The sequence below is a fragment of the Macaca thibetana genome, chromosome 11, assembly GCF_024542745.1.
Source record: "Macaca thibetana thibetana isolate TM-01 chromosome 11, ASM2454274v1, whole genome shotgun sequence".
Taxonomy (NCBI): Eukaryota; Metazoa; Chordata; class Mammalia; order Primates; family Cercopithecidae; genus Macaca; species Macaca thibetana.
In genome coordinates this window covers 20924249-20985196 of record NC_065588.1, presented here as the reverse complement: position 1 = coordinate 20985196, position 60948 = coordinate 20924249, and the positions used below count along the sequence as shown (strand labels likewise).

Sequence of the window (60948 nt, the reverse complement as noted above, 5' to 3'; positions counted from 1 at the left end):
GTGGCTCACGCCTGTAATCTCAGCACTTTGGGAGGCCGACGTGGGCGGATCACGAGGTCAGAAAGTCGAGACCATCATGGCTAATACGGTGAAACCCCATCTCTACTAAAAATACAAAAAAATTAACCGGGCTTGGTGGCGGGCGCCTGTAGTCCCAGCTACTCTGGGGGCCGAGGCAGGAGAATGGCGGGAACCCGGGAGGCGGAGCTTGCAGTGAGCCGAGATCGCGCCACTGCACTCCAGCTTGAGCGACAGAGCGAGACTCTGTCTGAAAAAAAAAAAAAAGAAAAAGAAAAAAAAACTCTTGGCTTGACTTTTTCAGTTGCAGAGAAACAGGGCTATCTGGCAAGCTGTCCCCGTGGCAACTCCCTGCGCAGGAGTCCCTCGGCCCTGTGATGCGGGCAGGTGGAGCACCAAAAGGTACCACACTCAGACTTCCTATCACTCATCCATCACTCTCTATTCCTGTTGTAACACCTACATTTATTGTAGACGTTCAGAAATTCACCTTTCAAACATGTTTTAGGAACACGTCATGTATATAAGTAGGAAGTTGCTTACATATATTAAATTAGGGGCACCATTATATTTTACAATAGTTTTAAATTCACTGAATTCATAAAAGAACAATAAGGCATGTTAACATCAATTTTATTACTTTACAACCGTAGTCACTTATAGCGCCACACAAAAAGCACATGTAAATGAATAGTAGGAGAGCTATTAATTCCAAATTCTAATCCCCAATATAATTTGCTGCTATACATTTCTATATAAATTACTGTATTTCAAAGAAAAGGAGATGCTTAAAATGAAATCTTCCTCTCCATGTTCTGCTCCATCCTAAGTTCATTATTAAAATACACAGATGAAGACAGCTATGGGAGAAAATACTATAGAAGTAATACTTGAAGGATCCCAAAGTATGAGTTAATTTTTAGCAGCATTTTCTTACTCTAGACACATGACACAGTTCAGAAATTACTTTGAATATAACCATGTGTGACAATAGAGACAATTGTTCTTCTAGAAGTACAGCTAATATATATCAATAAGCACAAGGCAAAATAAAGTGAAATAAGTAAATGATATAAAAAATTCATATAAATTAAAAAGTTCAAAATTAGTTTTATCATCTGCATCTTCCATTATATGTTTCAGTATATTTGTTATCAGTTATATTATCTAATGCCTAGGGCCAAAAACAAAGTAGACATTTTTTGAAAGGAGAAAGAAATTACAAATTTAGAGCTCTTTTGATTACAATTTATTTGTTTGCAAAATGTCCACCAATTAGAACACATGACTTCCAGTTATCATGTTTCTAAAGTTGAGTTTCCTTGCCTGGCCAGTATTTGGGTTGTAGCAGATGATCACTTGTAGTGCAATTTTCCTTTTGGAATCTTGTAGACACCATTGTTCTTTCTCTCTTCGTTATAAAACTTCTGTGTTTTGAAACATAATTTTTCTTTAAAATGAAAAGTACTGCAATGCTTAGGAAAATTGACACTGTGCCCAGTATCACAGTTAGTCCCAGATATATATGTCTAGAAGAAGAGAGAATCTCTGTTAGAATTATTGCAACTCCCCAACTTCAGAGAAAATTTAAAAGGTAGGTAATAATATCATTCTGATGCTTTTCTTTAAGAATGCAGATTTGGTGGTTTATATAAAAGACGATTTTATGAATACTGACAGACCGTTGAAGGCAGTTTACAAAATAAAGCAATGTCTTAGTATCACCATCATTTTCAGTTACTACTAATTACATAATCAGTTTTATCCTTTCTGTAAATTATTTCCTTAGACCAGGTAACCATATCCCTGTTTGCCTAGAACAGCCCTGGTTTATGCTGGTGTTGGCCCAGTGTAATTTTTATAGTGCTCCTTTTCACATTCAAAAGTACCCAGTTTTGAATGATAAATTATGTGGCTACCCTATCCTCAGACCTTTCCCAACTTCATTTCTTTGGAAAACTTGCATGAAGCAATGCTAAGGGGAACTGGAGCTCTGAGTAAAGCAGAGTGATTTCAGAATAAACCAGTTATTTAAATCAGTTTATTTCATGAGAAACCTATAGTTCTATGCTTTGTCAGAAGATGCTAAGATATGGAAGGGCAGGTTGCATGTCTCATTCTGGTTACCTTGAAAACATACTCTCAATCTCTGATTGAGTTGCATTGTCTCTACATTACAGTTAATACAGCCTTAGCAAAAATGTGAGGAAATCCTAAATTATACTCACAGATTGGGTCCCTTTCAAAAACCAAAATAAATTTCACGCATAGCATCAAAACCTATTAACTCAAACAGATTTATTTGAAATGGTGTACCCAATTCACATCCAACTAAGATGGTTCAGTACCAGGTTTATTTCTCTAGAAAATGCTCAGCTTGTAAGTCTTTTAAACAATCTTCCTTGCTTTTAAGCCATTGAAGCATTGCTTTAAGCAATAAGGGACTAAATGTTTGATGAGCTGAACTGAATGACACCATAGTGAAAAAGCCATGCCACCCAACCCCCATATACACTCACCCACACAGAGAAAACCTTTTACTTTTGTGCATTTCAAGTACAAGAATAATTGAACATCAGTTTGGCAATAAAAGCCGGACAGATTTAGAGCCAAATCCAACTCTTGCCCAGGGGGATTATATCTGACGTAAGTGGTACAGTTTGGCTCAGTTTGAAAAAGAATAAAATCAAACCCAAAATGTGACCTAAATTTAAATGCCTCTGAATTTCAGGGAAATACTTGCCCATTTGTGTGCATAAACTTTTAAAATTCTACTCTATTCTGGACATTTTTGTCATATTTTAAAAATGATTACTCATTTAAAATGGGAGTCAAGGTAATGAATAGGGACAAAAATCAAAGATCTAATCAAATAATAATATAATTATTCTATGATTACAGATCACACTTTTTGATTAGACTATTCTTTACCTTACAAGCAGTGAAATGACATGAAAACTTGTTAGTGTCAGTGGCATTGTGTAAATCTGGGATGCTGTAGCAGTGATACGCGGGAATGCTTTTGATTTGGTACCTGAAGACATTTGAATCATATAATCTGCATGATCCTCTACTTCCACATCTTTTAAATCCCCATTTGAGGCATGAAGTATCAATCAAAACTCCAAAATATACTGGAGCTGGGATTCCTGCTGTGAGAAAAACAACTGCTGTTAAAAAACATATGCACATCTTTTTGTCTATGAATGATTATCTGAAACCACTTACTTTAATTTAATTACTGTTTTGGAGATGAAAGGCCATCAGTTACATGCTGAAATCTCCAAAACCTCTCTCTAATCCAGTCTTTTCTCATAAGCTCCAGAATCATGCAGTAACTGCCATTTATTTTTCTCCAGAAGCATGTCACTCAGGTACTTCAAACTCAACATGAGCTCAACTTCTTCCCCTACAGACCTGTCCCTTTATCAGTGGAAGCCCAGTCATTAAAGCAGACTTGGGAGTCATCATTAAGCCTTCTTTCTCTCCTCTGTCTGGCTATCACTATATTTAATTTATCCCTCAAACATACCAATTCTACCTACTAGGTATATCTTAAACAGTTTCTCTTCTTTCCATTCCCACTGCCACTCCTTCTACCCTAACATAAAGCAACAGCCAGTTCATGATTTCTTGGCTTCCTTCATTAACCTTCTCGAATCTATCCATCATACAGAGATTGCATCACTGAATTAAGTAGGTGACTTCCCAAGACATCACTTCCAAAAGAAGAGTAGTTAACTGAACATTGGGTTATTCTACTTTTGTGGCCTCGCTTTGGGCAAGATTGTTGTCTTATATTTCAGAATGCAATTTTCTTGGATTTCTTTCAGTGACTAAAATGTTCTCTCCTCTTGTCTCAATGCCTTGTGTAGTTTCCTTTATCCCAAGCAATACTTTTCTCTTCTTTACCTTCTTAATACACACTCACTTTTAAAATCTCAGTTTGAACGTTTTCCTTCATGGAGGCTATTTTGATGAACTAAACTTGTTTTACATCTCATAAAACTTTTAATACTCCTGTAATAGCTTGTCGAATTGCCTTCTCTGCTAGACTATAAGCTCACCATGGTAGGAAATCTGTCCTTCTTTTTCAAGCTGTAAACCCTCAGAAAATGTTCAGAATTTAATCCCTCCTTAAGAGAAAAGGTATCTCTAGTGTACAAATATTAATGAAAGTATCTTAAGTAGTTGTTCATAGCTCAGGGTATATTTTACGTGTTCTAAATTGGTGGTTCATTAACATCTGTTATTTAGTTCTCTTAAGAACTATATTGTCTGGCAGTTCATGGTCATAGTTGGCTGGAGTTGAGCAGGAGCTGCCTCCATGCCTCACTCCTCACCCGCTGCCTACACTTGGAGTCTACCGCGAGTCCATACAGCTTTCTCTCTGCCTACATCACTCATTTCCATCAACAGCCTGCTTGTTTCTGGCATTTGAGTTTTAACCTTTTTATATGTTTTCTTCGGTTATAAAATTTCTTTGTAGGCTTATATTGAATAAAATAATCTCACTAAATTTTTAAAATCATCTAATAATATTTATGATACTTCTAAATTTCAGAGATTATCCATTTGTTATTTGAAAACAAATGAAAATATTTCAAAATATTTTCTGGCCGGGCGCGGTAGCTCACGCCTATAATCCCAGCACTTTGGGAGGCCAAGGAGGGTGGATCACGAGGTCAGGATAGAGACCATCCTGGCTAACATGGTGAAACCCCATCTCTACTAAAAATACAAAAAAAAAAAAATTAGCCAGGTGTGGTGGTGGGTGGGTGTACTCCCAGCTACTCAGGAGGCTGAGGCGGGAGAATGGCGTGAACCTGGGAGGCAGAGCTTGCAGTGAGCAGAGAGCGCACCACTGCGCTCCAGCCTGGGCAACTGAGCAAGACCCCGTCTCAAAAAAAAAAAAAAAACACCGAATATATATATATATATATATACACACACACACACACATATATTTATGTAAAGGTTTACCTAAACTTTGCAAATACTCATGTAAAAAATTGATTCAATCCAGACTCATGGGTGGCTGCCAAAGTTTTGAGTGAAAGATTTTTGGGAAACAGAATGGTGACATAATCTCGAAGTGTCAAATTATAGATAACTTATTAACTGCAGAAGGATTGTTACAATGGAGAAAACTGGTGGACACCACCTTCACCAAGGGACCAAAATTAAAATTCCAATGATGGCATAAACTGAATTGATGTGCTTCCTGATGTGATTTATTAAGCATCATGCAAATCATCTGTGTAGTATTGCCACCAACAATATTTTACCTGGACATACTCAAAAGCAAACACATCCAATAGGTGGGATATTTTACAAAACAACTGGCTTTGCCTCTTGAAAAAAAAAATGTAAATGTTGCAAAAGAACAAAAAAAGAAGAATGAGGAATTTTTGGAGATAAAAAGGGTAACTAAACACAATATGTGGTCTTTGACTTTGGATCAAAAGAGAAAATAAAATACTATAGAAGACACTATTGTTATAATTAAAGAAATTTGAATGAGGAATTGTATTAGACAGAGTAGCATATCAATGTTGAATTTCTGAAGTGTGAGAATGGTATTGTGGTTATACAGGACGACAGACGTGCTCTTGTAGAAGAATACAAGTCGAGGACTTTAGGACTGAAGTGTCAGCATGTTCACTACTTATTTTCAAATGATTCAGCAAAATATTTGTATGCTCAGAGAAACAGAGGAGAGAGATTTCTGGTTTTTGGACACAGTTGATAAATCCCAGTAAAAGTTTTACAATTATTCATTGTCATTTAAATTTTTGTTTTGTAGATTTCAAATTTCACAACAAATGGGAGAGAAAGAAAGAGGGAAGTGAAACCTATGGATTAAAAAAGATTTTAGCAATATATCACCTAAATGCAATTGTGGACCTTGTTTGGTTCTTGATTGAAACGTACATGTATAAAGAAACATCAGATAATTTAAAGAATTTGAGCAGTAATTGGGTATTTGCTAATATTAAGAAGTTATTTTTTAAGATGCAAGAATCACCAGATTAAAACAAGTCATTATGGTTTTGATTAGAAGAGCACACCAAACATGTTATAGAAGAAATGCAGTAGTCTAAGACTTACTTCAAAATAAGCTAGTTGGGGTAAGTAGTTAGGCACACAGATGTCCTAAGATGAGCTGTGCATTGATAACTGTTGAAATTGGGTAATGGATAAATGGGAGTTCATTGCTATCTTTGCTGTATACAAAGAAAGTTCTTGCTATCTTTGTACATGTTTACATTTTAAATAACAAATGATTATAGGAATATCTAATTTAATCTATTTTGCATGAAACCCCATGAACAAGAAGAGTAGAAAATTTATCTAGCATTCAGTTTGGATTATTTGGTGCCTCAAAAACCAACCAAATAGATGATTTACCACTTAAAAACTTCTGGTGATAACCAATTTTACATTACCTTTAATGATGTGAAGACAAGCCAAAAGATTCAAATGTTCGCCGTTTTCTATACATGGTTTAAGATTATTGTAATAGAACATTTTCAAAGATTCACAAAAGCAGAGAGAATGATATAATTAATCCTCATGTACCATCATAGCTTTGACAATTATTAATGTTTTGCCATTGCTGTTTCCTCTCTCTCTCCACTCTGAACTCTTTTTTTTTTTTTTTTTTTTTTTTGAGACAGAGTCTGCCTCTGTCACCCAAGCTGGAGTACAGTGGCACAATCTCAGCTCACTGCAACCTCTGCCTCCTGGGTTCAAGCAATTCTTGTGACTCAGACTCCCTGAGTATCTCGGAACACAAGTGTGCGCCACCATGCCAGGCTAATTTTTGTATTTTTAGTAGAGATTGGGGTTTAGCTATGTTGAAACTAGGCTGGTCTCGAACTCCTGGCTTCAAGAGATCCACCCGCTTCAGCCTCCCAAAGTGCTGGGATTGTAGGCATGAACAACTGTGCCCAGCCTGAACTCTTGTTTTAATATTTTAAAGGCAATCTGAGACACCATGTCATTTCAATTATGTATATTTCAGCATGCATCTCTACTGATGACATTTTTTAAAAACATGACTGCTATGTCATTCTCACACCTAACACGTTTTGTAATACTTTCATAGTTTTATATAAAATGTAGCACATATTCAAGTTTTTGGATTGTCTCCAAGGATTTTTTTAATTCATTTGTTTTTATAAGGATCCAAAACAAATAAATACATTATATTTAGTTGATGACTCTTTATAGCAATATACACTCTTCACTTTTTTTTCTTACTAATGGTTTTTGAAAAAAAGACACCACCAAGTCCTATAGGATATGCCACAGTCTGGATTTCATTGCTTCTTTATAACATTATTTAATTTATTCCCCTATCACCCATCTTTCCTAGAATCTGGTAGTTAAGTCTTGTTAGATTCAGGTTCAATTTACTTCAGGCAAACGTACTGTGTATTTTTTTATTCTGTCCCAGTTAGAAGGCACATGCAACTTAGTTGCCACTCTTAGTAATGCTAAGATGGGCATGAAGTTCAGACTAGGCCAGTCAGATCCCTCCATTATGAAGCTGTTCATCAACTTTCAGCTAAAGCTTTTAACTATTTTTAAGGCCACAAGACAGGATTTTTTTTTTTAAATCTATACTTCTTCAGAAAGTATTTTTGGGTTTTTCTCTAAAAAGGTATTTTCCTTAATTGACTAATTTGGATACTTTGACATACAGTTAATAGAAGAAAGGCAGGATAAATCATTTTTTTCTCCTTTATTTCTCAATTTTCAGAATAATGACTTGATGTCCTGATATTCTCCAAATTTTAAAAATATCATTATAAACTCATGTGTTTTAATATATTCTATGTATTTCAATAAACTACAGCCATTATTGTTACTACTGCTACAACTATTTTGAGTTTCAATTTATCTCACCTTGAGGCCAATCTCCTCAAATTGGTTCTGTTCCCTTGTGATATATCCTTCTTAGGCTGTGATAGCGCATTCATTTTCTAGTATAAAAAGATGTCCCATAATCATCTTATGCATTTTCTACCCTAGGCCTTGAACCAGTCATTTCTCCAAGGTGCCATATCTTTTACTGCAAGATTATATTTAGATATCACAGATTAAGTGTTGTGGTGTTCATTTCTTCTGGGTTTCAAAGTTTCTAGAGTTTTCAGGAGATGGAGCTATAAAATACACATTATTTTAAAATAAAAATATGTGAGTTCAAATTTAAGAATGAGATTTATTTAATTTTCTTTTTTTTTTTTTAGATGGAGTCTTGCTCTGTCACCCAGGCTGGAGTGCAGTGGCACGATCTTGGCTCACTGCAACTTCTGCCTCCTGGGTTCAAGCAATTCTCCTGCCTCAGCCTCCCTAGTAGCTGGGATTGCAGGCACGTGCCACCACGCCCAGCTAATTTTTGTATTTTTAGTAGAGATGGGGTTTCACCATGTTGGCCAGGCTGATCCGAACTCTCGACCTCAGTTGATCTGCCTGCCTCAGCCTCCCAAAGTGCTGGGATTACAGGCGTTAGCCACCACACCCGGCCTTTAAATTTTTTAATTTTATTCTTGTATCACTTTTCTGTTTTACTAAAAATATTGATTCCAAGTAATCTTAACATATTTCAATTGCTTTATCTTAAAAATATAATAGTTTCAACATAAAAATATTGATATTAGTACTAATAATAACTACAAATCCAGTTAATCTATGAGGATTTGGTAAAAACTTTTATTTTTTAAGGCATTTAAAGTTTTTCATGTATGCTTATTTAACCAACATATGCTTACGTTAAACAGTTTCAGTTTAATATTTGGTTATTTTAAATTTTATTTTCAGTTATATTAAAACTTTGTATAATTTTGATTAAACAATCACATAAAAAGTTACATTTACAAAGTCTTACTTCCATCCTGAACTTTATCCCTCTTCCCTTTCTTCTCCTACAGGTATAACCATTTTTAAAAATTTGTTTTTAGTTTATGCTTCCATTTTTCTTTTATAAATAAGAGCAAAATGCCTTTGCACATGCATATAATGTTTACACAGTTCCACACGTAACACCAAAAACATCATACAATAAAAATTGTTCTCCATTTTGCTTCTTTTTACTTAATACTATATAGTAGAGATCGGTTGGTAACATTAGATAGATTTTCCCCATTCATCCTTACAGCTCTGTTATGTGTGTGTACTACAGTTTATTCAACCAATCTCCTACCAATGGACATTTAGGTCACTTCCAGTTTTTTGTTATTATAAAAAGTCACAATTATTGCACCTATTCATAATGATTAAATTTATTTTATAATTTTTGCTAGCAAATTTTTGGTATAATTCTTAGAAGTAAAGATATTAGGTTAAAAGGTAAATATATATATATATGTATGTAATTTTACCTGTTATTGCCCAATAAAGAACATCATTTTCCAACAGCAATGTGTAAGCATAATCTATTTTTCCATACATTGCAAACAAAATTTGGCAATTTGTCAACCTGATAAGAAAGGTGGTTCTAACTTGGCTCTTTTTATGAGTGGATTTGAGCATCTTTCTACATATTAAATGGCAATTACATTTATTTTTCCATGAAAAATTCACATCTTTGGCTCGTTTTTCTACTTTGTTGCTTGTTTTTTTCTTCTCAAAACTTAGGATTTTCTTTATAATAGGAATATTAGGCAATTGTCTGTTACATAAATTACAAGTTCGTCATTTGCCGTTTGACTTTGCTTATGATACTTTTGCCAATTTCAAATATTATTTTTGTCAAATCAATTTTGTAAACCATTTGTTTATGTTGGAACAATTTTTGCTCTGTAGGCTCCATCTGTATTCCCAAAGACAGGTAGATATGGGGGCCAATTCTTCCCAGGCATATACTACAGGCTCAATATATGACACTTTTCTAGCTAATACCTATTTTCATATTGTGGAATTAGGGCCAGTCATGATGCCACATAACCCTATTTTTGTTTCTTTTTCAGTGTTGTCAGGATTCTATTATCTTGCTATGCAACCATTTTACAACAATATCTATGTAAACCAAATTTAATTTCAGATTTTTAAAGCTTTGAGTTTGTTCTTGTTTCTGGGTTGTTCCTTTCTGACAAATGGCAGTGAAATATTCAAAATTATTTTATTTTATTCTTTAATATATAAACTCTTCAAGGGTAAAACTTTAAGGATAAAAACCTTATTTGTCTCATTCACTGTTTAAGGATAAAACTCTTTAACAATAAAACTGTTTAAGGATAAAACTCTTTAAGGATACAAACTTTGTCTCATTCACTGTTTCCTATGGGTTTTAACCAATATATATTTAAAAATTTGGTAGTCACAAAAAACATTTCAATTGCAATTTAAAGTATGACCTACTCAAATTTATTTGCTTGGTTTAAATAATACCTTATCTTTCTCCCTAATGACATAAGGGATAAGCATTGAGAGTAACTCAAAATAATTATTTCCATTTTAAGAATTGAAAAAATTATATTTAGGCTTCAGCCTTTCTTACTCATTAATTTCTGAGAGCTGTCTTGTAAAAGCCATGGGTTTTCTGAGAACACACAAGTGCTAGAAAAGGTAAGATTGTTAAACAAAAATTGTGATTAATTATTATTAATCTCACAAAATCTCTGTTATATCTGGAGCACAAAATAGGCAATACATTTCTGTAACAAAAGAAGAAAGGAGTCAAGAAAAGGAGGAAGGGAATAAATAAATGAAGAAAGGAATAAAAAAGACTATGAACTTTGCTACCTACAACATATATTTATGCATGGCAATTCTGTAAAAATATTTAGAAAAGTCTTCAAAATACACTTATGGTGGCTACCATAAATTAAAGCATAGGTTAACTTACCAAGAACTCTTATTGATAATGTGTAGATACCCAAGGCAAAAGACTTAAGCTGTGGCTTAATACACCTAAAATCAACAAAAGCACCATTACAAGAAATATATAATCCATTAAAGCAAATAGAAACTTGAATGATAATCTGCCTAACATGCATGAAATCATGTTAGAATTCAAGTGCCATTTATGTTGAACCCATTGTTGTGCTAACATAGGGAAGGCAAAATATGTAAAAGCCATATTCCATTTCATGCAATGCTATAAGAAGTTTATAATTAATATTTCTAGAAACTAAATCACCCATACATGCCATATTCATATGGTGCCGATAAAGTCAAATTTAAGTGTAATCACCAAAATGCAAAGATTCAGAATAAAACTCAAATTTCTAAGAAATTGTTAGAATTTGAAGCAACAATAAATAATTAATAGCCTACAATTTTTATGGCTTTTTGTCTAAAAGCACAGGGCCAAATTGATCAGCGTTGATATAATCACTGTGGCATGCTAAAAAGTTGTTGCTAAATAGAGGGAATTTTAAAAAATCAGAAAAGTGCAAAAACACCTAAATAATAAGAGTGTCATTAATATGACTGTAAAGCTTAAACTGATTGGCCTATGAAATTTAATAGTAATAATCATGGTGATATATAAAATAACTGCTGAGTGTTAACCATGGTATTAACTACTTCTTACATATTATATCTTTTAGTTTCTGTTTAAAAGAGGCAAAAAAAAAAAAGACACGCCTTTTCTTCTGACATCAAAATTCACAATAGTTAATATAACGGACTAGTGGTTAGAAAGATGCTTTCTGTGGTAAGTAACCTGATTCTACACTTGGCACAATATAAGAAGATGTTGAAGAAGTAGCCACAATGTTCTGGAAAGTCTAGGACAATGTTTTGCCATTTTGTCAAACTCAGGCTGCCATTTGTAAATGTAACTATCTCACGTTCTCCATACTGTATTTCCCATGATTTGATGAAAGCTGTTTTGAGAATAGCAGGTTTGTGGTTAATAAGTTCTATTTTCTGTTTGTCATTTCTAAACAATTTCCAGATAAAAATTGTGGGAAATAAAAAAAATGTACACAATACTTTGCTTAGTCTTACTTTAGGAAAAAAATTAGTATTCATCCTTAAATATATGAATTAATTTGAAAATCACCCAGTCCATCTCATAAATATATAGAAACATTTGCAAAGCTAAAGCTAGCTCAATTAGGTTGAAAATATTATAACTGAGGCTCCTGTTTTCAAAACTATTTACAATTTGGAGTCATATAATTTTTACAGGTGTATGATAGCATAATCAGTAAAAAAAATTCGAGCACAAATTCTGCTTTAATATAAGAAAAACGTTATAGGGAATTTGAATGGAGATATAAATACAGGAACAAGGAAATATGTAATGCTTGTCACTGTTAAAGTAGTTATACAATTCTCACTCAGGTGATGTTGGTTAACAAATCACTATGTTTTAGATCCCATTAATTACATTAGAAAGTGACTTACATTTAAAACCGTTATTTTAAAAATAGAAATATTTATAATATGCCAGAAATCAATTTAGTTACTATTTAAACTTATGATAAAGATTTTATGTGTCAAATTATAAATATGCAAGAAGCTACATACTTTTACAAATTTTTTTAGGGTTTTATAAGCAAAAATGGTTGAAGTCATTGATATGGTCTGGCTCTGTGTTCCCACCCAAATCTCATCTTGAATTGCAATCCAAATTTTAATCCCCGCATGTTGGGAGAGGGACCTCTTTGGAGGTGATTGGCTCATGGGTGTGGCTCCCCCATGATGTTCTTGTGATAGTGAGTTCTCACAAGATCTGATGGTGTTGTAAGAGGTTCTTCCCTCTTCACTCTGTACTTCTCTCTCCTGTGCCTTGTGAGGAAGGACTTGTTTCCCCTCCCCTGACTATTGTAAGTTTCCTAAGGCCTCTCCAGCCATGCGGAACTGTGAGACAATTAAACCTCTTTCCTTTACAAATTACCCCATCTCAGGTATTTCTTTCCTTTATAAATTACCCCATCTCAGGTATTTCTTTCTATCAGTGTGAAAATGTAATAATACAGTCATTAACATCATGGATTAGAAGCCTCAATTTACCCAAAAGCCATGAAATCCCCCACAGATAATTCCAGTCATGGCAAAAATATACAGATAAAGCAATATATATAATAAATTCTAATATTATTGTATTAGATGAGCCTTAAAATATTTTATAAATTGTATTTCCCATGATTTGGTGAAACTATATTTAATCTAAAATGCATGTTACCTATGCTAATTAATATTATCACCAGCGTTAGAAGTTGGATACTACATTTATTAAGCAATTCTAGTGATGTAGGCACTAACATTGCCTCCTAGACCAATAGTTTGCAAACATTTTTAACTAAGAAAACTTCTATTCAGCCACATTTTTGTATAAATACCCAAAGTGCAATAACATATAAAAGTGAAACAAGGATATGGGACAAGTTTCTTGAAAAAAACTAAGAGGAATCATAACGATTCCACAGAAAAAAATTTAAATCATTGCTCGAGATGATTGTGTCTTATATTAAAGTTAGAATAGGGAGAATCAGTACTCACCTCAGAAGTAATATGTATCCAGGTATGCCACCTAGGGATAAAGTATAGGATGTGATGACTGAAATTACAAGGAAATACAGAAACATTTGGGGACATCCATTCTCTTTCTGACATCTTCCCACTATGCCGGAGGAATTTCCGGATTTAGAAGCTGCAATTCCCACACATGTGCAGTTGTAAAATATCTGTAACACAATAGGGAAAAGTCCAATTATTTCAGTAACATTTAAATAAAATTAAAGATAGTCACTATAAAAATTTTTACAGCACCATAGCCATGCATTACATAAACAATGAGGAAATATTCTTTTATTTTTCTGTTTTAGAGTATATTGAGCAAAGCAAAATCTATACAGACACAACATTTCATTATCTAAATAGCAGATGGTTGATCTACAAACTACTAATCCTATACAACAATCTCAAAGCAAATCCTGCCTAATCTAACCATACCTTACCTCCTTCACTACCACTTCCAATTCTAAGTAATCATTATTTCTTGCCTAGATTGTTACAATGCTCCCTTTATGCTCAACTCGTTTCCACTCTTACCTAGCTAGAATCTGTTTTCCACCCAGTAAGCAAAGTGAACCTTTAAACATGACAGTCAGACTGCATCAATACCCTCAACCTGCCAGTGGTTTCTCATTATACTTGCATGAAACCCCACATCCTTATAACAGTTTACACTTTCTCCATCATGTAGCACCTGCATGCCACTCTAATCTCTTCATTCAGTGATCTTCCCTCTCTTCTTTTGTGTCAGCCACACACGTGACCCTTGCAAAGGCCCCATTTTGCCTTTCCAAACTTCCCCTCAAACCTGGCAAGTTTATCCATGCCTCATGGCCCTGCTATTTTCTCTGCCCAGGTAGCTCTTCTCCTTGGTGATTACACAGCTGGCATCCATACCTTAGTTCTCTTTACAGAGGTTTTAATAGAGAACTTCCATGACTACCCATTAAAAAAAAAAACAAACTCCCATCTCTCCTTTTTCTTATTCTAATTTACGTCTTTTTTTTTTACAGGGCTTCTTGCTGCCTATCAGGATATCCTATATTTACTTATTTTTAAAATATACTTTCCCAACACAATGTAACCTCTATGAAAGCAGAAACTGCTGCTTTGTTATTACGCAACCAGGGAATGGAATAGGCTCTCATCTTAGGCATTTGACAAAACTTGGTTAAGTAAATGGGCACAATTTGAGGATATGACATAATTTACAGTGGCTGTGAGAAAAAAATGATTCTGGTGAATAAAACTAAACTAAATTTGGACTGAAGAGAGATAATTTGTATAACCCAATAGTTTATTATTGAGTAAACTCAATAGTTTATTTCTGTAAATTTTATTTATGAATGTGTAATATAATGTTATCATTTTAATCACAAAAGAGTTTGTGAGTTTTTAGACAATAAATAAAGCTGGAATTTCCTTTTCTAAAATAGTAGTAATATAGATTTTTTGTAATGTCAAGTTGAAACCTTTGAATCTTAATTCTGGTTGCCCACTAGGTAGATGAGTTAAGCAAGTCCTTTGTATCTCAGTGCCTCAGTTCTCATATGAAGAAAATACTGAAAATAATGCAAATTATTTTAGGACCATGAGATTTGAATGTAATTTTGTTCTTAGAACACCAATCTTTAGCCCTTCCTTATAATGTCTTTTATAAATGGTAGCTCTCATTATGAAAAGCCTTCATGCAGCTGTGAGCAAAAATAACAGTAGCTGAAAGAAAAATAACAAAGAAAGAAAGCAAAGACAGGAAGAAAAGAGAAGCATGAAAACGTATTTCAGATAGGTAGTCTTATTCATCGTTGCTAGAAACCAATCCTTTCTGCTCTAAATAAGTCAAAATAATAATACAATGAACAGAGTCAATCAACAAACATAGCTATATATCTGTGGATATACAGCCTAAGCATTCATATCTAATATGTAAATAAATGAAATATATGTGTGGTCTAATTTTCTGCCCTCTAGGATTGTCAAATAAAGGCATATGTAAATAAATGAAATAGGATTTGTAAATACATGAAATATATGTATGGTCTAATTTTCTGCCCTCTAGGATTGTCAAATAAAGGCAAATTTAATCAGTCACAAATAGGAAGCAGTCTCAAAGAGCAAGGATAAGGAAAAGTCTGGGACAAGAATGGAAAGGTGTGCTTAGAAGAATGAATCTGTTAACGATTTAAGTACTTTATATCCCTCACAATTGCTGTCTGCTAAGGATTGAATATTTGTCCAAAGTTCGTATGTTGAAATCCTAACCTTCAATGTGATGGTATTTGGAGTACAGCATTTAGGAGGTAATTAGTTCATGAAGGTGGAGTCCTCATGAATGTGATTTTAGTGCCCTTATAGAAAGAGACAGGAGACCTGTCTCTCCCTGCCTGCTCTCTGCCATGTCAGGATAGAAGATGAAGATGGCCATCTACAAACCAGAAAGCGGGTCCTCGCCAGGCACCATATCTGCTGGCACCTTGATCTTGGGCTTCCCATCATCCAGAACTATGAGAAATAAATGTTTGAAGCCACCCATTCTATGGTATATTTGTCATAGCAGCCTGGACTGACTAAAACAGATTCCTACCTATATTTCCTACCTCTTCTCCCTCTTCTGCCCTATGGAAACCGTCCATTCCAGCCCACCTGCCCTTTCATTATTATACAAATTGGCTTGATTTTCCAAACAAAGTTGTCCTAGAACCATCAATCTCCTCATAATCAGATCCCTGACCCCAAGGTCTAGAATCTCTGGACCTAAGCCTCCTAATACTGGCATCTATTTGTCCATCCCCTAAAACCTCCAAGGACCACTGGTCTTGGGGTCAGAAGACAGGGATCTGAAAGCGTATCTTATTATATGATCATATGACAGACATTCTCATTCAGGGCTAACACTTCTTAAAAGCAAAATGAGAGAAATAGACTACATAATTACAAAAGTTCTTCCACCCTATTTCGTGACTCTAATCCTCACTCACTCCAACTTTTTCAGCAACTCCAGTACTACTAGGAATAGTTATAACATTTTCTTTTTCTACATAAAAGGACCAGGCAGCAGAGGGGTAAGCCTCCCACTAGTAGTGGTCTGCTGTGAGCCCCCATAGAGTTTTGTTGTTTATATTGTACCAGGACCATCGCCATAAACTTGAGAGGTGATTTCTTACAATATTTTTTCCACTCCTGTTGGAGGTTTGACAACCAGCAAGACAAGCTGATACATATGTGATTCCATTTTCACCACACATGGGTTCCCATTTTGTCTCTGAACATTTGCATCTTGAGTTGCAATCTGAAAAGAGAGCTCGTTCATGATAAGAGACAGGTTTGGTTCTGAAAAGAAATATAACAATATAAAATATTACCTCTTGGCAGGTAGCACCCGAATATTTTCAAAAAAATCAATGTTCTTGAGTGATATAAATGATACTACCAACAAAATTTGCCTTTTAGAAACACAGTTGTCATCAGAAATGCCAGCTTCTGGTCATGAAATATAAGTTTACTAATAAAAAACTTTCTTTTGAAAGTTATCTTTAGAGGTTTACAAATTCACATGATGTCCAATTCTTAGCTTATAGGTTTCAGTCTACTGCCCTTAGGATCGTCTAATATATTTCTGTGCAAAGGTGTACAAAAATAGCTAACAAGGTAGAAGAGTAAACTTTTAGAGCAATTTATGACATTACTTAAATGCATCACAGGTGTGTGTGTGTGTGTGTGTGCGCAAATTTCATTCAGAATTGTCTAAGTGTGAGTGAAATGGCTGTTGCTAATGGTCCAGTAGAAGCAAAAATAGCCAATCAGTTATCAGTTAATTCTCTTTCGGTGTTTGCAGGAGTTACATGCCCTCTTGCATATGTGTTACCAATAAGTGCATTCCCAGTTCATTCAACCTTTCTCCCGTGTATCCTACCAGTGTGTAGTGCTCTTTCTTAGCTGATAGCATCCTTTCTTGCTCAAATTCACAAGTAAGTTCAATGACTTACACATTTATTTGTTCATAAAATTTTACTGGAAGCCTAATAAGTGCTAGCTCTGGGAGAATAGGAGATAGTTACAAATATTAATGAGACAAAATTTGTCCCCCTTCAATGGACTTTTTTGAGTTATTACACAAAATTTTGATTGCATTCCTTCTTTTCTCCTTCATTTTTTTTTGTTCTCTGCCATTTGCTCTTATATTTACCCTTCATCTCTCCCAGTATTCTCTCTCCCTCACTTTTTTTTTCTGTCACATGAATGGCCTAATTCTTCTGCTTTTATCCTTTTTATTATTCATATCCCTCTATTCTTCTCAAAGGGAACTTTTGCAATGGTAAGTCATTTCTATCTGCACCATATATGCCATTCACTGGTCCTCCATACTTCATTCTTTCTGTTCCTTATTTTCAAATGTGTTTATTTATTTGTTTATTCCTCCTCTTCCCCCCCCATTTTTAAAAAAAATATTTGAGGAGCTTAAACAAACAAGAAATACACTGAAATATACAATCAACAGAGGTAGGAACTACTTTTTTATTCACTCCCATATCTCCAGAACCAAGAATAATTCCTGTCACACAGCTAGCTAAGAAACAAAACTTCTAGTAAGTTAGTCAATAAAAAAAAAAGATACTTTATTTTGGAGAGAGAAATTAATCACTTGGGATTCTGCCTCTGAGAAGTATTGTCATTAATGATGGCAACCATAATTTCTTAATCAATATAATACTCCGTCTAGTAGAGCTGGTATGATGAATTCTGTCACCTCAAAAGCACAAACCAAAGACCTCTGAGATGTCTCCAAATAGTGTGAAAGGGTACTGCACTAGGCCTTCCGAGATGTGCTATAGGAATGTTTAATCCTATTCCCTTCCATAAAATTTTAATTGTTAACTGAGACTGTTTGTAATATCTGAAAGTATAAAACTTGCTCAAATTCACACTGCTTGCTAGTAACAAACCTGGAAACAGAATCCTGCAAGCCCTCTTGATTGTAAATTCCTATGTCACATCAGAGTTATCCTTGTTATTGCAGAAGAGAGATTTCCTCCATTATCATATCTAAGGCTTGTCTTCAGTTTTCCTATTGAATATCCAGGTCAAGACAGCGTTTGGAATAATGCAACATGGAAAAACCCATGGGAACCATTTTATATTTTATAAAGAAAAATATTTTATATTATTGAGAGTAAGTTTAATTTATCACCAGGAGCAGGAATCAACAACATACATGTTTTCTGAAGGATGTGCTGACAGTAGATTTGTAATTTAGAATTTTAATTATAAGAAGAGTTTTGACAAATATGCCAGAATGTTTATACCCAAATGAGATTTTCTTTCAAAGTAGTTATTTTGAAAGATGAGAGCTTTTCCTTAAAGGTTAAATCTTTGCCCTTGTTAAGAATATTCTCAAAAATATACAAAGAAATTTCAAAAGAAGAGCCTTAGAATGTTTTAAACAACAATAGCATTACTGCAATAGTTATAGTCTTTCAAAGTGACTGCTTTGAAGAGACTAGTACTCACTCAATGTAAATGTTACCTTTTGTTTCTTTAAAATATTTAATCTTTGATTATGCGGGAATACTTTTAATGGGAATCTCAAAGTTTACTTTTGTTGTCTGCTTTGTGTTTACTTTTGGCTTAGAAATTATAATGTAGAAAGAACGTTCTACTTTGAGTCATGCCTGTGTTCAAGTCCCAGATCCATGCAGTTGCCTTTAAACAAGGATAACAAAACTAACCTTATCAAGGTGTTCTGAGGATAGAAATGAGATCATGAAAGTTAAGGTGTTTTGGAAATCACAAACTATAAAGTCCTCAACAACTGTCCCTCTACTGTGAGGATTTCTGGGACAGTTAAAGATGGCGCTGGGCTTCTGCTGTCTCCAAATGGAAGAATCTTCTTCCATTTCATGGTTACAACTAACATTCTTAATCCGCATCACTGACTTTCACTAAGGCAGCACTACACTCAGCTGAGTCTAACAATGTGGCTGTGATAACTCCCAGAAGCCATAACTTATGAACTTTGCATTAACCAATTTTCCTGAACATTGTAGACGGCCAAAACTATAACAGGTGCTCATTTAGCAGCAGGTGAAACCAGGTTAATAAAGGTGATGGAAGTTGGAACATAGAGACAAGACAGATAAGCAGTGAACAAGAGTAGGAAGGGAGATGGACAGCAGGCTGTAAGCAAGAAGCCACAGAATAGGCAGGAAACAGAATATAGTGTCAGGAGTGTTTGCCTTTGAGCCACAGGCAGAGTTTCAGGTGGCTAGGCAGATACACTTGGAGAGGCCTTCGTGGCACAGGATGGAGGCTTGATATTTTTTTAGAAAACAAATAATGCATATATAGGTGAAATGATGAAGAGAGTTACCTCTGGAAACTCATGTTAAGTGGTAGAGTGATGGGAAAGACTCTCAATGGGCAAGGACAATATAGTCCCTACAAGATCCAACCTTGTATTGAGAGAGACTCTGGAAACCAAGCAATGTAATCACCCACCTCATACAAGATGACAGGCCTGAGGGCATCACTAAATATTCTCCTGACCAATTGCAAGACTCTCAGCTAAAGAGAACTTTTATGGGGAGCACTGGGTTGAAGGACAGACACTCTTTCCTGAAACTTTACATGATTCAAGCACAACAGCAGCTATGGAGGATTGCAAAGAGGTAACTCCAGTTCCTCAGATATCCAAAGGAGAAAAAAACTATTGTTTCCATGAATGGCACATTTATTTTGTGTCAGGCAAGTAGTATTCACTTTCATGTATGTTAGCTTGCTTAAACCCTACAAAGGTTTAAAAGGTAGTTATTCTGTTTTTAAGATGGGAAAATTGAAATTGGATTAGTTTAAACCATATGTACATCATTTCATTAAGAATAGACAGAGGCATGATTCAAGGTTTGTATTTCCACTATCATGTTTTTCTAAATTAATCAGGTTGGTTCTCTAGTGTAAAATACGGGTTTAGCAATTTTTGTATTTCTCTAAAATCAAAGGAGATGACAAATTCTGGTGACAATAACAGATTCTAAATATTGTCAGTTATTCCATAGTTGTGATGTTTAAAAATCAAATTCCTTTTTGCAGCTCCACCAAAAATTGATTTAGTTAAACAAACCAATATCCTCAAACTATTTAATGAGGGAACATACCCTTGGTAGGAGACAGTTAGTCCTGCCACATCAGAATTTTCACAGCCCAGTGCAAACAGGGAAAGGAATAGGAGGTAACCAAAGACAGATGATCCCAAGTAGAGTTTTGCAGCTCCACACACACTGATTCTGAATTTTTTCATAGCTATCCCCCCAGAGAATATTCCAAGGGCCACTGCTGGAATGTTGATGAGCCCTGAGAAATGAGAAAAATATATCATTTGTGAATCTCTAAAAAAGATCTGAGTGCACTAACACAAACTTTCTAAAGATTATTTTGTCACTTTAAATTATAGAAATATTCAGTCACTATCATCTACTGACATATACAAAGGGTGTATGATGAGTGTCTAGGTTATAGATTAATGGTGGTACAACTGTACAGCCTCAGGTTCTGTCTAGCACAATGTCTAGCACAGAGTATTAAATTAATAAATACCAAATGAATCAATACATCTTTCTGGTCTTTCTGGTCCAATTCCAGCATTAACAAGCACAATTAGGTGCTCATTAATGTTCTTTAACATTGTATATAAAAAATAACAGGCACATAGAATATAGAAAACTTTTTTTTTTTAAGTCTTGGTTTCTATTTTCTGCCTCCCACCCTGGCAAAATTTGTTTTTGTTGAGCCATCTTCTTAGCTTTGAGTGTGGTATCCTTCCTAATAACAACCACTACCACCTATATTTATTTGCTTATAATGTACCAGCCACTGAACTGAGCATTTGATATGTTAACATTATCACATTGAATTTTCACCACAACCTTAAGAGTAGGCATATTATTAGCTTCACTTCAGAGCGCTATTTGTTCACAGTCACAGTTAGTAAGTGGGCAAAGCAGCTTTGAATGCAGAGAGTCTGATGTCAAGTCCTACGCTTTCAATCACTGCTATGTTGCCTCTCCTTCAGGGGTTTGGGAAATAGTATCCTTGAGAAATAGATGTATGTTATCTTTTTTGATAGATGTGCAACCTCACTAGTAATCTAATAACTGTGAGCTGTAAACAATACTAGGAAGAGGTTCAACTTAGTAGTTAAGAGCTTAGACTCTGGAATCCCAGCTGCCTGGGTTTAGATCTCAGTTCCACTGCTGAATAGCTGTGCAACTGCAGGTAATTCTTTGAATGTCTCTAAACCTGTCTCCTCACCTACAATATGGAGGTAATAATAGCATTGTAGAGGTAACTAAATTCCATTATTTATGAAGGGTTATCAGCACAACGTTTAGCACAAAAATATCATGCAATTAATTTCTATCCATTCGATTTACGAAGATGAAAATATTGGAGGTGGGGTGGGGAATGGAACCCTTGTATTGCAAAAGACTTGGGAAAAGAGGCACTTTGGTGCCATATGTTGGATTATAAATGGTGTAACTCTAAAGAAGAACAATCTGGCACTCAACAATAAATAAATTCTCTGCTAATTAGAATTTATTTCTCATATTGTCTACCTATCAGTCATTGATGTCCATGTTTTCTTGAGGTTTTGAGATAATCCATCTCTTTCAAATAATGAAAGGGCTAAAGTTTGCATGTACTCTAGTCAACAGATAAGGTTCAAAGACAAAATCAGCATTTGCTGTAGTGAAAAATAATCTCAAGAACACAAGTCTGACTTACAACCCAATGTGAAATTGTAAAATAAAAATGAAAATACTGACATCTAGTGATAATGACATGCAAATTTTCTTCTTTCTTTCCCTTTTTTTTTTGTTCTTTTTAAGTTTATATATTTAGTTTCTTAACAAAGCATCATAGAACCCCAAATATCAACATACAATGGTCTTTGGCTTGCTATTACATTATTTAAAAAAATATATTGTGGGAGATCAGTCAGAGTGGCAGAAGAAATTATAAGAATAGAAAGAAGCAGACCCTCTTGGAAGACCTAGCGTGGTTTGCATAACTTCAGATAGTTTGGCTGAAGGCAGCCAGATTCTCTTTTCAGGAACCAGATAGCTTAGCGTGCAGATACAAAGGAATATAGGGGAGTTTATCTAAATAGCTTATTTACTCATGTGATCCTAAAATCAACCTTTGATCACAGGCAGGATGGCCATCTCCGGGGTGGGGGGCAACCAGGTTAATTACCCACAGGTGTGTTGACTCAAAGCCTTTGCCAATTAAATCTGTACTAAACAAATGCAAGCATTACCAGCTTGGAGGGGCAGCAAACTCTCTTGGGCCCGTAGTGCTGGCAGCCCCCTGGCCCACTGTTATAGTGATTATTTGTGTCTGAGTACGTGTCTCAGCTGTCATGCAGCTGGGGACTGCAGGACAGAGCCCCGCAAAATATTTCTAACATGCACAGATGATAACAAAGGGACATTTTGATTCATCTGTTTTTATTTGACCATAGGTTGTATAAGTTAACATTTAAATTATCATATTAGAAATCAGCCCACCTTAAAGGGGGCATGATCATGAAGTTAGCGAAATGAAAAAGAGAAGAAATGCTAACTTTTGCTTTTCCATCTGAACTGAAGTTCCTGGGTATGGTAAGCAGCAGAGATGAAAATCTGGAAACCTGAACAGCCAAAAGTCAACTTAGAGGCACCTGATTACTATTTTAAAAACAATGAATAGATTATAGAAAATATATCAACAAACCCAGTTATTTAGGGCCCAATTAATTAATGTTAATGTTTTCTCCTAAATTTTCTGATTTTTTAAAATGTGGAAGTAGATAAAATTAGTTTTCCCTTTGTTTCAGGTTTCATCTTCCTTCTCCCGAAGTAAGTGCTGCTATGAATTTGATATATATCCTTGAAGTGCCTACTTTTACACACACATATACATGCAATGAATATATAAAACATAGTACCTGACTATGAATGCCTTCCACAAAGCCAAAGCTGACACAAACAACAGAGTCCTACATTTTCACTCTCAATTCCATCTCCAAATTGGTTTATGAAAAAAGTATCTTCTGAAAACCAAACTCCGAACTGAAACCTTCAGAGCATCTTTCTAGCATTTTATTTTATTTTGTAAAGTACCAATTGAATCTGGTACTTAAGGAGTAATAACACAAGGTGTAGCCTTGTCTGTAGCTATGTGCCATGTTGGATTCCATTGACATCCCCCACCCCCAGCAGCCTAGAATAGCCTGAGAACTGAAATGAGATAATCCTGGGGACATCTGCACCCTCAGTATAAATTATTAAAAATCAGGAATATCCTTTCCTGATTTACCTCTTTTTGGTGAACAGTGTTTCCTTGAAACTTCCAGAATATTTCTTGACTCCAGATCCTTCCGCACAAGATATTTGCTTTGATAAAAACCTCTACCCTCTTTCTCACATTTTCATCTTTTAATACTTTCTTATCCTTTTCTCTTGATTCAGGTATCATCATCTTCTGCTTGAGAATTCTTCCTGGCTCCAAGATTAGGTTTGTTCTCCCAGAGTACTCTGAGCTTCCCCCAAGTAGAGTTCCTCCTCACAGGTTCCACCAGTCATATGGGGCTTCCAGGGGACACATTTGGCACCAGGACTCACAACTTGGTCATCAGAACCTCATTTTCTCACTCATCAGGTGTTCCTTGTGCAGGGGCCCAGAGGCAGCAGACTTGATGCTTTAACAATTACCTGCTAGTTTTTTCAATTCATGTATCCCAACCTCCAACCAAACCCTCAAAGAAAGAACGGTGAATTGAATTGAATCCCATGTTCTTCAATGGTTTCCAATAAAATGTGCTAAATGAATAAACCTTAGTGTATTAATTTATAGCACTTCTCCTGATATCTTACTCTCCTATTTCAAGATAACTAAATTATAATACAATTCCAAAAAATATTAGTACATTTCAAATATAATGTTGGTTTGATTCTCCCTTTCAAATTTCACAGGATGTATTAAGTTGTCCATGGTGGGTCAAGTTGATGACAAATTTCCTTTACATCATATAAGATGTGTTTCTTCCCTCCCCAGGCTTCTCTTTCATTTTAGGTATTTTTAAATCATTTAGTGAGATAGAAATTAAACTTTGATTTATTCTCCACCCACATCATAAAATGTGTTGATCTAAAAATTTTTACCATCTACCATCAAGGAAGTATTCCAAATGGAAATATTGATTTACACTAGTGTCTGAAATTTGTTTCAATTTATTTTCTGTGTTTTCTTTTGAATTCAACATGCATATTTACCCAAATATCAGAAAAACTTAGAGAAATTTAAAAGCGCATTTATTATTATATTATTATATTTTATTACATAATTATTAGTGTTTTAGCACACTCATCAGGTTAAAGATCTTATTCCTTGAGACTGATGTAAAAAGGAGTTATAAGGGATATGTAAAATGTTTGACTAGATTATAGTAGACTAGGAATTAGAAACTTTGATTTCCATACCGATGCCTTGGATTGAAATAGTTATGAGTTATAATAATAGTACTTGGAGATGTTTTAGAATTTTTCTCCTAGTAAACTTGATGTTATATCCTGGACTTTCACAAGAATAATAAAAATGTTTTTTATAAGCAACTGTCCTTCAAATAATTATCTTAATTTTTTCTTACTTGTCTGTGTAACACCTCCAAAAATTGACAGTGATATTCATTGTCATAAATGATAGTTGATATATCTTGTCTACTAGAGGTCTACAAAAGGCATTCTAAGAAATTAAGCAAAAATTACTAAATTATTAGTCTCTGTATTGAGAAGGAAAAGATAAGATCATTTGTATGTAACTTAATATTTATAGGAGAAGCTTAAATTGAAATAAAGCCACACACCTACAACCATTTCATCTTCAATAACGCTGACAAAAACAAGAAATGGAAAAAGGACTCTGTGTTCAATAAATGGTACTGTGATAACTGGCTAGTCATATGCAAAAGAATGAAACTGGACCCCTTCTTATCATCATATATAAAAATTAACTCAACATGGATTAAAGACTTATGGGTAAGAATCTAAACTATAAAAATCCTGAAGAAAGCCTAGTAAATGCCCTTCTCAGTATCACACTTGGCAAACAATTTATGTCTTTGTCCTCAAAAGCAACTGCAACAAAACCAAAAATTGGTAAGTTAATTAAACTAAAGAGCTTGCACAGCAAGAGACACCATCAAGGAAGTAAACAGAAATTCTACAGAATGGGAGAAAATATTCATGAACTATGCATTTGATGAAGATCTAGTATCCAGACTTAAAACAACAAGAAAATAGCATATAACTCAATTAAGAAATAGACAACGGACAAGTACAGCCACTTCACAAAAGAAAATATGTAGCTGGGTGTGGTGGCTCATGCCTGTAATCCCAGCACTTTGGGGAGTCGAGGCGGGCGGATCATGAGGTCAGGAGATTGACACCATCCTGGCTAACACGGTGAAACCCCGTCTCTACTAAAAATACAAAAAATCAGCCGGGCGTGGTGGCGGGCGCCTGTAGTCCCAGCTACTCGGGAGGCTGAGGCAGGAGAATGGTGTGAGCCCGGGAGTCGGAGCTTGCAATGAGCTGAGATCGGGCCACTGCACTCCAGCCTGAGCAATAGAGAGAGAGAGACTCCGTCTCAAAAACAAACAAACAAACAAACCCAAAAACAAACAAACAAACAAACAAAAAAACATTTAAGCAGCCAACAGAGATATGAAGAAATGCTCTCAGAAATAATCATCACAGAAATGCAAATAAAAACCACAATGAGAAACCATCTCACACCAGTCAAAATGGCTTTTGTTAAAAAGTCAAAAAATAACAGATGTTGGTGAGGCTGAGGACAAAAGGGAATACTTGCACAATTTTTGGTGGGAATGTAAATCAGTCCACTATTTTGGAGAGCAGTTTGGATATTTCTCAAATAACTAAGAGTTGAACTAACATTTGACCTAGCAATCCATCAGTGGGTATAAGTCGAAAAGCAAATAAAGTATTCTATCAAAAGGACACATGCACCCATATGTTCATCACAGCTCTATTCACAAGAACAAAAATGTGGGATCAGTCACCCATCAACAATGGATTGAATAAAGAAAATGTGGTACATATACACCACGGAATATTATGCAGTCATAGAAAGAATGAAATCATGCCCTTTGCAGCAACACAGATGGAGCTGGAGGCCATTATCCTAAGTGAACTAACTCAGAAACAGAAAACCAAATACTACATGTTCTCACATATCAATGGGAGCTAAATATTGAACACACATGGACATAAAGTTGGGAACAATAGACACTGGGAACTACTAGAGAGGGAAAGAAAGGAGAAGAGAAAGATTGAAAAGTTACCCATGCTCACTACCTGGGCGACAGGTTCAGTCATACCCTAAACCTCAGCATTATGCAATATAGCTTTGTAACAAACCTGCACTGTACATGTACTCCCTATTCCAAAATGAAAGTTGAAAAATAAAAATAAATAAATAAATGACAAAAGAAAAAATGCAAATCTAGCTGTCTATCCAAATGTCTTCCCTTAAAAATCTTTTAAAAATTCCACAAACTTTAAAAAGCCAAATCATTTCACAATATGCTTCCCGGCCTTTGAATTTAAATTTTATTGTCATTTATTTTCCTTTAATATTTTTTCTACAAAGTTAAAGTAATTAGCATGAGAAAAAATGCTGTCTCTAAACTTTAGAAAGAATGTGGCTAACATTTAAAAACATGTACAGCAAGGCTAAGTTGTCGTTGTAACTGTTGGCCCTTGAACATGTCAGGAGATTTCTGTTTATTCTCCCCTCCATGGTATGTCAAATGTCTTCTCTCAAAGAAGTAAGGAAGTATGCTTCTTTGTGTCTGTCTCATATTTTATTGCAGGAAGATCATTATTCCATAGCTCAAGTTAAAAAAAAAATTAAGAAAAAAAGAGAAAGGTTGAAGAAGAAAGACAGAAATAATATTTATTGAATGAGAGATATATGCATTTACCATGCATTTTATCTGTATACTTTCATCTTTATTTCAACCTAGTGATATATTCATTTTCACCATTGTACAAATATAATCAAAGTAAGAGTGAGAGGATATTGAATAATTGGCCCGCTTACCCTTAGTCGGCTGCACCCCATACTTACTAATGTGAAACCAAGATGATCTCAGGAACAATCCTAGCTATAATGATGTGAAATTGTTAAATACTATTACTTATCTCTCACAAAAGTATTTGAATTATCTGTAGACATGACATGTCAGAAACTTTGAAGAATAGAGTTTTAGGTAAATGCAAATTAAACCACCATGAAATAGCACAACCCACCCATAAGAATGGTTACAAGGAAAAGAATTAACAATTCCAAGTGTTGATAAGGATATGGGGCAACTGGAATGCTCTTACATTTCTAATAGGAGTATAAATTTGCACAACTTCCTTGTGTTTTGGCAATATCTACTCTATTTAAACACATATTCTCCCTCTGACTTAGCAACTGCATTTAGCAATATAATATATATTATATATATTATATTATCTATTATAATACTATAAATAACTCTTAGCTAAAAGCAGAAAGCAACACAAATGTCCATTGCACTTCAGGGTATAGCCATGAAAAATGAGCATAGTGGTCCACCAATAAACATGCGGAATGTTGTTTTCTGCTTTTAACTATTATAAATATATTATTTATAATAGCATTATTATTATACATTATAGTATATGTAATATACTATATGTAATACCATATATTATTACTATATTACTATAGTATTACCATATATTTATATATTATATTATATATTATATATAATATAATATAAATTATAATATAGTATATAATACTATCTTATTATATAGTGTAATATGCTATAATAAATTATAAATAATATTTTATATATTATATTAACATATTAAAATCCATAATATTTTTATTTGTATTTTTTTCACGTTTATATTTAAAATACTATTATAAATAATAATTATATGATTTATAATACTATTATAAATAACTGTTATAAAAATAGCTATAATAATTATAAAAACAATTATAATAATTATTTTATATATTATATACAATAGTTATAGGTCATGTTGTATATATTTATTTTATATAATTTATTATTATATTTTATAACATATAATATATACAATATATATAATTAATAAATATTACATAATTAATATATATTACATGGTTTAAATATATATTTTATAATGTAATCATTTATAATACTATCATAAATTTATAATATAATCTATACATATACATATAAAATCATAATTTCTAATGCTATTATAAATGTATATATAATTTTCATAATATATAAAATTGTATATTATTTATAATATTATTATATTATCTATTATAATATTATAAATAACTATTAGTTAAAAGCAGAAAACAACAGAAATGTCCATCAACTATAAAATGAATAAACAAACTGTGGTTTATTTATGTAATAGGATATGACATAGCATGAAAAAGAATATACCACTGCTATACACAAGAGAAAATAATCTCATAGATTTCACTTCAGTTGAAAAAAGCTAGACACAAAAGAGTATATAATATACCATTTAATTTATATGAATTTCAAAAACAGGCAAGGATGGTCTATGATAATATAGTTTAGGATAGTTATTAGCTTTGGGGAAAAGTATTGACTGGTAGGAGATTTAAGTTTTCTGGGGAGCTAAAATATTCTATATATTCTGAATGTTGGATGTGACACACACACATATATATACACACACACACACACATATATGTATCCATCTGAACTGTTTAAGGTCTGTAGACTTACTCTTGATAAGTTATATCTCAGTATACACATAAAAATGAAATAAAATAAAGTCTCTCTTAAACTTTAAATCCTCATCTATTCATGTTGAAATCAATATAAAGCATTGATTAGCATGCATGGGGTATTGGAGAAAAAAGCCACAAAATATTTCTTTAGTAATAAAATTAGTAATAAATAAGCCAATAAGAAATAAAATTAATTTGAACCAATTGATGTTAAAAGTAAAGATGTTCAGTGATGTAACCTTAACATCAAGAATTTTGGAGAAAAATCTTTTAAACTAAGAGTCAATTATATTAGCATGTGCTATGTGCCCATTACCAAGATTATCATAGAAAAATTATATCTCCTAAAATACATTTGGCTGTTTTTTTTTTTTTTTCTCCTTCCAGGTCTCTTTCAGAGGTAGAAATATAGAGTGATTTTTTACAATACTAAGAGAAAATTATTTTATACCACTGGAGTCTCTTATCATAAAGGAGTATGTCCCAAGAAACAAAATATTTTATGCCTTGAAATAGTAACATTAAATAATATCTTTGTGGATTAAAGAAATGAATCTAGATTTTTTTTTAATATCTAATTACTTCCACAGTGGTAGTCATCATGTATTTGTAGGTTCTGGTTTCTCTTCTTTCATTTCTTCATACTTTTCTATCTTTTTATTGACCATGTTGCTAGAAACACAACCCTTTGAACTAACCCAGTTGCCAGGAGTCAGAAAAGTTTTTTGACTGTGAAAATGCAAGCTTTGTTTTGGAATGAACATCTTTTAACCTATCTCATTGTCCATTTTATATAATCCTGGAAACTGTTCATGTAAATGGTCACTGTTTTGAGGCTTTCACTACACTTAAAAGACAAATATCCAGTATTATTAACAAATTCCTCATAAAATGCATGTTTCATCTCTATGATATCACTTCAAGAACTGCGTGCTCTCTGGGTTACTTACCCACAGATGCGAATAATTCTTGCTACAAAATTATTGCTACTTTTTGAGCTCATCTAAAATGTCATAAATGACCTAAATCTTGGAACGATCTTCTCTAAGATTCCCGAGTTAATCAGGTACATCTAAGAGAGTCCCTCTGAGGAAGCATGAAAGGTAGAAGAGCCTACCGATCACAAAGTTGGCCCTGGAGGATGACTGTCCATACTGCTGCTCAATGTACTTTGGTTTGTACGTCACCATGCCGAACAGAGAATTGAACTGAACAGTGCTTGTACATAAATAGAGGAAGTATACTGGATTTCCGAAAAGATTCTTCAGTGATGGAAGAAAATCTGTAAAACAAAAATAACAGACTAATTAAAGTTGCTGTCATGCATGGAAGAAGAGGTAGCTGTGGTGGCAGGACTTTCCATTGTCACAGAGTTTGGAAGTAGTCATAGTTTGGCGCACACATACACTATGTATAGTAAGCCACTGGCATGCATCAAGCCTGCGATCTGGCTAGGTTCAAATCCAGACATAGGCACTCATTTCTACAGACGTGCAGTATAGGTTATATTAAAAGGTAAGAGTCAGAAAAGAAGATTCCTCCAACTGATGTGGGCAAAAGATGAAAAGGATGAGAATACTCCCTCATCATCCAGCTGGGAGTCACAGGCAGGACATAAAGACCTTCACTTTTCTTGTCTCTATTCCTCAAACTTATCTTGTGGTCAAAGAGAAAGAAATATGAGAGTTATCTCCATTTAATATGTGAATTTTAGTGTGAGAAATGAGCATTGATCTTTTCCCTTTTTCCTGTTATGTAGACTACCAATTAGACATGTGAAGAATTTCTGCAAATGTAACTATTGCTTGAAGGGACATGAAGAGAGGCTCCTCATTTCCATGAAGGGGGTTCATTAGAACACTGGGTTTTTGCCTACAGAACACTCACCCCTCTGATCATTGGTGAGAGACATGCATTGATATACATCTCTCAAATGAATAGATCTTATCTGTAGAAAGGCTGCCAACCCTGAAGATTAAGCCTTTTATTTTCTGTATACACAGAGTTACAGGAAGCAGCAATCCTACAGACAACTGTAGGATCTAAACTGAGGAGATGTGAGAGGGTGCGGACATCAGCAGGAAAGGCTGTCAAGCCTTTGGTCTTTGGTCGTGTACTGCAATCAGTTGTTCAGTAATAAAGCTGACATCATTTTCCAGTTTTGCTTCTGATATGGTTTCTCAATTTTTTTAATACATGAAGGGAAGTGAAGGATATAATTTATAAATCTCCTTAAGTCCCAACAGAAAAATGAAAATACTTCAAAATCGAGAATTTTACTTACCTCTTGCCATTTCCATTATTTTTACATTTTCTCCCTGGGGTGTTTGGTAGTCTGTGTGATCATCTCTAATAAACTTGGATTTCTCAGAGGAAGAATTAGAATCCTCTCTACTTTGGGATCTTGGTAAACTCTTTGGTAAATACCAGAAAGGCACAGCTGCAAGAAGACTTATGATTCCTGCTATTAGATAGCCAAGCCACCAGGCTCCTACCCACTGGGGATCTTTTGGGGTAATGGTTATGTGATCTGAAAGACAGAGGAGATGGCTAAGTAATACAAACAGCAAAGCTAATATGTTAAAATAATCTACTTAAAAATAAATTATTGCAAAACTCTATAACATCATAAAAATACCTAATAATTCATCTATGCTATTTTTTTTTTGATCTGGATATTATCACAGGCATACCTTGGAGATTTTGCAGGTTCAACTCCAGACCATCACAATGAAGTGAATCTCACAATAGAGAGTCACATGAATTTTTTTGTTTCCCAGGGCATACAAAAGTTGTGTTTAATTATACTGTAGTCTACTAAGTATGCAATAGCATTATGTCTGAAAAATGTACATACCTTCATTTAAAATATTATTGCTAAAAAATGCTAATGATCATTTGAGCCTTCAGTGAGTAGCCATCTCAATGTTGATGGCTGCTGACTAAAGAGGGCAGTGGTTGCTGGAGGTTGAGATGACTGTGGCAATGTATGAATATAAGGAAATGATGAAGTTTGTCACATAGATCAACTCTTTCCTTCATGAAAGTTTTCTCTGTAGTATGCAATGCTATTTGATAGCATTTTACCCACAGTCAAACGTCTTTCAGAATTGGAGTCAGTCCTCTCAAAGCCTGCCACTGCTTTATCAACTAAGTTTCTGTAATTTACTAAATCTTTTGTTGTCATTTCAGTAACGTACACAGCATCTTCATCAGGAGTGGATTCCACCTCAAGAAGCCATTCACTTTGCTCATCCACAAGAAGCAACCCCTCATCTGTTCAAGCTTTATCACGAGATTGTAGCAATTCAGTCACATCTTCAAGCTTCATTTCTAATTATAGTTGTCTTGCTATTTCTACCACATATGCACTTACTTTCTCCACTAAAGTGTTAAACACCTCAAAGTCATCCAGGAGGGTTGAAATCAATTACTCTCACACTCTTGCTAATGTGGATATTTTGACCTCCTCCTATGAATTACAAATGCTTTTAATGGCATCTAAAATGGTGAATCCTTTCCAGAAGTTTTTAAATTTAGTTTGTCTAGATTCATTAGAAATCACTATTGATTGTAGCTATAGCTTTGTGAAATATGTTTCTTAAATAATAAGACTTGAAAGTCAAAATTACTCCTTGATCCATGGGGTAGAAAATGGATGGTATGTTAGCAGCCATGAAAATATGTATCTATTTGTACAACTCTGTCAGAGCACTTGGGTGGCTAGGCACATTGTCAATGAGCAGCAATATTTTGAAAGCAATCTTGTTTTTATTCTGAGCAGTAGATCTCAACAGTGGGCTTCAAATAGTAAACTATGCTACAAAAAGATGTGCTGTCATTCAGCACATCTTTATTGATCTAGTTGTAGAGCACAGGAAGAGTGTATGTGTAGGAATTTCAGAGTGTTAAATGAGCATTGGCTTCAACTTAAAGTCACCAGTGGCCTTAGCCCCCCAACAAGAGAATCACCCTGCCCTTTGAAGCTTTAAAGTCAGGATTGACTTCTCCCCTATGGCTGTGAAAGCCCTAGATGGCATCTTCTTCCAGTAGAAGCCTATTTCATCTAGGATGAAAATCTGTTATTTAGCATGGCCACTTTCATCAATAATCCTAGTTAAATATTCTGGGTAACTTTCTGCAGCTTCTCCACCAGCACTTGCTGTTTCACCTTGCACTTTTGTGTTACGGAGACAGCTTCTTTCCTAAAACCTCATGAACCCATCTCCGCCAGCTTCAAACTTTTCTTCTGCAGCTTCCTCGTCTCTCTCAGCCTTCATAGAATTAAAGAGGGTTAGGCCTTGTTCTGAATTAGGTTTTGGCTTAAGGGAATGTTGTGGCTGGTTTAATCCTCTCTCCAGACTACTAAAACTTTATCTCAATAAGGCTGTTTCACTTTCTTATCCTTCATGTGTTTGCTGGAGTATCACTTTTGTAATTTCCTGCCAGAATTTACATTCACAACTTGGGTAACTGTTTGGTGCAAGAGGCCTAGATTTTTGCCTGTCTTGGCATTCAACATACCTTCCTCATTAAGCCTAATCTTTTCCAGTTTTTGTTTTAAAGTGAGAGACATGCAACTCTTCCTTTCACTTGAACACCTAGAGGTCATTGTAGGGTTACTAATTGGCCTAATTTCAATATTATTGTGTCTCAGGGCATAGGGAAGTCCAAAAAGAGAGACAGGGGAATGGCCAGTGGAGCAGTCAGAACACATGCAACATTTATCAATTAAATTTGCTGTCTTATATGGGCACAATTGTGGTGCCCCAAAACAATTACAACAGTAACATCAAATATCACACATCACAGATCTCCATAACGGGTATGATGATGATGATGATGATGATGATGATAATAATAAATAACAATAAAAGCTTGCGATATTAGGAGAATTACCAAAATGTGACACGGAGACACAAAGTAAACACATGCTGTTGGAAAAATGGTGCCTATAGACTTGCTCAACACAGGGTTGCCACAAACCTTAAATTTACTTTATTGTATTTGCAAAATGCCATAAAGTAAAGCACAGTAAAACAAGCTATGTCTGTATTACCTCTGTTATTGAAGGAAAGAGAGTGCTTTTTGGAGCAAGATACTTTCTTTTGTTCATTAGATTAAAAATAAAGAGTCTAAATTCTGGAAGAGGCCTTATGATTTTCTTTTTTTCTTTTTTGAGACGGAGTCTCGCTCTGTCGCCCAGGCTGGAGTGCAGTGGCGCCATCTCCACTCACTGCAAGCTCCGCCTCCCGGGTTCACACCATTCTCCTGGCTCAGCCTCCCGGGTAGCTGGGACTACAGGCGCCCGCCACCACGCCCAGCTAATTTTTTTGTATTTTTAGTAGAGATGGGGTTTCACCGTGTTAGCCAGGATGTTCTCCATCTCCTGACCTTGTGATCCGCCCGCCTCGGCCTCCCAAAGTGCTGGGATTACAGGCTTGAGCCACCGCGCCCGGCCTGCCTCATGATTTTCAAACCGTGCTCTCAGGTTCTGCAGAGAGACCCCTGGTAAAAGGAAGGCAACCCATGGGGAGAACTTTGAAGGCTCAAAACCTCATGTGGTGACTCCTCTATATCAGCACCACTTTCATTTGATTTGCATATTGAATATCTGTGTGAGATTTTACTCGAAGAGTTATGCCCTGCACCCTCCAGTCCAAACCCCGTGGAAACCTCTCACTATGATACTAAATTTGAGATTCATTCAAATCAGTGGAATATTTTTTAATAAATGGTGGTTAATATTACTGCAGAGCTATTCTGGATATGAAGCGGTATTTGTATGTGTAACCAAAACTTTAGTATTTTATTTGTTGTAAAAACTTTGTTTTTGAAATCATTTCTGATTTGCCTAAAAATAAGTATTGACAGGTTTTTTAATCAAAGCAAGTGGGTGTTGTTTTCTTCCTAGGCAAGAACCTAGAAAACATTTCATTATATTCTATCATAACATTCTGTGAGAACAAAATAAACACAGGTCCCTTGAGAAGTAGGCTCAACTGCCACTGAATTATACTGGATAAAATGCTTATACTAGGTTATTACTGCATGTGAATTGCTTCCCCTTAACAATTTTCCTCTGTGCTGCTCATTGCATCTATACTTTCTTGTCTTTAAAATCCATCAGTGGATTTTAAACTTTGTGAAGTCAAGGAACTCAACTGATTTGTTCAGAGCTGTAGAATAGCACCTGGCATAAAGTAAATGCAAAATAATTGGACGGGAACTAATGAATGAGTAAATAACATTTTTGAAGCTTGCCTTGTAGTTTATTTGATTTAAATGCAAGAATTTTGCTTTCTGTTTTAACATGCGAAACTTCAAAATGCAATTCCACATTTGTTTTTTAAGTGAAACTTGTTTAGTTTGTAACGGATCTCTTGGAACTCTTTAAAAAAAACTGACAAGTGCCACCTATTTCTAGAGGGTGCATCTCACAGAGATAGAAACAAATTATTAGCTATGAAAAGATCAGTGTCCCTTCTGCCATTTATTTCCTACACAAGCAATATCCCAGAAGAAAAGCCAGTCTTGCTCGATAATATGCTATAATATGTTTCCACCTAAAAATGACTTGTAGAGTAAAAACAAAAAGAAGGGCTGTTTGGTTGCCAGTAGACTTTAAATCCTTGGTCTTTCTGTCAAGTCCCCAAATACATTATTAATTGACGTAACTGTAATAAATGTTGACACACCTGAAGCCAACAAGAACGAACAAGTAGCTAGAGTTTTCAGTCTTAACTATGCTGGAATGCATTTAAACTGACAAATCAGATGTGAAAAAGGATACATCTTAATAACAAATCATTGGTCATCCAGTTCTAATCATCACCTATTTTTCGTATTCCATTTATTAATCTGTGTAACTATATTAATAATAAATTTTTAGTTTATGAAATATTATGACTGCCATTTTATAAAAAGGCAATTTGATAATTTCCACACCGTTCCCATTAAGAAGTTACAGTAACTAAAATAAATGAATAAATAAAAAATAAACTCCCTTACCTAGGTTTACAAAGCCAATGTCAACATATAGTTTGGCACATAATGAGCCTAGCAGGAAACCAAAAATTGGTCCTATAATTGCAACCGTCTGCACACACCCTGCACCAATAAAAGAAAAGGAAGAAAAAAGCTGTCATTTCTTTACTTTGATAAATTAATACAATTTTAAACAAGAAATGTGAGATCCAGTCAGTAGCTCAAAATGTTTTAGCTCATTTGCATGTGTTTAGTCAACTTTAAAACCACAGTGAATCAGAAAATAATCCTTCACTGCTTTGGGAGAAGAATGAACAATTTTAAGGCATTAAGTATGTCTTAGTAAGAAAATAACGTTAATACTCTGAGGAAGTTAACTTTCCAAAATGGAACAAACTGTATTTCCTAGGATTAGATTGCCCATTGATAAAAATTGGAATTGTATTAATTTTGATAGTTTGTCAAAAACATTTTACATTCAGTTAAGCATAAGACTTGTCTTGACATTCAAAAGGATTTCTTCCATCTTAGTAAAAAAATTGCATCCATTCACTCCGAGGTTCTGTGGGATCATTAGTGAGAGCAGGACCTATGCAGATCCCCAGACCAGCTAACAAAGGTACTAGGATTTGGAGCAGGAAAAGTGCTCTCTGGAACCCTCTTGACCATTCAGGTCAACCTTCATAGATAGGTGGAACAGATGGCCTAAAGGACACCATTTCTAATAACCAGAAAGGTACTTCTTCCCTTCCAAACATCTCCAATCTGTCTTTCATTTCACCACAAGGTTTAAAACACACATATTCATGGGAGATTAAGTTAACTGGAAGAGTAAACAGCAGTTACTAGATACTTTTTACCAGAGGGAAAAGAGAACAAGCCCTGAGTTCCTAGAGAAGAAGGGGACACCTACGCACCTGTATGCTTCTCCTGGCTGTGACCTTTCCTCCAGTCTCCAGAGTAATTGCCTAGTGCAGGTGATGAAGTGTTTGTTGCAGTTCCAGTTCCTGATTTTACTGGAGTTTTCTGTTAGAATAAGAGCTGTGATCTTAACTATAGTCTATCTGGGTGTAACCAGCACCCCTTGGAGTCCTGCAGAGCATAGCCCAGGCAAGATTATACAGTGGACCTAGCTGTAGCATCCCCTCAATGAATTTAAATCTTGCCTTTCTGTCCCTGAACGTGAGATCTTTAAAAGATCAGAATTTCAAGAAATCAAGACTGATGTGTGTCAACACCGTAGGAAAGGGTACAATAAAAATTTAAAAAGAAGAGACTGACATGTGTTTCTAGCTTCATATTAAGACATCAGAGGAAACCAAAAAATGCTGTGTAGATGCATCTTACCTTAGGAGTTTGCCTCTGCTATATTATTTTGGTTTTTGAGATTTTTAGTTACTGGTCTATTTACTAGAATGTGTTCCAGAGATGAGGTAGCCTCATGCCTTGCTTCTATTTTTTTTTTTTTTTTAATAATTCTCCTTATCCATTTCTACCTGCTTTTGAGATCTCAAGATTTCTCGTTGTCTATCCCTCATAGCTTAAAATAATTAGGGCTCATCAAATGGAAAGCAGTTTCTAGGGCTCAAGAAACAAACTTTTAAGTAAACTAAAATACCTAAATGCTTTAGCTGTATAGTTAACCCACTAAAAATCACCTATGAAACCTGAAGCCCACGAAGCTTCACAAGGTCATACATCATTGCAGTTGAGCTCACAGTTATTTTCTTTTAATCTGATGCTCCCTTTCTAATGCAATACATCCCTCTAACTATGGTGTCTTCATCATCCAAATCTTAAGTGTGCACTTCAGAAATGTGTGAGCTAAACAAAGGAGTTGGATATGAAGTATACATAGCTTCCACATTTAATCTAGCATAGAGTGGAATTCAGAAAACCAGACACCCTTCTTCCCAAGAAGCTAAGTGAAGCAATATGTCAGTATTACCAATATAGAAAGCTGCATTGTCTTCACTGGCAAAATCATCCAGGTAGGCAATGCCCAGAGGCTGAATGGGAGTTTCTCCTATTCCGCGAAGAAGATTGCCCAGGAAAACATAAATCCACATGGAAGAGCTAGTGTCCACTTCACATTCTTGAAAGAAAGGCAAACCAGAGGATTGAAAATAGATCACTATAAAAATTAAATATTTATTCTGCATTTCTACATTTCTACAATATATCTTAAACTGAACTAGAACGCAGGAGTTTTTGTGCAATAGTCATAATTTGATGGGAGTTTGGTCAAGTTCTAAAAATGTTTTATATCTTCAACCTTTTAGGCAGAGTAAATCTCCGAGAGACTTCACCGAGGAACTCTATTGCTTCTTGCTCCTCATCCCTTTACTTTTTATTCTCTCCTTTCCATTTCATTCCTGCCCTGAGCTATCTGAGTTCCCACACTACAATGACATTCAATATCTATCTGGCGCAAAACAGAGAATTTGGAACAAAGTCTTTCTCACCTTAATTTTTAGTTCTGTTTTTCAGCAGAAATCACTAGTAATCTTATCGTTCACTCAGTTTTATCTGAAATTCGAATTTTTATATGGTTGATATTCCAACATTTGGGCAGTATTGCCTACATTTATATTTGTTTGTTAGTGAATAACCATTTTTAGGACTCTAGAAACAAATTTACATAAAAATGATAAATCCCTATACTTTAGCAGTATAGTTATTCCAACAAAAACGTTTTGACAGCATTTTTAGAGTAAAATTCAATGCTAACCATTTTTAAATGCTTTTGTAAAACTCATGTCTTAATATGATCATGTGCACTAGGATAATTACCCTCATATCATAAATGAAACATAGCTTTGAAGGTTTAGGTGTTTTAATAAAATTGATAATGTTAACAACCTCCAACAATCATCACTGCTGAATGTTCTTTCTCTGCCACGTGCTGAACTAACTGGTTTGCAGGCATTTTTTAATTGAATCTTCCTAACAATCCTATGAAGTAGGAGTTATCTTTACCTGTTAATAACTCTTAAAGTAATTTTTGGCTGTGAAGAATAGATTATGCGAAGATCCAAGGTGAACACCTTTGGGCAAGTGAATCAGACTGCATAATTAACAGAAAAGACTCCTTTGCGGCCGGGCGCGGTGGCTCAAGCCTGTAATCTCAGCACTTTGGGAGGCCGAGACGGGTGGATCACGAGGTCAGGAGATCGAGACTATCCTGGCTAACACGGTGAAACCCCGTCTCTACTAAAAAATACAAAAAACTAGCCGGGCGAGGTGGCGGGCGCCTGTGGTCCCAGCTACTCGGGAGGCTGAGCCAGGAGAAGGGCGGAAACCCGGGAGGCGGAGCTTGCAGTGAGCAGTGATCCTGCCACTGCACTCCAGCCTGGGCGACAGAGCGAGACTCCGTCTCAAAAAAAAAAAAAAAAAAAAAAAGAAAAGACTCCTTTGCACTCATGTGGATTCTATCTGACTCTGCTTCTTCTAGAAAAGTTCAAATGACCATGGAATTTTCACTTGTCTGGATTTCTATTCTGCTTCCAAAAATACTATATGAATTCGTTTTCTAAAATTAACTCTAATGTATATTCTAGCCCTAGCAATTGTATAATTCTAAGAAGCTTGTTGGTAGGAGAGTCTTGTAGTAGAGAAGTGTAGACATCTTAGGCGTGTGCTTTTTAATACAGTAACCATAAGCCACACGTGGCTCTTAAAATTGAAATTAAATAAAATTAAAATTCAGTTTTTCTGTCACACTAGCTATATTTCAAATACCCAACAGTCGCCTGCAGCTAGGGGCTACTGTATTGGACAGCAAAGATATAAGACATTCCCATTATCACAGATAGTTCTGTGGACAGCTCTGCTGTAGAGTGTTGTAGGGGAGATGAGGATTGTATGTGGAGCACTTTTGAGAAGATCCTTATTATCAGCTTTAGGGTGAGCCTTGTGTCCACTATGCTTAAGGAAACAGACGTTAAGGGAACAGGACCTCACCTGAAGGAAAGAAAATAATTGTCTGTTTTTCTCTGTATCTGTCCGCTAACTTGTCCTTTTATTAAAAACATTTTAATTACTGAGTCTCTGTTTCACCTTTCACCTTTTTACATTACAGGTTTAACTATTTCCTAACTAGTTGTGCTGTCATTATATCATGTCTCTTTCAAAACAAACCACCTTCCCTGACTGTACATTGTATACAGATGAAACTGCAAGCCCTTAAGTCAGCTCCCTGCCTTCTTCTTTGAACCTAAGCCATATTTATTATCCGTCACATTTTTACATAAACAAGGATGCTGTTCTTGTCCATTGATTTGAATGCATCCTCCTGAACATATCTATTACCCCCTTTCCTATTCTCCTCTTTGTCTAGAATGCGTTCTTTCTTTTGATACAGCAGGAGAGGGTAAATTTTTTACATTTCTGTGCTCTTGCCTTCCTTCTCCTTCCACATTTCCATATGTTTTTAGTCCTTTGTCCCCTCCCTTCATTCAAACAGACAGGGTTCATTGCCCGGAAAAAAAAGACATCTCAACAGAAAGTACTAATGAGAATATTAGGGGAGTGAAAAGGTCTTGTGGAATAGATAAGAGATTTGGATGGATCGCAGGTACATATTAATTTTAAAAAGGCTTCCATTCTGCCTGTATACAGTGTGGTTCCTCCGGTTAGGAGTAGGGGGTGAAATTGGGAGGTGGCAGGGAAGGAGTGTGGAGCATATTGATGCTGAAGGGAAGCTGAAGGGAGAAGAGGGGATTTGCTCTCCCTGCCTGTACTGACTCCTAGAGACACAGTAAACACCTGTGGATAAGTTCATGGCTACTCTGAGTAAGGAAAACCTGTGTTACCTTGGCCAGGTGAAGCCCAGGCAGGAGGCAAGACTCTATTTCAGTCTAGTTCAGATTCCTGCCTTTGACTCGCGGGACTTCCGGTGTTGACAGTGATATAGAAGAGAGTATCCCTATATTCCCAAGGGTGTCTCAGACAAAGCATTGCTGTGCCGTATGCATCAGCCATCTAGAACACTAGACGCTTTGATAAAATTCCTGCATCCTAGCTCAGGTGAAAAATATAATTATTCCCATGTTTCTAAGATGGCCACTTCCGTACTAGAGAGAGCTGCTGTGAGAAAAAAAAGTATGAACATGGACATAAGATAGCCCATGGTGACAAGTATGACCAAATATTGTGACCACAAGGGTTTTAGATATCTAAGCTGGCAGGGAACTGATAACACCAAGAGCTCCCCCGACAGGTGTCCATTTTACTCTTATGTAAGCTCCCTAGATTGTAAATAAACCCTGGGGACAAAAAGGGAGGTTAGGGACAAAATGAGATTACATTTTTTGTCAGAATTACATTTGTACTTCTGACAAAAAGTAGCTGAACACAGAAATTAAATTGACTTATGGGAAAAATTTTATTTCTTTCATAGCTGAGCAATGGATTGAGAGTTGTATGTGCTAAACTAGTTTCACCCTGCTTTCAAGACGCACTTATTCAGAAGCATTGAAAGAATTTTCCCAGGCGCTATCAATTAATGCTCCTTTTTTTCCAAAAGATTTGATCATCTGGTATATTTTCTTAGGATCTAATCAAACATTGCTTTATATTCTAGGAATTTTTATGGCATTGTGATATCTCAATTTAAGTAGTAAAGCTTTTGGAAGCAAAAATCATAGATACTTTTGTCCATCCTAAAGCACATATAAAGTCTTTTTTAAAAAAGCTTGCTTAGTCAAGTCAAAAAAATGATCTTACCGTTACTTATTTTGGATTTTGATTTTTCCATCACTGAAACTGGTAATTGACTGCTTGACTCTAGGAGACATGGAGAGATGCTGAGAGTAGAATTGGAGGAAGGAGAATATATTTCATATTTGTACCTGTGTAAGAAGAATGTTTTCTTCATGATAGACTCATTAACATCATACTAAGAATATTATACGTATACTCTATGAATCGTTAGGGTGCCAGGTTGAGCTTGCAGCTGTCTCTGAATCTAATTCACCAAACCAAGCCAGCATTTAACAGCAGATTTTGCTGAAGAGGTAACCAGAAGATCTAGCTCATAGACTCGACACCAAGCTTGTCCTACCCGCGGTCTGTGGGCCGCATGTGGCCCAAGATGGCCTTGAATGCAGCCCAACATGAATTCATAAACTTTCTAAAAACATTATGAATTTTTTTTCTGCAATCTTTTTAGCTCATCAACTATTGTTAGTGTATTTTAAGTATGGCCCAAGACAATTCTTCTTCTTCCAATGTGGCCCAGGGAAGCCAAAAGTTGGACACCCGTGCTTTGCACCATACCTGAGCCAGTCAATTAATGACACAAACTAAAAGTAAAAAGTACTCATAGAGGCTCATCTTAAAGCAAACTAATGACTATAAATCACCTCCCCCCTAGGTGAAAAAGTATTCGACTTGATAAAAGCATGATTTTTTCTGAGTCAGAGAAAGAGCCATAATTAAACAATGTATTGCCATGAGCATACTTTAAAGTTGTAAATGTAGTCGAATTACAAGGCTGATTCTGGAGAATGGAAAATGACACACTTTGTACCCTTTATCCTGATGATATTCTGCTTTTTCTCTGCTGGTTACTAGTATAGCAACAAGTTACTTTTTTTTTTATTTTTTTATTTTTTTAAAGACATGGAGTCTTGCTCTGTCGCCCAGGCTGGAGTGCAGTGGCAGGATCACTGCTCACTGCAAGCTCCGCCTCCTGGGTTCATGCCATTCTCCTGCCTCAGCCTCCCGAGTATCTGAGACTACAGGCACCCACCACCATGCCCGGCTAACTTTTTGTATTTTTAGTACAGACAGGGTTTCACCGTGTTGGTCAGAATGGTCTTGATCTCCTGACCTCGGTCTCCCAAAGTGCTGGAATTACAGGCGTGAGCCACCGTGCCCGGCCACAAGTTACTTCTAATTCCACCCGTTCCCCTGTTTATAAGGTTATGATAGCAGCTGGGATAAAGGGCCATTGCTTAGTGGGCAGCCTGTGATAATGCTAATCTACAATCCCCCAGTTCTACTCTTGCACTCAAATTACCCTTCATATGCCACATTCTCCACACTCTTTGTACCCCTTGGGGGAGAGCTATCTGGTAAGAAAACATCCCAGTATCATCTTGATTCTCATTTTATTCAGGCACTATTTGGCCAAAGGCTAGTATTCATAGGAATATGCACTGGCATATTAATAGTAAAGAACAGTTTGTTCAGCATAGTAAAGAAAAGATGTATTGCATTATTAAAATACTCAAGTTGATAAATAGGTTACCTTAAATCTGTTTTGTGCAGTCTACACCTCAATGGGTTGATGAACCCTACTGAAAATGTAAGAACATTTTTGTATGTATGTTTTTATGTGAATGCTTAAGAGAAGAGGGTTACAGGTTTTATAATTTTATCAAAGGTTCCCTGACCATAGTAGGTTAAGAATCACTCAATGAGGTTGACTGTTTTCGATTCTTAAGTACACATGAAACATTTACCTTTGAAATCATGGTAAATATAATTTTATTTTGTTAATAATTACAGAGAAACTATTGACTGTTATGATGCTTCAAGACTATTGAAGTAAGTACGGATGGTGATCATGGAGTATTTTGAAAAATTTTCATTATTTTAACTCAGTTCCTGCTGACAACAGGTTACTGTTGCAAGTATCATAATTATTTTGATTTCAAATAACTGGTACCTTATCTAAGTGCCACTTTTGTTACTAACTGCTATCTGTGATACTCTAAAAAAATTAACGTTTAGGTTTTAATTGACTTAGTTGTAAATTGAGAGTTATGGATGTGGTCTGTACCTAAACTCTGTTGAAGAAGAGACAAAGGTGTAACTATGTAAATCTGGGACTAATATTATAAATGCTTTCATATTAGGGGCTTTAGCTTTAGTTCCGACCTGCATTCAAATCCTGACTGATGCACTCTTGACTTTGATGTAGGAAATTTTACAGTAGCCTCCTAAATAGTCTGCCTGCTTCCAAGCTTGCCCACCAGAGTCAATTCTCCAAGCAGCAGTCAGTGTGATCCTTTAAAAATATAAGTAAGATCATGTCACTCTGCTTAAAGCCTTCTCACAACTTCGCATCTCATTCAGAGGACAAACTAAATACTTGTACTTGTCTTAACCTTACGACTCAAAGGATGGTCTGCAGACCAGCAACATCAGCTGAATCTCAGCACCAACCCCAGGGCCATTGAATCACAATCTGCAGTTTACCAAGAGCCTCAGGTGATTCAAATGCCCATCAAAGTGAGAAACAACGTTGACATATTCTCTCATTCCCTTTTACTTCTCAGCATTCATCTTCTGTGCTTTCCCCGTGGTCATTGCCTTTTAGCCACACAGGCCTCCTTGCAGGTCATCCATGCGCCACACTTCCTCCTACTAAAGAAACTTTGCCTTCACTGTTCACTCAGGCTAGAAGTCTTCTTCCCCAGATATCCACATGACTGTCCTCTTTACTATTATCAGGTCTTCTTCAAATATCATGAACTCTGTGAGCCATACGTTGACTACCCTACTTGATACTGCAACCACTCCCAACCCACCACACATACTCCTTATGTGTCTTTACTGGGTTATTTTTCTCTGTAGTTCTTACCATTCTCTGACATACTGTATTTATCTGTTTATTTTCTGTCTCCTCCTCAGAAGATCTATGAGGGCAGGGATTATTTTGTCACTACTCTTTCTTGACTGCCTAGAAAAATTATATATATATATATGTGTGTGTGTATATATATATTTGAAATGTATATATATGTGAAATATATGTGTGTATATATGTGTGAAATATGTGTGTATATATATATTTCACACATATATATATATACTTGCTAAATTAATAAGTTAAATGAGCTAACACATAAAACTAAACAGCCTATTAGGAATAGGCCCTCAATAGTTGCTAGCCATGATTAATAGCTTTTGTTGGACATCAAGGATATTTCTGTAAAGGAGACAGAGCACAGTTATCTCTTAGAGAACAAAAATCACATTTTGGATAAGTACCCAGTTAGTGACTAATGTTGTGTAAAGATGGAAAGAAATTAGAGTGATAGTCCTCAGTAGAGAGCAAGCCTCATGAAGGAAGAATTGTGTGTGTGTTTGTTTTATTTTGTTTTCTCACAGAAATAGCTCCATTACCTGGCATTGTACCTGGCAAGTATATTAAATAATAAATAAACAAATATATCCTCTAGCATATCAAAAATGTTGGATAAGAATCTGTCTCTGTCCCTTTGATATCCTTTGTCAACACTAGCCTGTCTGGTTGTCCGACCTTCTTTTTAATACATTTTTTCCTCTGATTTTCTTATATGGGTATTCGATATTTGTCACTAACTTAAAGTAATAAAATCATCTGTATACAGCAGCTTTAAGACAAAACCATTGCTGGTTAAAACCAGGTGGCTTAATTAGCTAAAATGATTGATAACAGACAACAATGATGACACAGCTACTAGTTAGGCTGGTAACCTTTATAAGCATTTTACCTGTGTCATCTCACTTAATATTTGCAATGGCATTATGAGCTAGGAATTATTTTTAATACCTGTTTTAAGATGCAGAAAGTGAGACCTAGAAAAATTAAGTAATGTAGCCATTGTCACATGGAAGAGCTACTGATCCACTGTAGAGTGATTTAAGTCTAGAGTAATGGATTTATCTATCCTATGTGACTACTTTCACGTTTTTAATTGTTTCAGTAGTGGAACTGCTTTTCCCCCTGAGTAAACTGTCACATGGAGGCTCAATGAATCGGCAGATAACAGCAACTAAGATCAAGCAGGAATTAGGCAGGTTGGAGACCCATTTTCTCATTCTTCTTTTCCATTCTTTCTACAGGCTGAACACATATAACATTTCTGTGGAATCTCAATGATCAAGGAAACTTCTGACCTAGGGAAGGAGGTTGTCCAAAGAGCAGGCAGAAGCCCCAAACCACAGAACCCCCCCCCAATTGAAAATTTAGAGTCCCAGGAATTCACCCCAATGGGTAGAAAATTCTCAAAGAATTCTGGGCCCTACCTTGATAGATTGGCTAGGGAGGTCAAAATCTGACTGTACTTATGTAAGTGGTCTAGAAATTCAAGAAAAAGTTCAGACTAGATCATTTCTAAGTCTCTCCAGCTTTAAACTGTTCTGATACAATGATCTAGAGTGGACAATAAAGTATCACTTGAAATATAATTTTCTTTTTTTTTTTTTTTTTTTTTGAGACGGAGTCTTGCTCTGCCGCCCAGGCTGGAGTGCAGTGGCCGGATCTCAGCTCACTGCAAGCTCCGCCTCCCGGGTTCACGCCATTCTCCTGCCTCAGCCTCCCGAGTAGCTGGGACTACAGGCGCCCGCCACCGCGCCCGGCTAGTTTTTTGTATTTTTTAGTAGAGACGGGGTTTCACTGTGTTAGCCAGGATGGTCTCGATCTCCTGACCTTGTGATCCGCCCGTCTCGGCCTCCCAAAGTGCTGGGATTACAGGCTTGAGCCACCGCGCCCGGCCTGAAATATAATTTTCTAAAATATTCTCTTACTTTGAAACCTTTTGGTAGTCATTTCCTTTATCAGCAATAGATAAACACAGAGAAAGGCAGTGACATGGGTATATATGCAGACTGCTGCTTGATAAGTCAACTGACCTGTTTTAGGGTTCTGGTTCCATAATTACAAGACACCTAAATTTACAAAAGTCATAAAACTCTTCAAGTCATGGTGTCTGGTCCTTAGCTCTAAAGTAAAAAAGATAAACTATGTTCTCTTACCCCACAGGTTACTATAAGGGTAAAAATGATATAGGTAAAAATCTTCGGAACTACTAAAGTCATGTGCGTGTATTAACAAAAGTACCAAAAGTGGGCTTTAGGGTTAGAGGATACAGACACCCCGCTTCCATTGATAAAGGTCTAAGAGATACTGTTGAGACGCTGAATAGTTGTTTGAGTTGATAATATATCCCTGAGTTAATTATCTACCAGCCAGTGTTCCCTAATCCAGAATTTATTATCTGTAGTGTTCATTAATTACCTATTTGACATTTACCACATGTTAATTTATTTTCAGTTACATATTTTGCCTCCACAGCTAAATTAAAGCATTTGACTCAAAGCATAGTTGGTAAAATCTTTCTTTAATCTTGTTGATATCAATATACAGTAATCTATCAGTTTTTTTACAGTTTATTGTCAGAAGAAAAATTATAAAATTCTTCTGAAATTTTATCCAAAGAGAATGTAATAAAAGTAAGACAAAGTTATCATGCATTAAGTTTAAATTTACATAATTAATTGTCATCATAAAAGGGAGAAATGCAGTTGTTTGGAAAGGCAAGGAAAAGATGATTGCTTTAGACTTACTGCTCCATGAAGAACTGAGGCATTGCAATGAGCAATGTTCCAACTCCCATTATTAGACACCCTGCTCCAATTATTTTTGGCCTGTGAAGTTTGGCTCCAAAGTAGCTAACAAATGTTATAACTAAGAGATTCCCTTTGAGGAAAAGAATAAAACATCATAAATTAGAGAACTTAGAAAGAAGTCAACAGCATAACCAATGAATGTATATAGCAGACCAAGCAATGTTTTCTTTTGACTAAGCCATCTCTGCATCATTTAATTTTTTTCCTTTAATCCGATATGACTCTTGAAATTCTCATGTTCATTACTTCAATCACCTCATCCCTTTATCGAAATATTTTAATTCAATCCTTCTACCTCACTTCACCCAACCTAATTATTCTAATTATTTGTCCTTGTAAAATATTTTATCAGTAAGTCAAATTCTAGAAGGCTTCCTTTAGTCTCTCTCTTAAATATTTTTTAGTAATTTTGAAGTAAACTTCATATTTTTTCTTTATTCATTAAAATTTCTGTGAAAACTTCTATTAGTGTTCTAACTGCTCGTGAACTACATTACAAATTATTTAGCTGATATCCTTTATAGAAAAATTAAACACGACTGTACTTCACTTTAAATGAAATAAAATGATGAAACACATTTACACAAATGATATTTTATGATTTGTTAATAAACTTTGTACAAAAAGATTAAGACTCAAAATAGAAATAAAAATTATTCCACATAGGCAACTTCAGGTATACATCAATTATATAACTACAACATATGTCTATAACACAAATTTTATGAAATACAAAATCTCCATAAAATATGCCCATATCTCTTTTGTGAAAAATGGTTTAAAACTCTTGGGGTTTTTTTGAAAATAGAAATTATGGTTTCCCAAAATGTCTCTACTGAAGCATGTGATACATTACTTTTAGTTGATGATGGTGATAAGTGATTAAACACGCTTCAAGTAATATCTATCAGGCTTTGCTATGCATAAAAATACTGAAAGGAAATGGTTAAGCAAATGGAAACTTGTTAAAAATGCAGATTCTTGGCAAATACCAAATGTTTCTGAGTCCATGGCTCTGGGGTCAGGCCAAGAAATCTGCATTTCTAATACTAACTCCAGTGTGTTGATGGAGATGATTCCTAGAACATGCTTTGATAAACATTAAGGTTTTAGACTTCAAGGGACTTTAAAGCTTTAGCTGTATTTATTTGAGATATTTAGTTTTTAAGATGTACAGTGCTAGATAGAGTAAGATCTTAACAATTTCCCAGCAATTGATTGTGATGGCTAATGCATGGCCTTGCTTTGAAGTCCTCCTCATTTCCAATTTTGGGGCAAAAGCATGTTTCCCTATATCTGTAAGCAATCATCTAATTTACTACTGTTCACTCACATTGCCAGCTTTAGTAAATTGGAAATAAAGCAGTAATTTTTGTGCGCTTGAGGATAATAAGAGTGATAGTGAGAAACATGACTTGAACAGTGGTCCTAGTCTTTATGGCTCCAAGAAGAATTAAGCTCTTCTTAATGTTCATATTAAAAAACTAATAACTGAGCACAAGATTTCTCATTTGAAATTTAAGAATTTAGTAGAAGACATTGTACATCATATTATTTTGATAATCTATCTATATGTTTGTTAATTTACCACAATAAACAAACCAATAGAAAATGAAAGTTGACTGTGACTTTATAGGCAATTCTCTCCTATTCTCGCCTACACTTCACCAACACCACACAATAAAGGACTCCTGTTTACAGGCTATTTCTGTGTTATGTTAATGGGCATATCATATACAAGACAATATGAGTTCAGTATCTGTAATATATATATATATATACACACACATATATATATACACACACATACACACTGTATCTATCAAAGTTTTTGCTTCCTTAATATCTTTTCTGAGATCTCAGGAGATACACTTGGAATGTAAATGATGATACAAAATCTTTAAAAAATGAAATTGGATATAAAAATTTTTCCGTATCTACCATCATTAGCCTCTCACAAAAAAACAGGTACAGAAAGTTTTAGAAATATGTCTTACCAAACTTTAAAGTAACATATTCTTGCTCTCTTCTCTCTTTTTCTCTCTATGCACACACATGCACGCGCGCGCACACACACACACACACACACACTTCAGATAACAGAAAAGAAAGAAAGCTATTCAATTCATCTTGTAAGGCTACTATTTTCTTAAAACCAAAACTGGTCAAGGATAATATAAGAAAAGACAATTAGAGCCTAAACTTGGTTATGAAGATAGATGTAAAAATCCTAAACAAAATATTAGCAAACTGAATAGTATATAAAAATAAAAATATCCTAACCAAGCGCAATTTATTATACTAGTACAAGAGTAACACCAAGTAAAAATAAATTATTAATTAAATCACTATATAACAAATGGAAGGGGAATAATTCCACAGTTAACTTAATAGACATCGTAAAAGTACTAAATAAAATTAACCATTCATTTATGGTAGGAAAAACAAATCTGAGCACACCAGCTTTTAAAGTGTATCTATCAAAACCACAAAGCAAGCATATTGCTTAATGCTAAAATTTTAAAAGTATTTGCATCAAGGTCAAACAGAAGAGAAAGATGTCCATTGTAAATGCTTCTCTTCAACATAGTACTGAGGCTAATGTAATAAGGTAATAACAACAACAACAACAACAACAACAACAAAAAACAGATCTAAGAGTTGCAAAGAAAGATACGAAATTATATTTTGTTTCAGACAATTTGTCCAGAAAACTCTACAGTTTCCATGGAAAATCAATTAAAACTAACAGAATTTCAACAAAGTTGCCACATACAAATAACATAAAGATGGAGGGTGATGTTGGTTCCAGAACCTTGGAAGGAAGGAATGCAAAAAGAGGCAAAAGAAATAAATTAAGATTATGTTCAGGAAAGTCATTTGTCTGGAAATTTATGTAATTCAAATAATTAGGGCAAACCTGTGATGTTTGGGATGAAGGTTTTCAATGGAAGTAAGAGAACTTTTAAGCCATTTTAAGGCAACTGATCCAATAAAGAATTTATATACGTAGAATAGTCTAGAAGAATTAATGTGAATTTGGAGTCATGGGTTTCTGCTACTTCCGGTGAAAACTTAGTACTCTCTATCGACTTTTCTCTCAAGTTGCATCGGGACCTGGGACCCCAAACAAAGCTTTGGACCAAATCATTTATATGCCTCTTCAGCTCTGAAATATTTTTATATAATAATCTAGAGTGAGAAAAACATCAAAACATCATAATATGTAATGTTTTGCCTGCTCATATCTGCTCTATTCTTTTATCTGCACCAGTTACCTCTTTCTCCGTTTCCTCTCATGATATAATGTGTCAGCCTTTACCTTGATTCTCTTTGGCCCTTCATTCAGCGCAGGGCCATCAGTAGAACAGGGCTCAAGGAATAAATCAACCATCTGGGCCAGTCTAAGAAATTACATAAAAGATTGATGTGATCAGATGTTTCGGAAACCTGCTACACAAAGTGCGATCAACTGACTTGAAGCATCAGCATCATTTAGGAGTTTATTAGAAATTCAGAATTTTTTTCTGTTCCTACCGAATCAGGTTTTAAAAAAGATTTTTAAAAGATTGCCCAGTAATTTGTGTGGACATTAAAATTTGATTGGCACTAAGAAATGTCATTCTGGAAGGATGACAAAAGATGAATTTGGGAAGCAAATGCCTGAAGGCAAAAGGTTACTTACTCATTTTATTTTTTCTGTGATATTCAGAGTGAGAACCAAAACACATAGTATGTACAAAAAGAAATAAATTGTTAAGGGGTTGAAAAATATGTATTCACTGTTCTGAAAGTTCACCAGGTAAAGTTAAAATTGGAGCAGTTAGAGGTTTTACTATAGCGTATATCTGAATCTAAACAAGCCTTAAGGACCAGAGAGGGTACTGTTTTGTTTACTTCAACAAAAAATTAAAGCCTTTTATTTTTTTTTTTTATTTTTTTTTTATTTTTGAGACGGAGTCTCGCTCTGTGGCCCAGGCTGGAGTGCAGTGGCCGGATCTCAGCTCACTGCAAGCTCCGCCTCCCGGGTTCCCGCCATTCTCCTGCCTCAGCCTCCCGAGTAGCTGGGACTACAGGCACCCGCCACCTCGCCCGGCTAGTTTTTTGTATTTTTTAGTAGAGACGGGGTTTCACCGTGTTAGCCAGGATGGTCTCGATCTCTGACCTCGTGATCCGCCCGTCTCGGCCTCCCAAAGTGCTGGGATTACAGGCTTGAGCCACCGCGCCCGGCCAAAGCCTTTTAGTTTATCAATTCAGGAAGCAGACTAACTAGGATTATCCTCTTTAAATTACTTCTAAAACAGTGACTCAAATTACTCGGTCTTTTTAACTTCTAAGGAGTCTATAGTCAATTGCTAACCAAAGACACCTGAGATTTGAATTTTTATTGCCTGCTCAAATCTTGTGCTCTGGGTAATAGAATTCCTTTATTCTTCTTTCTTGGCCACTGGGTGGAAAAATCCCTTTTATGATGTAACTTCTTTCATCATTGCAGTAAATTCTTGTAGAGCGCATTTGGATTATTCCACATCTCTAAAATTGAATCATAGGGCTCCCAGGGTGTATTGCTCTTCTGTAAAGACACTTCTACATATTTATAACTCAAAATACCAATTAGCATCTCACCCTCTTCGCCAAGAAAGTCACTTACTCTGATGTGGAACTCTGAATTGTGTGAACCATACAATACCGAACACCTTGGGAGAAAAATTTACTGTTGATTTCTCTGAGAAAATTGCCTCTCCTGTAGAATAAGATCATGGCAAATTCTGTCCCCCCCAAAAAAAGATTTTATGAATAGAATCAGATCCCAGCAGACAACAGAATGCAGATGTCCTTTAGCGACGCCTATAAGATCTTGGGCTTAAAATTAAAGTCAGGCATCTGTAATACCTACCGATTTCAAAACTACCATCAATAACTCCCACCAGTGAAGAAGGGATATCAAACCTTCTCTCTATCTGAGTGATGGTGCTCTTCAGATAGCCTTCTGCCAATGCTTTGGCAAAGTAAACAAAAGACAAGGCACCCAAGAACACCTGGAAAATATGACAGGTCACACTTAGTCTGACTCCAGCGTGACACACAGTTGGAAACTAAGTAAACAGACAAACAAATACAAAACAAACAACAAAGAACAATGTATGATATCAACTTTATTCTCGCTGAAATTCAAACACTGATCAAGGTTTCCACCAGCCTTAAGCACATGTACATTTTCAAAAGTTCAAATTCTCTTGGAATTTAAAATATATATTTGATTTTTATGCGAAATGTGTATTGAATTCCCTTTGTCTTCTTCCACTCTGGTCCAGAGGGGCACTCAAAGGAGTCTTACATCAAAGAGTCAGTGTATGGTGAGATATTCATTGGTAAGAAAGTAAATGAAACCATAAGCCACACACCTGACATCCTATAACACATCCAGCATTTGAGAGTATGTATTTCACAGGGTGGTACATGCACCAGCAGGGAACATAATGTACAGACTGAAAAAGTGCAACTATTATTCCTTGTGTTTATGTTTATGCTTATTAAATTCATAGTCCAATATTTTTCTCAATGGAAAACATGTCTTTGATATCCAGCTTATATATTTTGCTAGACATGGAACTGTGACAGAACATTCATAGGGAAGGTTAGCATTTATATGAAAAAAACAGAGATTTGTTGAGCGAATATTTGTATAAAGAAAGAATAGGAGCAACAAAGCTGCATTAAAAAGCAGCTCTTCTCCTTACTCTGTAACATTATTCCCATTTTTATTTGCAAAGTGGGAGTAATGTGATGTTTCACAGATTAAATGTTGTATCTGTGCTTGGCGTAATATCTGGCACATGGCAGAAGTTCAATAAATAGTAGTTTCTACTATTTCTGTCTTTTCTGTTTAGGAGGGGCATTTAAATGAGCCCTGGAAAGTAATTTAACCGACATGGTCAGGTAGAGATTGCTTGTACCGCCTGGCAAGGTGTGGTTTTAGTAAATTGCATCTAAGATCGTTTTTTAAAAAGGAGAAAACAATGCTCATTCTAACTTCATATAGAAGATATCTGGACAGAAAACTAAGAGCATCAACACTATTTACTTCTTGGTTGCTCTACCTTTAGTTCACCACAGCATGGTTGCTTTTCCTCTGAGGAGGGATATTCTGTTTTAAAAGAAGGCCTTCCAACAGGTTGCACTGAAGTTTTGCAGAATAACTGGATATTTTCTTTGGATGAAGTGTCCATTATAAACACATTCCTTGACTCTGATCTGTTAAAGTTAGTTTTTAAAGTAAAAATAAATAAATAAATAAATACTACACAATTTATTAAAGTTTTTTATTCAACAGTATACCACAATTCTATGGACCCAATTTAAAGTGAATCTACCTTTTGTTGTCACAGTAAGTTGGCAAATGTTTTCAATTAAAATCAACCAGGATATCTGATTAACTAATCCTGCTATTGGAACTCTGTAGCTAGCATTCTTTCTCAATCCCTCCAGTTTAAGCCTCATTATGGCAAAGAATAAATTTAAGTGTTGCCTTTGGAATAAATAATGAGGCAGAATTTTGCTAACTTTGTGGTCTTGCCAGTTTAAACTAGGAGCAAGCAGGAAAGGAAGAAGAGGAATTCAACTATTTGAATATTGATTCATTAGAATAAAGTCTTTAAAGCCTTTAAATCTGTCTTCATAGCAAAACAAACAGAAAAGTTTTACATTCATTATAGATCCTTATACCACCTTATGATTCCTGTAGCACCCAAAGTGAGCCTTAAAATAGGACAAAAGAGAAGAGGTCCAATTTGTGTATTGTTTTTGTTTGACAAATAAGGGAGCAACATGATTTGTGCCTCAGGCTTAGATTGAATTCAGGTGAAAGAACAGTCTTTGATCAGTCTTAAAAAAGACAGCCTTGCTTCCCATGCTCAATTTCCCACCGCCCCTCACAGGACGGGATCACACATTCAACCTATTTTCTCCCTGTTCACATCAATATTTACATATCCTGTGCCCCTACTTCTTTAGGATTCCACATGGCTCAGTGCCTGCCTGCTAATCTAACCTAAATCAAGGAATTCAACAAAGTAATTTCTCAGTCTCCCTAATATTGTCAGATGATACAATTGTACATTAATAGAGAACTTCTATATCCACATCATAGAAGTGGAATAATATTATTCCTAAAGGAATAATGTTATGAGTCAAATTTCGTGTATTGTGGCAGAAATTTATTTTGACTATGTGTATATCACCTTGACTTTATGCAACGCTTGTTTTGTGTTTACTAAACCTCATCCAACATCATTTCAATTCATACTTTCTCAAACTGAAAAATCAAGTAATAGTAGTATAAACAGTTTGCTTTGTGCTAATAATAAGAAGGTAAAACATCAGAGGACTTCAACAATTTAAAAGTTAACTAGATTCCTCCAGGGAGTGGGAAATGAGTAAAGAAAGGATGAGGCAAGGGTCTGGTTTCAAAAAAATTATTATTAGGCTTTTAGATTCATTTTATAAGCATGCGTAACTTTAATTTTTTAATTTAAAAAGAAGAGTGAGTGAAACAGAAAAATTTAAAAACAAAAAATAAGCAAAACAAAGAGCTAATAACGCTAATCAAGACAAAAAACAAAGATACAAATACATATTAATGAGATAAAACGCAGATATTTAGGAGTATAAAACATAAGAAGATGCATCAAATGTAGAAGCAAGTTTAATATCTTGACTTAATGGTTAAGTTTCTAGCAAATATTCATTACCTTTATTGATAAAAACCAGAAGAGAAAATAGCCAAGAAAGACATTATCAAAAATACTCTGAAACTATTCCCTAAACAAAGATACTAAGGATAGATGATGTACCAGAAGTGCTTTATCAAGGGATATTCTTTGAGGAAAGATAGCAGATAATGGAAACAGATAATCTTTGTCTCCATTAGTTTGACAAAACTAAAATTATCTTGGTAACAAAACAGCACAAAGATAGCACAGAAAGGAAAACTTCAGATCAAGCCCATAGATTACAAAAATTCTAAGTAAAATGCTAGCAAATCCAAATTAACTCTTGTTCTATGGTTAGAATTATTCTAAAAGATGAAACAATTGGTTAATTACAGGAAATTTATTCGCCTAAATTACCACATGAATAATTCAAAATAAAAAATAGAATTTCAGTACATGAAAAACATGTTGATAAAATTCAGCATCTATTACTGATTTAAAAAACAAAGTTTAAGAAATGAAGAATATAGAGATTCTTCCTTACTAGTCAAAAGCCAACTTCCTATATCTACTGAGTCACTAGGACTACTTTTCTAGAACAATATTTTGCTAGGACAAGGAAAACAGGGTTTGGGAAACACAGAGTTATACAATGACAATGTTAAATAGATATCTTTACTACAAAACTATGAGTAAAAACATTGCCAAGCAAGAGATATACAAACCAGAAAGGTTTTAAAATAAGAAATGGATAATTATTAAATTTATGGCTTAAATTGCAATCTTCTTCAAACGATTAAATTATATAATTCAAATTGGCCTTCTGTTTTGGGGATTCAGATATCATATTATTTCTCATCAGTCATAATATTAAAGCCAGTGGCCAGAAAATACAAATAAATTGTTTAATAATAAAATATGCTATCACTTATCCTAAATTTATCTTTAAAAGATCCAAAGTGTTACATCTAGAATGCTAATGCCAAAGAGAAAAAATAATTATGTTAAAAACACTACTGAAAAACTTGAGACACTATAGGACATTTTAAGTTATCTAATATATGGAGGTATTGACAGAAAAATCACTGTAACTGAAATTCAAATGTGATAACAAAAGATAAATATAGTCATCTCAGTTCACTTTGTGTTAGGGCAAAATAGTATCCAGCTTAAACTATTGGCACTACATAGCTTTACTGAAGTGTCTTGATGGCTAATGCGCAAATTATTGCAAGTGTAGTATGTTCCAAGGAGGCTACAGTTCATCTCCTGTAAAAAGAGAGGGAAGGAAGCTCAATGACATGAATGGAAAGATCCTTGGGGCCTGAAGGCTCTCTCTCTTCATTTGCAACTGCAGAAGTAGAGCAAGAGTACACAGTTATTCAGAATGATTTGCATTTGGCAAATCCTTAATTGATCTCTGGCCACTTGAATAGATTCTTCCAGGAAAAGACATATGACAGTTTTCATCCAATACCCTGGGTTTGGAGCATAACTTATTCTGGAGGCCAAAGAAAAACAAGCCAAGCAGTTTCTCTTGCTTTAGTTCAAAAACATTGAATAATCTATCCTCATGAGTTTCAAAATCAACCCTTCAGATTTTAAATATAGAGAGCAAGTGGCTTATGAAGGTTGTAGTTGGATCCCACAGATGTACTCAACCCCTCCGCTCTGCAACTGATTCGGACTCTGTCCAGCAATCAGTCCCCAAGGACTGCCACAGAGAAAGTCCTAAAGGCAACCACGCTCCTCCCTGTCTTCTCTTGGCCATCTCCCATGAGGAAAACCTCTGTCCCGGCTTGACTTCTGGATACCAGGATGCCTCCCTTCAGACGAGCTAAAAAATAGCCTCATGGCACTTGCTGGAGAGGAGTGTGTGTTGTTTAGAAACTAATTTCCCAACCAATACAAATTATTTGTGTCAGATTCAGATTTAATAAGTACTATTTTTGTGTTGGGTGATGTATGTACTTTTTGTAATCCTTAAAACAACCCAACAAGCATAGTATTAGAATTCCATTGTTTAAATTAGATGGCCCAAAGCAATTAAGTGACTCGTCAAAAGCTAAACAACTTACAAGCATGAGATTCAAAATTTGAACTCAAATTTGAGTTTATCTGATTTCCTTAACCAATCTTCTGTCTTATTTCCATCAAACTAACAAGGGGATCATCATGTTTCATTGATAATTTTTATGGATAAAACATAAATAGCACATAAATTAAGGGTTAATCTCCCATAAGAATCTGATGTATTAGTCACAAAATATAAAATGAGAGAACCAAGTCTTACCTGGAGGTAGAGATCAAAGATAGCCAGTTCCTTTCAATGTGCTCAGCAAGAGGATGGACCACACACCACAGGCTGAAAGAGGAAACTGAGGTAAACTCCACAGCAATTTTGAACAATTTTGCCAGGTGGGGAGAGCGTGGGTGGACACAGGCAGAGCAGATTAGGGGAAATAAAAGATGAAGGGCATGGTCTCACCCCTGAGCAATCTCTTCTCTTTCCTCTTTCCTCCTGGCCTCTTTTTTCTGGCAGTCAGCAGAGAATTGGCCACGCTGGCAAGGCCACTGACGTGCATCTCAGCTCCCAGGGCACAGAAAGAGCTGAAGCTTTTGAGCCATTTCTTTGCAATTTGCTGCAAGTTTAAGGCCACACGTGATAAAGCTTTCTTTATGGGAGAGAGTGAATAAAAGAAAAGACCACTTGTGATCTTACTTGCTGATTCCCAGAAAACACAACTCCGCAGGGGGCAGAGGGTAAGGGAACAGAAGCCAGAGGAGGGCGGAAGTTTATACCAGAGACCTCTCCTCCTTCCAAAAAGTTTTTAAGCCAACTATTCCTTAGGGACATCACTGAGATCCTTGTGTTTTCTTTGTTTGTTTGTTTTTGTTTTGTTTTGTCTTTAATGGTTCTTGGGCTAATTTGCTACATGGTTTTCTTTTCCATTGGTATTCTAGACTCTTTAGGGACGAAGTATCAGGTCACACCAAAGCTCTGCAGTGCTCTGTACAGAAAGAGTTAATTCTCAGAGACATGATCAATTGCTCATATTTACAATTTCTATGAGTTTTGAAAACAGAAAAAAAAAAACACATATTGAATTTTTGGCATTGTTTATTCTGCCTAATTCCAAGGATAAAGAAATCCTTGCACTGAGAAAGTCTACAATTCTAATAAATTCTTTTTCCAAGAGAAAAACTTTAGAGGATCTTAAGCAGTATTAGTTTGCATTTGTTTTCTACCAACAAATAAATTTGCTACAAGAATTATCCAAGATTCACGCTACTCTTAAGTGGCTGAGACTCTGGGATGGTCACTTAATTTTACTGAGTCTCAACTTCTTCCTTTGTAAAGCAGAATTTTTTGGTTAAAAAAAAAACAGATTTATAGGGCTGTTTTAAGGATTAAATTATATAATGTATTCAAAAGCACGCTGCAAGAAAATGACTGCAAGGTATCATCATTTTATATATATAGAGAGAGATATATATTTGGTTCACATAATGGTCAGGATAGTTAATCAATATTATTCAAGCACATTTTACTACAAAAGAAAGAAAAGAAAAATGGGTTTATCTTAAACTTTGCAATGAAGCAATGGTGTTTTCAGACTCTGAAAGGCCAAATATTTCACTTTAACAATCAAACCAGACTTTTCCATTGGAAATAGTGAGCAAACATCCGAATACATTGAGTGTTAGTCTAGACTTCTCAGTGTCTAACAGGTGGCCAGGCCACTGTTTTATTAAAGAGGAGATAATATTTACCAACCCAAAGGGCATAATTTTCCTCACCAAGAAATGAAATTCTCCCCTGAGAATGTAATTTGGTCTATTCCCAACTGGCTCAATTTCACTCTCCAACATGATTCCTTTTCTTATTTCCAGAGTCCACAGTTAATGTTACTGTTTTGAATGCACATAATTTTTACACTTATTCAGACCTTCTTATATGCACCTTTGCACTGGATTGTGGCCTACTTTAGCCTTTCATTCCCATTTCCAAACTCTAGACCAGGGGGTTAACAAACATCTATAAAGGGACAAATAATAAACATTTTAGGCTTTGTAGGACCATGCGATCTCTATCACAACCACCCACCTCTGCCATTGTGGTGTTAAATTAACCACAGACAATATAAAAATGAAAGCATTTCCTAAGACTGCAGTAACAAAGTACCACAAGCTGTGTGACCTTAAATGGAACTTTATTGTCTCACACTTTTGAAGGCCAGAAATCAAAAATCCAGGTGTCAGCAGAGCCATGCTCCCTCTGAGACCTGTAGGGAAGAATCCTCCTTACCTCTTCCACCTCCTGGTGTTTGCTGACAGCCTGAATTCCTTGTTTTATAGGTGTATCACTCCAACAGCTGCTTCTGTTACCACACGGCCATCTTCTCCCTTTATGTCTCTTTTTTCTGTTCTTAAAAAGACACTAGTCATCTTTGACTAAGGCCCACCCTAATGACCTTATCTTAACTTGATAAGGTCTGCAAAGACTCTCTTTTCAGAAAAGGTCACATTCACAGGTACAGGGGGTCAGGACTTGCTCATATCTTTTTGGGAGACACAATTCAAGCCAGGACACTCATATTCTCATTTTCCTCCTTACTTGAATTTTTTCCTGCAATTATTTTACTCACTTCCTTCTGTATAACCTCAATTCTTCTGTTTCTCTTTCAATTTATTGATCTTCCCAGGCAAACCTCACCTCAGTTGAATCCACTTTCTTTCTCCTTAGTATTTCCATCTGCACTGTTTTAAATGAATGATTGAAGAACAACTGAGTAACATGACCTTAGGGCTTATTTTATATTTATAACCACTAAACTCACTGAGTCCTAGAGGCATTGCTAGACATAATACCTTTTAATGACCCAATCACTTTACCTCTCTCAAATCCTCATTTCTGTTTGCACCCTGATTATTAGCTGATGATCTTGCCTAGGAAATTCACTAAAAAAACCCCAGAAATATTGGGAGAAATATTACACTCTGTCCTCATGACATCTACTCTCTACCCAAATGTACATTGCTATTAGCTGTCTTCCTTCCTGCTCCTACAGTCCATGTTTCTAAGCCCACATTTTAGTCATATTCCTTGTATATATTTCCTCTCCTCCAGTTCATTTTTCACCAACTCTAATCAGTTTTTTCCTTTACCACTCCAATGCAAATATTTTCATCAATAACATTAAAGGCATTCACAGTAATAAATCCAGTGATCAATATCCAGACCTCCTTTTAATTGATGTATTAGCAGAATTATATGTCATTAATGTGCCCTTCTCTTGGATACATTTTATTCACTTGGTTTCACCACACTCCCCTGGTTTTCCTCCTACTTCAGTGGTCATGTGCTCTTAGTCTTCATTGCTGGAGTGTTCCAAAATTCAATCTGTGGAATATCTTCTTTTGCTGTCTATATTTACTTCCTTAATGACCTTATCTGGTGTCATGGCTTTAAATGTAATCTATAATA

General features: G+C 35.4%; 1 protein-coding gene across 3 annotated transcripts; it reads right to left on the bottom strand.

Annotated features, from left to right (window-relative positions):
* Nucleotides 1-462: 462 nt before the first annotated feature.
* SLCO1C1 (solute carrier organic anion transporter family member 1C1) lies at nucleotides 463-58544 on the bottom strand. 3 transcript variants are annotated; one of them, XM_050747596.1, is made up of 16 exons: nucleotides 57949-58544; nucleotides 57754-57825; nucleotides 53850-54003; nucleotides 52646-52787; nucleotides 47686-47818; nucleotides 42070-42194; nucleotides 38291-38437; nucleotides 36367-36465; nucleotides 31640-31885; nucleotides 30473-30637; nucleotides 20649-20844; nucleotides 16662-16827; nucleotides 13483-13667; nucleotides 10874-10938; nucleotides 2950-3167; nucleotides 463-1547 (listed from the first exon to the last, which is right to left on the bottom strand). In XM_050747596.1, exons 3-16 carry the CDS (start codon nucleotides 53976-53978, stop codon nucleotides 1374-1376), a joined length of 2190 nt encoding a protein of 729 aa, XP_050603553.1. In that variant the 5' UTR covers nucleotides 53979-54003; nucleotides 57754-57825; nucleotides 57949-58544; the 3' UTR covers nucleotides 463-1373. The 3 variants fall into 3 exon arrangements, with proteins under 3 accessions (XP_050603553.1, XP_050603552.1, XP_050603554.1); XM_050747595.1 differs by having other exon boundaries at nucleotides 2950-3170; nucleotides 57949-58543; XM_050747597.1 differs by having other exon boundaries at nucleotides 3053-3170; nucleotides 57949-58543.
* Between the last annotated feature and the right edge of the window lie 2404 nt (nucleotides 58545-60948).

Bases quoted from the DNA above. Each gene is read 5' to 3' on its own strand.
- SLCO1C1 (XM_050747595.1), bottom strand. From the start codon at position 53,978: ATGGACACTTCATCCAAAGAAAATATCCAGTTATTCTGCAAAACTTCA. The intron at 36,466-38,290 runs GTAATACTGACA...TTATTGGTGCAG, and splicing joins CAATGCAGCTTTCTATATTG to GGTGTGTGCAGACGGTTGCA. The intron at 3,171-10,873 runs GTAAGTTAACCT...TTTTTCTCACAG, and splicing joins ATTATCAATAAGAGTTCTTG to CAGGAATCCCAGCTCCAGTA.